Source organism: Rhinopithecus roxellana, chromosome 1 (genome assembly GCF_007565055.1).
Source record: "Rhinopithecus roxellana isolate Shanxi Qingling chromosome 1, ASM756505v1, whole genome shotgun sequence".
In the NCBI taxonomy this organism is placed as follows: Eukaryota; Metazoa; Chordata; class Mammalia; order Primates; family Cercopithecidae; genus Rhinopithecus; species Rhinopithecus roxellana.
In genome coordinates this window covers 103333069-103405157 of record NC_044549.1, presented here as the reverse complement: position 1 = coordinate 103405157, position 72089 = coordinate 103333069, and positions in this window count along the sequence as shown.

The following is a 72089-nucleotide window of genomic DNA, read 5'->3' as shown; positions in this document are numbered from 1 at the left end:
TGGTGTAGCTTCATGCCCACAGAGCCATGCATGTTTATGTTTGAAGGGCTTTCTTGAACACAGACCCAAGGTCTCTTCCTAAATATGTTTGACACTCCTGTACTTTGGAAAGGAATTGCATGAAGTACATATCAGCTAACTTTTTAAGTCTTGCAACACTTCCTACACTCATAATTCGGAAGCTAACCAAACATAATTGAAAATTACAGGCATCTAAAACAGATAATTATCTTTCCAGAATTGAGCTCCTCTTGGGAAACTATTTTTACTCAAATGGTTCACTGGAATGAATTTCTTCTAAAGAAAATGTGATAGCATCTTAATCCATTATTAACTCATTGCCTTTAACTTCAGCCCTACTTTTGAACAGCAATAAAATCAAAGATTAAACATGCTTATACTCATGTCAGATGCTTGTAGCACAAATGGCCTGCTTTAAATTATGTGTGTTATACATCTCTTTGCTTAAAGTCCTAAGCAGAAATAATAATAAAAAAATCTTCCAACTGGACAAAATGTAGGCAAGTATACTGACTATAATATTTATCAAACTTTCCTAAGGAAATAAGAAGTCAACAAGTGTTACACAATTTCCACTTCCTGCCAAGATAAAACAATGAGCACTGGGTTTACCCTTTTATCTCAAACAACAAAAATATCCAAGAGATCAAATGTATATTAAAAACAGTTTTCAAGGCAGGAGACAAGAGGAAATGAAGGACAGTAAGTCCAGAGTGAGGCAAATGAAGCCACTTCAATGACTGCTCCCAGCACTGCCATGAGCCAGTGTCCAGGCCACTGATCAGGGAGGAAACTCAAGCAGAGCCTGGTGCGCTCCCTGCTGAGAAGACAGAGCTGACGGTCTGAGGGGATCAGGCAGCTACATCTTACGGGACAGGACACTGAGAGGAGAGGAGAGGGTGGCACAGACAGAACTCCTGAGATCAGCAGCGGGTCCTTCTAGAACATCCAGCAGAGAACTAGCAGCACATGTATATAAGAAAATGACTTGAAGCCAGAAAAAGAAGGCATCTGAAAAGATTAGAGGAATGAAATAGTGACTGATATCCACACAGGGCTGGAAATAATGCTTGTTACCACAGTCGGGCTGGAAAAAAAACCTTATTACTTATAGGCAACAGTTAGGTAAATTCATGATGGTTTTGGTTCAGTAATGGGGAATAATTAGCCCAAACTATGCACTGCTCTAGTTCTACTTAATGAATTTTAAATATAAGACCATAGAGGATAAAACTATGTCCAAGTACCTTAACCACATCCCAGAACAAAGCTCAGTAATTTTTATAGAAATACAAAAATACCTAAAACCCAACAAATGTTACAAGCAGCATATCCACAATCCTATAAATATTCTTTTATGTAATAACAAATTCATGGAACAAAGGCTTATTATATTGAGAAATAAGTGCCAACAGAATACAGGTTCTCAAGAAGCTTTGCAGTCTAGCGGGGAGCAAGAAGGGTAGAGTGTCTCACTGGGGAAGCATGGATCAGCTACAGTGGAAGAACACAGGTTCAAGGTGGTCATTCCACATGAAAGAGGCTTTGGCAAGGGCTCTTCTTGTTTCAAAGAAGAGTGAGGCCTTCCCTTCACCTCAAGCAAAGTAGGGTTTATTAAAAATACAGTCATGGACTAGAAATGGAAGCAGCCAGCAAGGCACAAGGAAGCTGGGCAGCCACTCAGGGCCACATAGTCCCTCACACACAGAATCTGTTTCTGCCTGTGTGTCCACTCCATTCTCTTCTCTGTAAGGGCTGTTGTCCCCAGGACGTCAGCTTGCATGGCATAAGAGAGCCACTGCAGCCCCACATAACCCACGACCTGACTGCTCCTGCACCTAGTCTCTCTGTTTCTACATCCCCAAAGAGAAGCTAGTAGGCCCCACTCCACCCTATGAGCTGCACCGTGGGCATCATCAAGTTAGGGGATCCCAACTCTTTGCCCAATCAGCTGTGACTACAGAGAGAACATAACTATCCCCCTCATCAGTGCTGTGTTCAGGACAGATTGACTTAGCAGAGGTTGAGGGCAGGCAAGAATTCTTTATTCAGGAGGAGATGGAAAGACAAAGAGATGTTTGCCAAGTAGATTGGAGACACAGAGAGCATTGCATGCCGAGAAAACCATAGAAATGTGAGTACTTGATATCTAGTCCCTAGAAGATACATTTCTCTGTTGGTCCCCCTCTACTTAAAAAAATATATGTTTGTATATACAAGTCAGTTCTACGATTCTGCCTATTTGGTCCCTCTTTGGCATATTTTTCTTACAGAAATGACAGAAATGGTCTGATTAGGGATTTTTTTCTTTTTTTTTTTTTTTTGAGACGGAGTCTCCCTCTGTCTCCCAGGCTAGAGTGCAGTGGTGTGATTGGTGTGATCTCGGCTCACTGCACCCTCCGCCTCCTGGGTTCAAGTGATTCTCCTGCCTCAGCCTCCCAAGTAGCTGGGACTACAGGTGCATGCCACCACACCCAGCTAAATTTTGCATTTTTAGTATAGGTGGGGGTTTCACCATGTTGACCAGGATGGTCTCATCTCTTGACCCCATGATCCACACTCTTTGGCCTCCCAAAATGCTGGGATTACAGGTGTAAGCCACCACGCCCAGCCTAGGGATCTTCTTAATCAAATGCATTGAGAGAAAAAAAGCATCCAGAACAAGTTTTGCCTTTGTGCACTCTGGCTGGTAAGACCAAATCTGCAGAATTGTGTTGCATCTGGGCAGTATCCTGAGTGGGCTTTTGGCAAAGTAGGATGGATTGAGAAGGGGTAATGAGTAGCAAAAAGCATAAGAAAATCACATCCTGAAGAATGACTGATGAAACTGGAAGTTTCTCTTGAAAACAAGACAACAATTAATGGGAGGCTACCTGACAGCTTATTTGGATTATCTACCTGGGCTGCAGAGAAGGGCTCCACTGGATCTGATGATGATACTGGAGGCAAAACTAACTTCATGGAATGGAAATGATTGGCAGACAAATTTCAGTGCAATATAAGGAAAAAAATACGACACTTACACAGTATAGTTAATAAAAAGTAAATGAGGTTTATTGTGATCCAGGGAATGCCTCTCAACTAGAATCAAGGACTAGATTAAGCTATCATTCAGTGTGGAAGCTGAAGAAAAAAGCAGACAGCCCTGTAATTGCTTTTGCTTTTGTCACAGAGGTAATGCAATGCAAAGCTGAAGTTTCTTAGACTGAAAGATATTTAGTAGCGAATTCAGAGGATCATTGTTAATTTTCCTTAGGGTAAGACATAATATTTGCACATAATTTTTAAAAGCAGTGAAATCTTGGATTGCATTTTTTCCCAAAAAGCAATAAAAGCTTTGACTCTCTAATAAATTTGATGATACAGAGGTTAAGAGAGATAGGTAACTAAATAACTATGTTCTATTTTGCAGCGTGGTCCACAAGGTACAAAGGAATAGTTTATAATTTTAAGTGACCCTACTTCTGAAACCAGAGTATCTTTTCTTCTATGATACGGCTGACCCAGTATGCTGATAATGATAGAGTAAGCACTGTTTACATGCCATCCCAACAATTCATCAAATCAATTTAACAAAGAAAAGGAAGGGGAGCACAACACTGGAAGGATGGAAATGCATCCTGTGCATTGGCATCTTTATATTTATGAAAATATTAACTAGAATTTACTGCAGCCACTTAAGACCCTGCATGGCTCCTGTCGTATTAAGCTTATACTCCTTTCCTTACCTCTCACAGTGGGGCACTAACACCAGAGAGCTGCATCCTAATTCCATCGCTTACTATGAGACTCATTCACGTGGATGGCTCCATGCCTCAGTTTCCTTGTCTGTAAAATAGGGATAATGATAATAGCTTCTTCACTGCATAATTGTGATAATTAAAATTTCATGTATAAAAACAGTACACATTATTTCTCTCCCATTTACAATCTCTTTTTACCCCATGCCCCCACATCATCTCAAAGCATCATTTCCAGCATCCTTAATTAATGCTGGAAATGAAAGAACAGGAGCTAATCTATAATTTGTTTTTCAATTCAGAAGAAGGATCCTTTTCAGAATGATTTCTAGATAGTTAAGAGTTTGAATTTATTTCTCTCCCTGTATTTTCAGTTTTCTTCAAATGAAGAAATAAAAACAGCCTGTTAATTTGGGTACCTTTCGGAGTGATATTTTGTTAGGCGGATGTGAGCAAATTACTTTTAAGAGTCATAGCATCTTTTCAACTCTAAAAGTACCTGCTCGTTCCCAGATCCAAGTCCCTTTATGGCAGTTTTCAGCATTTCATGAGACTGAGGACATAACCTCACCCCCTATTGCTGGAATTCTCTTTGATAGTCAAAATCTTTCAAAGATTGTTGGCTACTGTTGTTTCTTAGCGGGGTTTGGCAGGCACAATGACAAGCGTCTGACAGACATGTGTTTTTCCATCGATAAGAAGAAAAGTTTCCCGAGACAAGTGTGTTGAATATTCATGTTAAAATTTTAAAAACGTGTTGTTCATTTTCCTCCTGCCCAGCACATGCACTAGTATGTATGCCACATAAACTGGTATCATCAGCCCCCAAACAAACATCTATAACAAAATCTCTACCTGGTGCTGGCAAGGCCCAGGTTCACACTGTGAACTGGCGAGGCAGGAACTTGTTAGTAAGATTGTCTACAGCTCTGTTAATATTCAGCTGACAGAGCCTCACCAGTATCTGCTACTAGAGACTATGAACTTGTTTTTCTCACAATAATTAGGTGAACTGAATTATCCTCCCAGGAGTATTACACCAGTCTGAGGTAGTCAAACCATCACACACACACACACACACACACACACCCCAAAGATAATTTTCACGGGAGGAAAGCCCTGAGAAAATCTATTTATGAAAATAAATGTAACCTACTGTAACAAGTGGCTATAAATAAAAATGGAATAAAATAATGTATTTCCTGATGTGAATGACAATAGAAAAAGCACCATTCTGCCTTGTTAGGTAAAAGAAAACTTAAATGTGTTCTAATAGAGGGGGAAATTAGATTATATTCTCAAACAGAAGGTCCAATATTATTTTATGCCCCCAAATTAGAGGAAGGAATATGAGGACAACAGAACCTTTGGATTTATATCATTTTCAATTGAAGACATTCTCTACTAAAATAATCCTTTACATATTATAGAGAACAATTTACAAGGAAGTTTACATTTTATTGCAGAAACATAGAAATACTTGTATACATTATTACTTACATAATAAACATTTTATAGTTGTGAGGGAAACACTGAACCATGTTTTTCCTTGAACTGCACTACTATGTTAAAATTTATTTACTTTTTAGAGGATATAGGTGGGCCACTTTGAGAAATAAACTGAAAGACTCTGGCAATATGACAGACTAGGATGGTGGGACAAACCCTTCCTCCAGGTCTCAAAGCAAAAATTATGGAGAAAATCTCTGTTTTCCAGATAGCCAAGCTCAAAATAAAGGAAAACACCTGGGTACCAGAAATAAAGAAATTAAAGCTGAAATGTCAATTGGTAGCTGAGAACATGATGGCCACAGGGATGTCTGTTCACAACTCATGCTAAGGGGCCAGTGATTGAGTTCCCAGTGCACACCCAGGAACATCAGGGTTTGTCTTAGACCATGGACAGTGGAGGAGCTGGAACAGGAAGCCCCTGGGTGGTAAGAAGGATCTAAAAAACTTTTCCCATAGGCCTTTCTTTAGGGCCCTGGGAGAGGGTAAAAGCATGAGAAGTCAAAACATAAGCCTGAAACATGAACTTGGAAAATTAAGTGAAAACTAGGACCACTGAATATAATTTATGAGGGAAAAAAAGGATCATGACAAGGATGGTTCTTTTCAAAATTCCTGTATGAATTTAAAAATTCATAAAATTGAAAGATAAAAATAGTTTGTCAAAACATTTGAAAAATAATTTATTAAATAGAACAAATCTTTGAAAAATATAACTTTCCCAAAGAAACTGATAAATACAAGAAAACAAATTGTTCTATTACTATCAGTATTTTTTTAAAGCGAAAGACAACTACTAACAAAAAAAAATTCAGATGATTTTATAGGTGAGCACCAACAAATATATAAGATATAGATATTTAGGTTGGTCTAAGCACAATGGTGTTTGCAGCTAAGTGATCACAAACAGTTACGGATTTCTTTGTTCCTTGTCCACTCGCACTGTTTTATTTGACTAGGTTTTACAAATAAATAAAAAATAGATATTTAAAACTTTTATGCAAATTATTCCAGAGAATAGAAAAAAATGAGATTACTCCTCAAGACTAATAACCTTGGTACCAACACCAATCAACATGACAATATGAAAGAGAAAGATCTGAGCCATTCTTACTTATAAACCTAGATGGAAAATCCCAACCAAATTACAAGCAAACTAATGTAATATTTAAAAACAAGAAGATAGCGTTCATATTACTTAAGAATTAGAAGTATGCTTTCATATTAGAAAATCTAACTTAATCCACCTCATTAAAAACTCAAAGGAGACTAGAATACATGATTATTTTAAAGCATGTTGAATTTTAATGAATGTTTGTGCCTCCTTTTTTAATAAAAAACTTTAACAAACTTTACAAGAGAAAAGAATTTTCTTAACTCAATAAAAGATGCCTGCCAAAATGCTAGAGCAAACAGTATTATTAATGTTGAAATAAAATTGTCTCTTCAAAAAGTCAGCAAGGTGCCAAGAATTCCTGTTAGCTTCTATTAAAATTTATCAGGGAACTCATGGAGATAGATAGAGGATAGAATGATGATTACCAGAAGGTGGGAAGAGTATTGTCAGGGCGTAGCAGGGAAGTAGGAATTGTTAATGTATGCAAAAAATAGTTAGAAGGAATAATATCTAGTATTTGATAGCACAACAGGGAGACTATGGTCAATAATAATTTAAATGTACATTTTGAAATAACTAAAAAAGTATAACTGGATTGTTTGTAACACAAAGGATAAATATTGGAGGTGATGGATATCCCATTTACCTTGATGTGATTATTAAATATTGTATGCCTGTATTGAAATATCCCATATACTCCATAAATATGTATCTACTATGTACCCACAAAAATTAGAAATTCAGATAATAGGTTTGTTCACAGAGAATACTCAATAAAATCTATAGATACATTATTAGAAAATTTAACATTGATTATAAGATAAATATAGAAAAATCAATTGCATTTCTATGTACTTATAGTCTACAAATGGCAGCTTAAAATGTCCTTTACATAGAGAATGTGTATGTGAGCACACACACATTTATACATACATGTACCATATCTGTACACAGTTCCTAATAAAAAGTCTAGCATCATCATCTACAAAAAATATTGAGGTATAAAGACTTGCACTACTAGATATGTAACTGATTCAGTGTGATATTTGTAGAATGGAGAGATATACAAACAAATGGCATAGAACAGAGAACCTAGAAACAAACCCACTCAGAATGAAAGCCTGAGAGGTGACAGAAGTGATCTTGCAGGTCAGTTGAGATATTGGCTATTCCTAAGGGCTGTCCAAATGCAGAAAAGCTGGATGCCTATCTCATACCCTACACAGTCAACTCTAAGTGTATTACAAATGTAAATGTGAAAACAAAACTTAAGGCTCAGAAGGCAATTGAGATCATCTTTATGACCTTGAGAAAGGAAAATATTGAGACCCCCAAAATACAAAGGTAATAAAAATTAGACTATATCATTAATGAAGAGTTTGCACAAAGAATGCATGAAGTCTACAAAATAGCAGCAAAAGGAAAAACAAGCGAGTAGATAAATAGAAAACAAATACAAATAGGCAATTCAGAAAGAAGGAATCCCAAATGGCCTACAAACAGAGGTAAAAACATTGAACTTCACTGTAAAAAGTAAATGCAAATTAAAATCACAATAAGATATTATTTCACACTCATCACTGAGGCAAAAATGTTTAAAGTCTGACAATATCAAGTGTTGACAAACATATGGGATAGCTGGAATTTATAATCTCCTGGAAGGAATGTAAATTGGTACAATCATATGATCCAGCCAATTCCCTTCCTAGATATATACATCCTTGAGAAATGGTTTCGCATGGACACAAGGAAACGGAGATAAAAGATGTTGGTAACAGCATTGTTTAGAATTTTTTTAAAAACGTAAACAAAGTGCACATCAGAAAATAAATTATAAATTCATACAATAAAAGACCATCCAGATTAGAATGAATTAAACTCACCAGACACACCCAACGTTATAAATATTAGAAGAAAAACAAACATAGTTTAGAACACAAAATTACAGAAGTAGTTTTCAAAAGGCAAAACAGTACCATATAAAACATATCCAGAGAAATAGATTTTCATATGTCTATATAAATATAACTATGTAATGCAAATGCAAGGAAAATTTTGAATACCAAATTGAAGATAAATTAACACAAAGACGGGAGGAGAGTTGCAGTCAGTGAAAGAGACACAGAGGCACTTAAACTTTCATCATTTTTTTATTTTTTATGTTCAGTATAGATATAATTGTACTCATTTGAATATTTATTGAAAAATTTGTAAAATATCAAGCCATACCAAAATAAAGTTTAAACATACGGCAAAAAGTATACTATACAAATTCTAACTGAAGGAAGGCTAATATCTCATCATTAATACCATAAAAATATGTTTTGGCAAACTCATTAATAGTCTAAAGCGGGCCTGTTTTGTGTAAAATAAAAATCACTGTGATTATTTAAAAATCCTGAATACATGTCTACTACTGAACAGTATATCTTCACAATACATAAAGCAAAACTGAGAGACTTTCTTTAAGCTGGTATTCTGTGATTATAGAGAAATAATTTTACATACTTCTCTCAAATGAATAAATCAAAAACACAAAAGAAATAAAAGATTTATTTAACAAGACACAAAATGCATAAAATATAAAGGGAAGAATTAATACATGAATGAATAGTAAAATATTTTAAAAATCTAATTAAAAAATATGCAAAGTTAAAAGACAAGCCACCAATTAGGAAAAGATAGCTGCAATATATATAACAAAGTATTGATATCAAGAACATAAGTAGAATTACTGCGGAACAAATAAAAGAGAAGAACTCCAATTATAAAAAAGAAATTAGCAGATAATTCATTGACAGAAAAAATCCAAATGACTAACATTTGAAAGATTTGTCGTGTTGGGGGGAATTCTAAGAAAATTATTAGAGAACCATTTCACAACTTATCAAATTGGTAGTAAATGAAGAGCCTGACAATACTAAGTATAAATAAATGTATGAGAACTTTCAAATTTTACTGAAGAAATGTAAATTCTTACTATCACTCTAAAAGGAAATTTGTTATTATTAATAAATGAGAAGAGGTCTATTAAATAGATTTCAGCTTATAGTTATTTGCCCCCCAGAGAAAGTTTTATACAGGTCTACAAGTAGTCATGCACAAGGATATTGATCACAGGTTTTTTTTTTTTTTTTGTCTTTTTTTTTTAATTACAGGGAAAATACTAGAAACAATCTAATTCCCTGCCCAGGCGTAGTGGCTCATGCCTGTAATCCCAGCACTTTGGGAGGCCGAAGCGGGCGGATCATGAGGTTAGGAGATGGAGACCATCCTGGCTAACAGGGTGAAACACCATCTCTACTAAAAACACAAAAAATTAGCCAGACGTGGTGGCATGTGCTTGTAGTCCGAGCTACTTGGGAGGCTGAGGCAGGAGAATCTCTTGAACCCAGGAGATGGAGGTTGCAGTGGGCCGAGATTGCGCCACTGCACTCCAGCCTGGGTGACAGAGCAAGACTCCGTCTCAATAAAAAAAAAAAAAAAAGAAGAAGAAGAAAAAAAAGAAACAATCTAAATATCCACTAATATAAGAATGGATTTATGGTATAATCATGCAGTTGAATACAGAATAGCAAGGAAAGGAAATAATATAATCTATACATCAGTTTGGCAGAACTCTAAGGAATAAGGTTGAGTGAGAAAATTATGGTAAATAGTATTTATGTAAAATTTAAATATACATATAAATACTATATATTGCTTATGAACATATATTATGGAGTAAAGTATAAGGATTAACAAATATATATGCAAAATTACAATAGTAATTTTCTCTAGGCTTGCAGGTACAGGCAATGGAATAAGGGAGATGTTCAAGGGATGGTTTGAAACAATCTGTAATTTTTCATAAATGTTAAAAATCTAACCAATATAGTCAATGTTAGCATTTATTGAATCTGTTGTCTATTCTCTGAAATACTATATTACATCCAACAATCTGACCACTTTGCACCACTCCAATTGCTACAATATTAACATCAGCATCATATCTCCTTTGAACTGTCACTGTTCAAAGTGTCAAATAATGTCACTGTTCTGTTCAAAACACTTTGGTGGGTTCCTTCTCTTTGTCAGAAAAAACCCAATGTTACTCAGTGTCCTTCAAATTCATACATGACGTGTGCTCCCTACCTTGCTGTTCCTTGAGTGTTGCCTGCCTCAAGGCCTTCCTACATGCTGCTTCCTTTGCCTGGATGCTCTTCATTCCTGGCTCTGGCCCTCACCTATGGGAAACTTGAGAGGTCATCCCTGATCATCCATAAAATAGCAAGTACTTGCTAGCCATCTTCCCTGCCTTTTCTGCACTGAACTTATCCTCTGCCAAGATATGTGTTATTTATTCATCATTTGACTCTCCTACCAAATCTCTAGCCCTAGAAGACTGCCTGTAAGTAGTAGGTGCTTAATAAATATTTGTTGAATGAATGAATGACTGAAATGCTGTAAATACTTAATGATATCCATATAATCAATTTTGCTTTTAATCAGACTTTTTTGTCTTTTAACTTCTCGTGTAGTGATCTACAGTGATACTTGTTATACTTTTTGATTCCTGCATAGATATGGGAGATATACAGGGCAACACAATTTATTCAGGGATGATGATGATGATGATGATGATGATGATGATTGTTATTACTAAGACAGAGTCTGCCTCTGTCGCCCAGGCTGGAGTGCAATGGTACAATCTCGGCTCACTGCAACCTCTGCTTCCCATGTTCAAGCAATTCTCCTGCCTCATCCTCCCAGGTAGCTGGGACTACAGGTGTGCACCACCATGCCCAACTAATTTTTGTATTTTTAGTGGAGACAGGGTTTTACCATTTTGGCCAGAATGGTTTCAATCTCTTGACCTCGTGATCCTCCCACCTCGGCCTCCCAAAGTGCTGGGATTACAGGCGTGAGCCACCACACTCATTCTATTCAAGGATTAGTTTTTAAAAATAAAGAAGCACTCCAAAAAGACAAGATAAAATATGTAAGAGTGTTTTAACATGGTGTAAAAATTTGTAGTGAATGCGTATTTATGTATATTTTATATACTTAGATATAAATGTCTAGGGCTATAATCTATATAGATATGGGTCAGATATTTATTCCCTGATCGCCGCAAATATTTATTAAAAGCTACCATTAAAGAAAAGCCATGGACTGCCAATGTGTTAGTAAGAATACCTAGAAAGGAATAAACACTAGATATATTTTGTAAGTGATGCTCCATATATGGTCTGCCTATTTTTATATGAAATCCTCAAAGCAATAATTTAATGGGGTCAGAGTCTGAATATACATCTATAATAAAGAAATTTTTGTCACAGGACCTTTATGAAGATGACACTGGCATAAATCAATAACTTATTCAAACTGGGGAATAAACAATACTCAGTTCATGAAAACTTTAAGTTAATCATAAATAATATAAACAAAATTCCGCCAAACACTTCAATATGAGATTACTGGTACTTCCCAACCCACTTCATTATGGTATTTGTAACTCCATTAGAAAAATTTATTTAGCTAAATAGAGAAAAATAATAATAATAAAAAAACCCTCAATGGCTTCAAGAGACTACTTGATTTCCTCCTCAAGTTTGTCAGAAATTCATTATCAGCTCAGGCTGAACTAATCACCCCCTTGCTAAGAGCTTATATACAATGAAAAGAAGAGTGAGACTTTGTGTCTTGTATGGACCACATTTAAACTCTAAATTACAGATATTTCTTCATTTATTACTTAGTTCTGGATATTTCTGTTCCTGTTTACCATAGCACCCATCTATTCAAATGCTGAACTGCAATTATCATCTAATTTCATAAAGCATGAGCTTCATCTGACTATCTGAGGATAATTCTTTGATCTTTGTGCTTCAGTTATGATGTGAATTTTATAAACATCTCTCCTTATTCTTAGGAAGAGAGCAACTTCCAGAATAAGTGTTAACTGAATGGCTGCCCTACCCTTTGCGCTGAACACTTCCTGTGTCTCTCTAGCAAGGATCCACCCTGGGTATGGCAGCCGTCACTAAAACGCTATTTCTTAAAGCTTTTGATTTTTTTCTTTTGGGTTGTCATTTTGTTGTTTATCTATTTACTCTTCACAATATCTGAGGTAAAGTAATAGGTAGCACCACATTAAGTACATAATAAATCCCTAACTGAATTTTAATAGGATACATATAATGCCTATAAAATTATCAATGAATATTGTACACATAGTAATGAGTTCACTTTTCTTTAATGTGAATACACCTTAGGCCTCTGGGGTATGTGATAGCACTGTTAATAGCAATATTACTTACTATTCCCATAACATGGAGGTTGAGAAGCTCATTTGCTAATGTGCAGCAGGATGTGATAGACATGCTAAAGTTGGAGGAGAGGGGCTCTAGGAGGGAGGAGAGAGAGTTTGGCTACAGGATGATGATATGAAGCAGCTCATATAACAGGCACAGAAAACTTGGTGTTATTTTTTTCAATCCTCCCTGTGTTCCAGAATGTGTTTCATTAATCTCCCAGCACAGCGTCTGAGATCTGTATTTGTTTTGCCTTCATTTTCACAAGAATCTGAGGTTGGGCATAAGGCAATGAGAGAAATGACAGAAGTCAGGTTAACAAAGAGTCTCTGATGCTATTTTGGTAACCCCAGATTGTTTTAATTGCAATAAGAATTTTCTTTTTCTGCAACTACAAATAGGCTTTATGAAGTACAGAAACCAAGTCAATGAATTACTTTTTCTCATTCTCATGAAAATGTGCTTCTAATTTTACTCAATGTTCCTTATACATTCTTTTCTTAGTGGTCATTTACAGGGCTTCGATCAAGAGGTTAAGATTTTGATTTTCTTTCTATTTAACAGACAGTCAAATGCCATCTCTCTCTCATGTCTAATAGAGGTCTCATCAAATAGCTAAAGGATTCAATCTCTCCACTCATTTGGTCTCTCTCAACTAATGGAATTATGGTGTGGTAACCCAGACAAATTTCTGGGTTTTGTCTCCTGATCGCCTTCTAGTAACATCTATAACTTTTCTATTTGGTTTGCTTTATCTTCAAACTATTTCGTCTAGCCCTACCCATTTTTGACACTTCTCTTGTTTCTCCTTTCTATACTTTGCTCCATAGTCAGCCTCTAGATTGGTCTAGGTAAGAGTTATGCAAGACCAGTCTGGATGGCATAGCACATTCTTACTAGGACACAATGGGGAAATAGATTTGGGAAGGCATGTCAGACCTAAATATAAGGATGGTGAATCACAGTTTTTCTCTGATTCTCTGGACTTTATGGCATGGACAATGAAACGAAAAATCAGAGAAGGGTTATAAGACCTAATAATTGTTCAAATGATTGATTTGGACATATTATAGACAAAACCTTAATGCAAGGCCAAACAGACTATACACTGCATAATTTCATAAGCTGTCACAGTAATATTGCTGTCTGTAGCATGTGCTTGAGGTATACTGTGGTTTCCCTAGTCAGTTATTTGAGAAAAACATGAACTTGGTTATAAAGATGTTCAACTTTTCAGTAATCTAGGCAAAATATTACTTGAAGCAATGTTCTTTTCTTAATTTGAGTACAAATGTAAAATAGAAAGTTGAATTTTATTTTATTCAAGACTACTCTGCAGTTGTCTGTAAACAAGATGAAAAGGGTTAGGTTTGAATATAGCAGTGGGAATATAAAGCCATTATGAATAAAAAACAATAAAATTAATATATTTTGTTTGATATATTGTGTTTGAGGCAGAAGTAGAACAAGAGAATAGGTCTTCTGACTCCCAACCACTTTCCTGCATTATTTTATCATGATTTTCCATAAACAAACTTCTCATTTTATTTTAAATTTCTAGAAGACAGATTACTTAATATGCATAACATTTGGACAAATTTATCAAAAACAAATCATTAGGTGAGGTTGTTTATATTTTCTTCACCTGCATTAATTTTTAACTATACATTTTCAGATCAATACCAGATATATTGAAGGAAAGGGAATCTAACAAATATTTTAAATGAGCCTACCTTGACAGGCATTGTGCTAAAAACTTCACCTTTTATTCATCCATAAATAAACAGAATATAGAATTATGTTTTTTCTCCAATTTACAGATGAGAAAACTGGCTGAGAGGAATAAATCAAATTCCCAAGTCTCCATTAGTTGAAAGTTACAGGATTGAAATTCAAGTCCAGGTCTAACTATAAAGACCTTTCTTGTCTACTTTCAGCAGATTGTGTCTCAAATACAAATATTTTGTCTAAATGTGTTGAGTCTGCTGGAAGGAATAAAAAGTAAAGGCAATATTCATTTTTCCTCCTGACTATACTATCTTTACTGCCAACATTGTCTGATAAGTTCTATTTAAGCTGAGCTCTACTAACTGAAGCACTTAAGGTGATAACATTCTATCTCATTAGGTTTTACGTAAAGGGAAAGCTTATCTGTGATCTCCAAGTAGCACCACCAAAGGGTTCACTAACATAATTATCACCAGTTGGGTGCCATCTGTTCCAATGCATCATAGTCAATTACCTCAAGGCTAATACAAATTGCATTTCCGTTAAAGAAAAACCAACACAAAATACTTGCCTCGCTTAAGGTAAGAGTGAGGCCTCCTAAGAAGCAAGTCATCCAGGCTCTAGGTGTATGCTTTCTCCAGGTTGGAGGCATGAAAGAACTACTTTGCAGTGGAAGTGTAGGGTATTTGAATAGTGACAGTAATTCCAGTCTGATACTAGCAAATTCATTCATGTTATGATGAGACTGTAGTCACAGGTGGAGAGACCAGTCCTCCCGTAAGATAATGTGAGGAAAATAGTCTGAAACTGCTTTAATAGGGAGAAAAAGGGAAGAATACACTTCGTTTTGTATAAAATTTGTTTAAAGGCATTCACAATTCAATTTTAAAAGCATCTGTGGAGCAGCTATTGGGTGCTAGGCTCTATGCCGGGGCCTAAGATACAAAGAGGAACAGGAAGCCCTCCTCATAAGAATCTCCAGTCTAATCAGGGAAACAAAAAGAGAATAGTCTGGACCTTTTTGAAATGACATCTGGGTCTATAAACTTGGCTGATCCGAGTGACACAATGAAAAAATAAGAGATTTTACATCAATAAGTTTTATATCGATAAATTTTCCAGGAAAGCAGAAATCTACAAAGTTGTATATATTTTGTAGATTTGCAATAGTGGCATTATTTTTCCCCCCGAAGGTTTTCTGTTATGATTGTAAAAGAGAAAAACAAAAGCTGAAACTAATATTTCTGGAGAGAAAATGCTATAAAGGCTTCAGTTTCTTTGTGAATAGATAAGGAGGGGAAGCCAGACAAAAGTTGTTACAGCCTGAAATGACTATCAGAAGATGCTGCGGGTTGTGCTGTGTTCCAAAACCCACTGAAGTCCCCAGAAACCCAAATCACTGAAGTTGCAAGTAGAGTCTAGAGTACTAATGACCCTGGAAGCAAATATCCAAAATCACGATTGATTAGGATGAAGAAAATATACTGCATGCCACTCGTAGGAGGGTCTCCAAAATATAATACTTCGTTGGACAAAGAAGAATAAAAGGCAGCACTCCGGATCTAAGAAGGGGCTCTGGAACTAGTCAAGGAGTGAGTGGAAAGGCCCATGTGGCATTTCCCATAATAAAGGGAAGCCAGCATTTTATTAAATTAAAAATTTAAACATTTCCTATCAAAATTTTTCAATCCCTGCTTTTATATTTCCTGCCTCCTTCTTCTTCTCCTTCCCTTCTTTCCCAGTATAAATGGCTCTAGAAATGAGTGTATTCCACTAAATAAGCATCACAAGAGCCCACAGATCACAAAAGCAAATAGCAATAGCTGACTTTTGATGAGGAATACACACAGATATTCCTATTTCCTGAAAAATGTTTCTATTGTAGCTTGATAAGAACATAGTAAGCAATAATACTAAAACCCGAATAGTGAATTACTCAGTTATATGTATTTTTAATGAAGTTTCTACCTTTAGTAAAAGCAGCATTGACTGGATAGTGGGCAAGCATTCTGAGAGTCAGCTGGAGACATCTGGCAAAATATGAGGCAGCACCCTTCCCCTGAGGCTCAACTCAAATTCTGATCATCTGGTCACAGAAGGGTGACTGACCCTGGGTTCTGGCACCCTGTCCAAGCTGGTTAGATCTTGGCTCCTTCACATGGCTTCTCCAGCACCATTACTTATAGCAGAGGCTCTCTCCTGCCTGTGGCACAAACCCACACTCTGCATGCTTTACTTTATGCATGATCACTCTTACCTTTGACCTCATGCCCCAACATCAAAGCTCACAATTTTCTGATTGAATATAGCTTTTCAAATGATCACGTATTCCTGAAGAAATACATATTTAATTCAATGACTCTGATGCTGATTTTATAGTCGATGCTGCAAAAAAGTTAAAGCAAGATTTCTCCTTCCTTTATAAAACATTCAGATTTCAGTTTTCACATCTGCATGGAAAAGGTCAAGGAGAAAGAGACACTCCTAAACAAGGAAAATGGACTATCTTTAAAAGCTGCAAATTAAACCTTCATGGGACAGAAATTTTCCTTTATCTATTGCTGTTTATGCTGAGAACATCTGAGAAACATAAGCAATGATGATATGACATAAAAGAAAAAAATCAGACCCTCAAAGTGATTTTACAGCTACATGAAATGCCATTTAACCCACTGCATAAGCTCATGTTCCTGCAGGCAAATTTTGCCTAGGAAATTTCAACAAGTGAAAGAGCAGTCACAGAGATAACACCACAATAAGATTTTCGCAGTTGGCGTGGATGTGACTCGAATGCACTATTGAATACATTGCACCCAAAGGGAAAAGAGCAGGAATTCAGCAGATGTGAGTATCCATAGGGTTCTCCATCCATCAATTTCCCTTCCAAGACTATGATTCCACCCCCTCTTTGCTCTCCCAAGACAGAATTGTATCTCAGCTTTTCACAAACTGAATCTGTCCTCTCTTCACTGCTTCCAGGCATTTAAAAATATAAAGTCAATTTTTTAGACTATTTCTATCTAGAAACACGATGTTGTACTCTTCCAACATAACCCAGTTATTATACCACACGATTTTGGAGGGAAGAATTCTTTATTATGTTTGTATTTATAATATCCTTCAACATAAAATACCTATTTACCATATTCTCTGAGTGTTGATAGAAATGTCTGCTGTTATTAGTTATGATGCTGCTAATAATGTTTTAATTGAATATACTGCATAAATACTTCTGTTCTGATTAGCCTCATCTACTATTGCTAAAACTTATTTTAAGCTTTTGCAGTAAAAATATTTTGTATATTTAAATTGTTTCATTAAAAAAAAAAGGTTGTCAGAGATTTCTTCTCTCCTCTACTTTTCTTGCCGCTGTTGGAAGAGTTCCCACCATAATAGAAAAAAATAACAAAGAAGCATTAGTGAAATAATGAATCACACCTGAACTGCCCCAGTATACTTGCAATATGTAATTACAGGGTGCTATACAATTAGAACCATTTTATTTTAATAATTCTTCCATGTGTCTAAGTACCTAATGTCTTTCAGGGGGGTAGATAAAAAATGCAGTATTTCTTTATTCCTTTCATAAACTACCATTATTAAGAAATGGGAAGGCACACCTTTACAATAATAGCAGTGACAGCTATATAACAATCTTTAGTGCATCATCTGGCATTCTGATGAATCTCACTCATTTTCCTTGCAAATACATCAGAAACACCAGCATCTCCTTCTGAACTGATGTCACACAGAGTCAGGTCCTCCTGTTTAAGTCCAAGAGAATAGATGAGCTAATATTACAAGGCAGAGTGCCTATGTCAAAAAACTACTAATTGTCAGCAGGAGAAACTGCTGTCCTGGGGACTGATAGCATGGCAGTTGGCTGGTAGGTATGCCTATCACCTGGGTCTTCTGGGAGTTTGCTTTAGGAAAGATTTACCAGAAATCAAGTCTGAAGGGACATGATGAATTGTTATAATTGCATTCACAGCTATTTAAGGTTTGAGTTGACGTTAGTTTCATTTCATTTCCCCTCCAAATACTGCTATTACTACTATATGACTGTTGTGGATCTTTCTGAGTATTTCCCCAATGTTTATTTTACCCATAACAGCCTATTATAATTTTTAAAATCTAAATTCTTGAGTAAAGGCAAAGACAATAATTTCTATTTAAAAACAAAACTAACTTGGTCCCCCCCACCCTCGCCCCGTTAGGGGTAGATAATTTAAAAAGGAGAATTATTAAGTCTTTCAGTACATAATTTAACTGGATATCTGTCATTGCCACTTGAAAGTGAAAATCAAAACATGTAACCATTTGTGATATTCAGTTATCAGATGTTGTGCCTTCCTGTAAATAAACAACTAGTTTCACCTAAGGAGGGTAGAAGAATAGATATAATATATATGATGATGATCTTAAGAACAGTCTAAAGAATTCACAGATATCAACACTAAAACAGATAAGGGTTATAGGATAAGTCAAAATTAAATCATGGTAAGAAAACTAGTTGTTTGCAAGTAAACGAACTCAGGAATATTTTTGCCTCCAAAGTTGCAAATATAAAAGTAATTCCTAGAGATGTTAAGTCACAGCTTTTAGATTTCAGAGAATTTTATTTTAGACATTGAATGCAATGAAATTTGATATCACATTCAGAACTTTACTATTTTTGTTCTAGTTTGGCCTTTCTTGCATTTGTAAGGAAGTCTCAATTCTCTATAATATTCTGGCATCTTTCAGCAAATTGCTTTAAGTCCTCTTCCCTGTAAAAAATAAGGTACATATAGAAATTCTGTGTTTGCTTTACAGAGACACCTAAGTAGATGCAATCAGCAGGCACATACTAGAAGAGTCTAAAAAATCTAAGGCAATGATATGGTATTGAAAGTTATCAGCAGCCTGAACAATAGAGCAAGACCCTGTCTCAAAAAAAGTTAGTTGCTAGTATTCTGATTAACCATATCAATTTTCAGTAATAAACTTAAACAAATTTACAAGAAGAAAACCAAACCACCCCACTAAAAAGTGGGCAAATAACATAAACAGACACTTTTCTAAAGAAAACATACATGCAGCCAACAAGTATTGAGAAATTCTCATATCACTAATCATTAGAGAAATGTAATTCAAAACCACAATGAGATACTGTCTCATACAAATCAGAATGGCTGTTGCTAAGAAATCAAAAAATAACATGTGCTGACAAGGTTGCAGAGAAAAGGGAATATTTATGTACTGTTGGCAGGAGTGTAAGTTAGTTCAACCATTGTGGAAAGCAGTATGGCAATTCCTCAAAAAGCCAAAAATGGAACTACCATTTGACTCAGTAATCCCATTACAGGGTATATAGCTAGAGAAATGTAAATCATTCTACCATAAAGATATATTCACACAAACAAAGACATAGAATCAACCTAAATGCCCATCAATGACAGATTGAATAAAGAGAATGTGGTACATATACTCCACGGAATACTACACAGTCATAAAAAAGATAAGATCAGGTCTTTTACAGGAACATAGATGGAATTGGATGTCATTATCTTTAGCAAACTAATGCAGGAACAGAAAATCTAATACTGCATGCTCTCACTTACAGGTGGGAGCTAAATGTTGAGAACTCACGAACACAAAGAAGAGAACAATAGACACTGCAGCCTCCTTGAGGGTAGAGGGCGGGAGGAGGGAGAAGAGCAGAAGAGGGAGAAGAGCAGAAGAGTACTAGGCTAATACCTGGGTGACAAAATAATCTGTACAGCAAACTCCTGTGATGATAACAAACCTACACGTGTACCCCTGAACCTAAAAGTTTTTTAAAAGAGATTAAAGCCACATGATGCTGTTCAGAATTCAGAAGCTATAGATACCTTTGGCTATACATAGATAACTACTGTGTGTGTGAAAGAGAAAGGGAGGTAAGGAAGAGAGAGAGAGAGATGGGGGGAGAGGGAGAAAAAGAGAGAAGACAGAGAGATATGGGAGGAGCATTTGTTTCAAATATCTTTATAAACTTCTACAGAAGCTTGGGTCACAAGTCAAGAACAAAAGGTACTATATACCGACTGGGTGGGGTTTCCACAAAGGGTGACCAAATTTATATGAGGGAGCAGAGCTGAACACGTGCTAAATGGAAAACTTCAAAATCTTACTAAATAGCTGGGTGCATCCTACACTCTCTAAATGGATAGATTTGCACAAAGCTTGGTGATACAAATAGTTTGATGAATGAAAGCACTGGGGTCTGGAAGATCTTGACAAGCTAAATGGATGGCTAGAACCACCAAGAGTATATTTAATAGAACTAAATATAAATCCTGAACCTACAGTTAAACATGGAAGTTTGAACACCTGCATTCATTTCTGCTCTCTCCCAAACTCCATTATAATGACAGCTGAGGAATTTTGAAAAGACATAAATCTACAAGGTCAAACAGAATGGAAGACAAGATCACAGCAGGTGAGAAATAGGAATGAAGTTTTGGAAGAGGAAACGCAGATGCAACAGTCGTAGCTTTGTGTCGCTGAGATGAACAGGAAATGAAACCAAAAAGAAACAAGCTGATTCATATCAGAGAACTCACCAGAGGCTCAGAGACTGCAGTCACCAGCACTTCTGAATGTAATGGTGTGAGCTGGGGCTGAAAACCAAAGGATTAATAGGTACCCCTCTCCTATTGTTCTCCTTTCAAATTAAGAGTGTATGTTTATTCTCTGCAGGTATGGATGAGGATGAAGTTGAAACACTGCACAGAAAATAGCCTATCAAAGAAAAGCTTACACTGTGAAGATATTTCCTTCCCTTTCTCCACTCCCAGAAGTCTGTCACCCAGGTTTGCACCCAGAAGAAAGGATACCAAAAGGGTCTCGTATTTGAGATTTTCCAAACATGAAATGGCCAGGTTTCACTTGATCACCCATCTGGAAAACCCACCATCAACTCCCCTGCCTATGTACACAGAGCGTCCAATCAGGATTTTCGTGCCTCTTTTTAAAATAGAGGCCTATAGAGAAAAATCATCAAGTATCTGAAGAAATCTTTAAAATAAACAGAAAGGAAAACGAAAAGAGAGGAAGAAGACAAGGAAGGAAACAAGAGAAACCTTCAAACTATAACTAATGTGCTCATGAAGAAAGGAGAATATGCTTTTAGCCAAGAAACAGGAAAAAATATAAAATAAACTATAAAAAACAAGCAAGTAATGATTTTAAAAGGCTTTAGAAATTTAAAATGATAGCACAAATGAAAAAAAAAAAAAAAAACAAGAGAAAAAGAGAGTAAAAAGAAAATCTTCCAGAAAGTAGCCAAAGGGGCAAAAAGAATCAGTCCAAGAGACTTGACATACAAATAATTGTTCAGAGAAAGAAAAGAGAGAATGTGGAAAAAAGGGAAGATTTTATCCAATAAATACTTTAAGAAAGCATATTCCAGATTTTATACAAAAATAATATAATAAAAATATTGCAAACAATTTAGAATATATGAATTTCTACTTTCAAGAGAGAGAAACAATTTTAAGAGTCACTTTACTATAACATTTTTGAGTATCAGAAATAATATAAAGAACTTAGGAGCTTCCATAGAAGGGTTAACAAAAAGTCACAGATAATATATTTAGTATAAATTGGTATTAGATTTCTTAATAGCAAATGTAGAAGTTAAAACAGAGCAATGCCATCAAAATTCTGAGGGAAACTTAGTTCCAATATAGAATTCTATATCTAGTCAAAAGATCAAATTAAGAGTAAAATTGAGGTACTCCTAGCCATGCCAGGTCTCAAAGAAAATCATCATCTTCTTTCAGAAAGCTGCTAACGGATGTCATCATCAAAATGTGGAATTAAAATGAAAGACACAAGATTCAGGAAACAGAAGATTCAAAGAGGAGTCAGAAAGACAGCGTGTGCTCTAGTTGACAGTGTCACAGTAGATCTAGAGAGCAAAGATCCACAGTGGAGCAGAGGAACAGACAATTCTAGGATAAATATTACCCAAGAGAAAGAATAAGTGATTACTTGATGTTTAAACCTTCCAAAGTCAATTTTCTATACCAACAGAAGATTAAGAATTGAGTGTCAAGTAACTAGAAAGCTGAACAAACAAACCACCAAAATCAGAGGCAATTATTAACTCCAGGAAAAAGAAATCAGACATGCACAAGAAGAATTAACATAGCAATCGTAGATACATGGTTGAACTGTGGATAATATTTATAAAGACCTAATGTAAACTAAATATTAATTTTTTAAAATTACTGATAAAAGTTATCCTCAGTAGGATGAGGCTAGAAAGATTTTCCTACCACAGTGACTGCATTTCAGAAGTAAATAGGTTTGTTTGGTAATAGAGTCATAGTCCCAGCAGCCATGACTGAAGGAGATGAATAGCCAAATGAGGCAACCCATAATCTCCAGGTGAGCCAAGTGGCCTCTGTTCCTATGAAGGGACACAGGAGGCACAGATCCCTCAGCTGGCATAGTCTCTCAATTTCTCTTAAGGATGATGATAAATCAAGAGTAGGATCTGAGCAGAGAAACTGATAAAGCCCAAATCCAAAACTGTTCGATTCAATTCATTTAGGGGTATATTTGGTGTCGAAGAAGTCAGACAATTGAGTTGATTTGGAAAGGCTGACTAATGTTACTTATATGACTGGTTATTTTTATTTATAGCCATAAGCTGAATGTAATTCTAGTTACCTACTTCACTTGAGATATTCTGACATTGTTCACTAAATCTAAGGGGCTACTAATGGGCTCACTTACAATTTTTTTAAGGCCGCATTGCCCTTGACTTTAATGTACAAATAGATGTTTTCACAGGAAATGATGTTGGGCTTCTATAAGACTTGGAAACTGAAGAACTACTAAAAACATGAGTAAAGGTTAAAAACAGGAAATAGTCAAATCATCTGAAGTATACTTTTCCACAAGTTTTATCATCAGATGACTATGACTGGCATTTCTGGTGATCCATCTCACAGAGTGGAAAACAGAACCCACATAGTATTTCTCCTCACAGCCTTCGCTGAGATAATAGCTGCTTATAAGAGAGTGTGAAAAGGATGGCATGGTGCCCTATGTTTTTCAGTTGGGCTTATGTCATCACCAATTGTTACCAGCTAAATACGTAGGCGATAAAAATAAAATTGCTACAGCCACAATGGAGGAATTTTACCTTCAGACAGAGAGTTACAGTAGATCTGAAACATCCTGTCTCATTGTTTATCTCCATGACTATGTGTTGAGGTGCCACTCTGGATGAGCCCTTACAAAATATAGCATGAGTTTCTACTTACAAACCAAAAATCAGTGTGGAGCGAGTTCTTGGTGAAGAATATCACGCTGGTGAGAGTACAGTGTTACTGTTTTGTGCCTTCAGAATATGAATGATGTGACTGCTGATTAGAATTTCTATAGAAGTTAGCACTTAGATAAAATTAAAATAACCTAACATTGTTAGCATTATAAACACAGAGGTAAGAGCTCAGGAAAATCATTAATTTCAAAGTCTCTAATTCCAAAGTATGTTGACACAAAATTGTTTAACTCATTCAGAAAACTGGTACAGGATGTTCTTGTTAGTATGCACAGGCATTATGGTTTGCATTCATCTTTTCACAAATAATTAAAAATTAATTATTTGTGAAAATCAGGTTTGCTTGGAACTTGAACAATAATTAAAAATTATTTGTGAAAAGCTCCTGGCAATGTTGCCCTGACTCGCTTTTGTAAATAAACAGAGAAAATTCCCTTAATGCCTAGAAAGAACTTTTAAGAATGTCAGACACTTTCTTATTGAGATTTCTTGAGATACAATTCATATACCATACAACTCACCTACTTAAAGTATCAGCTGCATGGTTTTAGTATATTACCAGAGTTGTACAAACATCATCACAATCTAGTTTTAGAACATTTTCTTCACACTCGCCAACCTCACCCCTCACCCCATCCCCAGCGAAAAGAAACCCTTACTTACTGGCAGTCAAGAGGGGTAAACTTTAGCAGTGTCCTCTCTTTCCTTACAAAAAAAAAAAAGCAATGAAAGGATTAAGAATTACTTAGTTGTTTAGACACAGGAGCTTAATGTACTTTTGAGGGAGTAGCTTGAGATTGCCATCTGATACCCAAAGCAGTCCTCTGTACAGTGTGTTTGTCCATAAGGGTCTGTGAACCATCAATCAGTGCTCACAGTCAAGAACACGAACATATTTACTATGTACCTGGCACTATAAGTGGTTCATGTACATAACTCACTTAATTCACGTGACAACCCTATGAGGTAAGTATTATTACTATCCCTACTTCAAAGATAGACAAACTGAAAAATAAAGTTAAATGCTTAAGAAGTGTTATTACATTTTTTTTTTTTTTTTACTTTACCCGTCCAGTAATTTGGTATTCTCTGTAACTGTTGGACTGCAATGCCCTTTTCTCTGTTCCATCTCAAAATCAGTCAAACTTCAAGAACTTCCTCTACAAATACTTCTTGGGCATTTTTCATATGAAATTCAGTGTTGACTTGCAGTCCTTGACTACGAAAATCTTTGTAAAATGAGGTTTGGTGTCTAATTTCTACTGCACTTAGCTTATAAATGTATTATACATATAGCATGCTGCACCTAGATGTAGGCTCCTCCAGACACAGGGTATTTCCAGTGCTTCCTGTAAAGGTTGCTTGCTTGGAACTTGAAACACATTTTCCACAGACATAATGTTTTCAGTAGTTGCAAAGTCCTCTAATGAGCGTACAACCTCGAAAACACTGAGTCATAGATTCTTTACAGTTTAAGGCTATTAACTACTCCATAGAGCAAGGATTACCTTTGCAGAGATTCTGAATTCCAACAGAAGCCCCCTCTACCTGTCTGCACCTTTGCCCCCTTCAAAGGAAAAGGAAGTTGTACATGGTGTGTTTCTGTACATACAGAATTCAGAGGGAAACCAAGCTAATCTCTCTTGGCTCTTAATCTCTAGAGTTAGAGCAGAAAAATAACTCAAGTGGGGAACAAAGGGAATACTTTCTGTGATTACAGCACTGGGACTATGAGATTCAGACAGTAATAGGGTGTGGGTGGGGGTGTATGTGTACGTGTGTGTGTGTGCATACGTATGTGCATGGCATCAAGCACATTTGTAGAAGGGGATGGAAAAGGCAGAGGCTGTACACAGACATATTGTCTCTTTCTCTTTGAGAAAAGATAGCTTTTTCCACGTGATAGAACTATGGAAAATACAAGGTGAATTTGTCCAGAAGACAAATAGTTTTTGTTTGTAAATTACTTCTCAACTGGGAAAAAAGTTATGGATGGCCTGAAATCTATGCAATGCCATTCAATTCCTATCTCATCACTCTAGGCCCAGTGTTAGGGAGACCATATGTGTGCTACGTATGTGCATGTGTGTGTGTGTCTGTGTGTGGGTGTGTCTGTGTGTGTGTGTGTGTGTAAACTTCAAACCATTCGATTCCAATTAATAGAATACAGATATTAAATAAGAGTCTGCATTGCATCATAGCTATGTTGTTTGTGCCTTATTTCCTCTTCTAATTTTGAAGGATAGGTTTTCTTACTTTCCCAACCCCCACAGAACATAGGACAGTGCCTCTCAAAGGACAGCCTCTCACTAAGTATTTTCTGAATTAAATGTTCTAAATAATGAAATAATAGGGGGCTACCCAAAGGAGAGCACACTTAATTATTGCAGAGGTGATAGGCACATCTTCATGTGGGAGATTGCATTTGAGAAGGTCAGTCCTAAAAAAGATGGAAAGAACTTTGAGAAATGGATAAATCAGAAAGGTACCCATGTAGGAGAAGGCACATATACCAGAAAGCAGATCCATAAGGGGAAGATAGGGAAATTTGCTTAGCTAGACATGGAGTGCAAGTGGGAGGGGAGATGTAGAACAAATGCAGAACCGCTACATTGGTTGAAAATGGAAGATTGAGGTTTTTTCTTTTAAAATATTTTTAAAACATGTGGCTGGTAAAATAATGAATTTTGTCTTAGACTCAAAAGCCTGTATCCACAGTCATAATAAAATGGATCTTGCACTGTCCTCTTTTTTGTATTCATGGAAAAGCCCCCTTCCTAACCAATAGCTATTGAGTAAAGAATTGTGATTTTCCTAATTATAAATGCAACTTGGGGTAAAAGACCAGGACCTATGAGTCTCTGCATGACATGAGGACATAAAGGATAACTCTTATTCTTTCACCATGAAAATTATGCTGCTTTAAAATGTCAGGTATATAGAAATGAGCAACATGAAGCCTCAAAGAATATTCAAGAGTAGCCTCTTTCAAAATATATGTTTCTTTAAACACAGAAGAAAGATATTTCCAAAATAAGTGGGGTGCCATTTAACTTAATAGGGCCCTGCAATTCATTGGCAATAAGGGAAACAAGATGAACAAAATATGTTGCTAAGGAATTTTCCTTATCTCCTGAGAGTCTACCCTGAATAATTTATTTTCATATATAGACATATGCATATATATGCAAAATCTGAAAACATTTCACAGATATTTGATAACTTACAGGAGTATTCTTATAGCCTTGCCTTAAGGTCTTAGAAAGGCCATCAACCACATCACTGGAAAAACATGGTTAATTTATTTGCTAGTTACTAATTTTTCTCCTTATTAGTGATTTTATCATAGTGAAAAAAATTTTCACATCAAAATTCTGGTTTGGAGAAATGAAATGTCATTTCTATTTAAATTGCCTCCAGAATACAGTAACTGAAGAAAGTATATAGCATTTGGATTTATTAGACACAAGTACATATTTTTTCTTGAAATATTCCTCAGGAAGGAGAGGCAGAGACTAAAATGTTTGAAAGCTTTTAGATCTCGAAAATAATGTTAAACCTCTATAACTTTATAAAATATACTTTTATTAGAAAGTTACAATTTTGTATGTGGTTAATGTTTTGCCTCGTAATTTTATGTATTTTTCTAGTGTTATAACGATAAACTTAAGCTTCCTGTCTGAAGTCATCACAGTTAAAACGGCATGTCAGGAAGTCAGTCTATTATCGGTCTACCCAGATGTTTCTTCAACTTGTCCGAGGCTGCCTGCGACTAATTTGCTTCCTTTAAAAACACAGGGACTTTCCCATTCCCTTTATGACCATTCTCAAGTTTAGAACACAGTTATTTGCCCCAGCATCTCATTCACTTTTCTAAGTGACTGGTGAATGTGTGTGTGTGTCTTTCTCTCATCTCCAGAAAAGTGTGTCACTGCAGCTTCCTTGGTCAGAAATGTCCTTCTCGCCAAAAGGAAATGCATTGTGCTTTGTAAAATATTGAAAAAATTTGAAAACCCTCAAGCCAATCTAGAAGTATCTCACAATAATGTCATCATGGTAAGATAATTCATTAGGGGTTTGTGTGACCTTTCATCCAAGGTCTCACCCAATTTTTCTTTGCACTTTCTGTTGCCAAATAAGATGGTTCCAGATGATCAGTGGGAAATGCTGTCCTTCTGCATCTAATTTGTTTGCTGAATTTGCTGGTGAACACTGAATGCTTTGGAAGGTGTAGAGAATGAATAAAATCATAAGCAGCAGATCAGGAGACCTGAGAATTCAGCCATCTCTGCCAGTCTTGTCCCCAAGATTAGGACTCTGAAGGGCTACGTGTTAAACCACGTGTATGTCTTTGTCAAGCAGTGTGTCTTGCTTGAGGTAAATGTTCACTGAGGTGACAGAAAGCAATCTCAGTAAGTCATGGAGTTAGCTTATTTCCCCACATGGTTCTCCGCTAATATGTTCCATGTAGTCTCTGTCTACTAATTTCATTCCCTCCAGAAAAATCTCCTTTAATCTGCTTTTCTTGGCTTTCATGTTCAATCATATTATTTAAATACTAAATTAATTTCCACCCACGTTGGACAACTTTCACAGAAAAGAGTGAATAATAATACCTGATCAATTTATGTAGGCAATCTCTCATATAATAGAAAAGAACACACTTTAGGAGTCAAACTCATACATCAAGTTCAAATGCTACCTCTACGAAATAAAAATCCTATTAATATCAGTTTCCTTCTCTGCAAAATGGCAGCATCACAGCTACCTCAGAAGATTGCAATAAAAATCAGAGTATATTTAAAAGTATACACAAGAATGCCTGGAGTCCAATGAGCATTCATAACTTACTCTTACATGCCAGGTACTGTACTGACTGGGTTCTAATGTCACAAAGAATAATGTGTGTCCCTCCTTTCAATGAGACCATGATCTATGAAGTAAAGATACTGAAGAGGATGCAAAAAAAAAAAGTAGCTATCATTATTAAACTACTTTATTCTGTTGCCAAACCCTGTTTTCACGATATTAAAACCAGAAAACATCATCACTGTAGCCCTAATAGATGTCTAAACAAACTGCCATAGGAGAAAGGCTGGAAGAATCACATCTTCTTCAGGGAGAAGTATAATAGAGAAGAATCCAGGAACACTTTAAGGTAAAAGTAAGTTTTGAGCTGAACTTTACAGAGAAGCAGGGAGAAGGTGCTCCAAGAGGCAGGAACACCATGCAAAAGCACAGGGTATGAGATTACACAGCAGGCAGTCACTAGCCAGAAGTCCTCTAAGATGACAGTACAGTATATAGCAGGAAGGGAGGCTGGAGCAGCAAGGAACTCAGGTGTTAATGCCTTTGTATGACATATCAAAGAGTTTAAATTTAGGCTAGCAGCAATGGAGAGACACTGATGATTAAGCGGAAAAGAGCAATGCAATCAGATCTATACCCTAGAATGGAAGCTCTATTTGCAGCATAGAGAGTAGAATGGATGGTGGCTAGGCCGGAGGAAAGGAGACATCTTAGAAGAGGATTGGAAAACAATAGAGATGAAGACTGAAACTAGAGAGATACCGGTGAGAATAGAAGGGAAGGGAACAGTTTGAGAGACATATTGGGACATGCTTCATTAGCATATCTGGTCAAATGATCAGAAAAAGAATATTTATCTCCTCACTTTCATTTATTAAATATAGTCATGGGGTAGCTCTCTGTAGTAAGAGCCCCTTGGATCCACCCTCTGTATTTCTTTGGGGACAGGAAGAACTGAGGAGAGATGGGAGGCAGGCAGAGAAATCTGCTCATCTGTTTTCACTACAAAGAACCCCTTCATTCTCACCTCCATTTAAAGCTTTCAGTATGTCATAGTGCAGACTTTCAGGAAATAGAAAAGAATAGCAAAGGATGATTGGAGGGGTAGAAGCAGCAGGGAGAGGGATACTTCAGGGCTTTGGGGACAACAGAATTATGTTCTGAGGACAGAAGGCCAGGGCCGAGAGGCTTTACCACTTACCAGCTGTGTGACCTTGGGAAAGCCACTTAATGTCACAGAACTCTAGCAGCATCATCTGTGGCAGGAAGACAAGGATAAATAACACCTGCCCTGCCTGCCTTTCCTTCACAGAGACGTGAAAGGAAATGGAAGGAACTCATATGTCTGAACATTCTTTGCAAAAGAGCTACATGAATGTAAAGAATTATAATCAAGGGATCACAAATGTTGATATAATGGGCATCTCACTTTTATGGAAATGAGAGAGACAGTGTCTGCTCTCCAAAATATGTTTATTTCATAAAGACGTATTCAAATCCACAAAGGCATGCATAATTCACTGGAGGCGTGAAGAGGAGAGCTAAATCTAACCACTTAATTTAAGCATGCTATATGAGATTTCTACATGCTGTTGTAGAAAAAACACAAAATCTGGATTTATTATATAATGAGCTTGTTGTCTAATGATATAATCAGACTGGGAGCTCCTTAAGGGCTTATACAGCATTATAAGACCTAAATTCCCATTTTTTCCTCGTCAGCAAGATGAAAACAACACATCTCACAGTAGTAACTATGTAAACTAACATAGATAATAATACTTAGCACAATACCTTACATAAAAATGGGATTCTCTAAGTGTTAGTATCTCTATTTCCACATTTATTCATCTATCCATCATTTAGCAAATAAGTAGTATATGTCTAGTGTGCAGATACCACTCTAGGATTTGATAGAACAGAAATGAAGAATAACAAGGCCCTGTCCTCATGGAGCCTATACTATAGCCAGAGAAAGAAAACAAGAAAACAAAACAAAAAAACAGACCATAACACATTCTATGAAGGATATAAAAAGATGCTGTGGCATCAGGGTAGGTGATGTCAGGGTAGGTGACGGGTGGCTATTTTAGAAAGAAGACTCAGGGAAGGTCTTTCTGAGGATGTGACATTAAGGTGAGATTGAGGAATGCAATGGAACCACTCATAAAAAAGATGGGAAGCTAGTATTCTGGGAAGAAGAATCAGCAGGTAGAGAGGACCAGTGGCAGAAATCTTGGAATCTTTGAGCCACTGGAAGAGAGCTGAGATGGCTGGAAAGCAACAAGCAGGAGGGATTGTGGTAGAGGTAAAGATGGGGAGAAGAGAGACCACCGGGTCATGCAGGCCTGGGGTATTGTCATGAGAGATTGAAGTTCATTTTAAGTTCCATGGGGAGACATTGAGGGATTGTAAAAAACTGACACGATCTGAATTAAGGAACCTACCTCTGTACCTAATGGATAATCAGCACTGGAAAAACGAATGTCATAAATATGCTAAAAATTTACATTCACGGTGTCCTTTATCATAAAGATGTGGCTAATTGATATGAAGCAATGCAATAACAAACTAATACCCACCCTATTTCAATAATTTGCCATTTTTTCTGAATGAATGTATTAATTATGAGATCTACCCAAGAACAAGTCATGCCTGGGTCTGATATACTTAACTGTTTTCATCAGCGAGGTAAAAATCTTGAATTTCTAGAGTACTTAATAGTCTAGCATAAAATCTGACTCAAAAGAAATAGCTCTTTGCTGCAACATGCTTTTTTTTTTCTTTCCGTGATATCTATTTTCCTTCCTAAAAACCATAAGAAAGAAGATGAAGAGGAAGGAGTTGTTTCTTTCAGTGACTTGCTATTACTAAACTGACCAATGCTAAGAAGCAATTTTTTTTTTTTTTTTTTTTTTTGCTGGCCTAATGTAGTTATGAAGCCATTTAGGAAGGGAAGAAAATATATGTCCTACTTCTCTCCCTCTCTCCTTGATTTAGCTTTTCATGATGTGTGGTGCTTGTCTTCAGGTCTAGCCCCGTGGTGCTCCTTCCTATGACAGGCTTTTGTTTGACTGACAGAAACTTCTCTGTGTTTCTGTGTGGCAACTTGCCACGTGACTGGAGTCCTCCTCACATCCATTCCTATTCTCTCATTTGTTTTTATGTCTTTCCTTTTTCTCCCCTAGAAAGTCAAAGTATGTAAAATTTCAGATGAAACTGTGTTAGGACAAAGTTTTCATATTCTGTGATAGTTCTTCCTGTGGTTTTAACTAACTGAGTGTTCCTGGATATACTCTCAGCAGTGGGTCATGATTTTTCTTACTTTAAAAGCCAGTATAAAAAATGTTCAGTTTGTAAGGAAAGTTCACCAGCACTAGACTCATGAGCAGTGGTGAAATCGTCATTCAACGAACAGATGCCTCAGGTGGGCTGTGTCTCTTTCCATTTTCATCGCCAGCTGGTCCCAGAGGGAGTCCATATAATTAGGTTAAAGTGGGCACATAAACATGTAAACAGTGACTTGAACAAATGCATAGAGCAAGGCATCTTTTCTTTTCTTTTCTTTTGAATGGAGGCAGTGGGAACCAATCAATAAGTAGGAATTCGTATGAAGAGTATTTGCAAAAAATAATAGTTACAGCCATCAAAAGTGAAATTACCTAACAGCTTCTCTTGTGCTTGGAAGCAGAAACTGTCTTACAGCTTATAAAATATTGTTATGTTTACCATCACACTTGGTTTTCACAACTCTCACTTTGAGAAAGTTTGAATCATGTCATATTAAATTGATGGAGAAAGTTTGCACATGGGTGGGGCACACACCCTGGTCTCTTTATGTGTGATCTTGGGCAAGTCATTTCACCTGTGAGAGGCTGAGTACCCTATAGTATCACATGAGAATAATAAAAATACCTGCTTCGGGGGTCCTATGAAGCATTATCAAGATAATGCATGTCGAAAATTCACTATACTTTCTAGTACATAGTGACCACATAAGAAATACTATTTTTGTTGTTATAACAACCATAAAAAATTAATTTCAAACCCAAACCCGACTTTGGATTCCATAATTTAAACCTTTGGAAGTCTGGAAGATTTTATCGCACTTAGTAGATATTAAATGACTTGCATTTGAATGAACATTTTTCCCCCCACCTTGGGATCAGTTATCACATAATAAGGCTGTGGCAGCCACATTTTGGGGGAGGACCTTGTACCAAAAGGCGTATTCTTGTCTTTTTAGTAAATTCAAACTCTCTGCTCTCATCCCAATCATATCATCATCTCTGCCTAGACTCAGGAGTGTACTCTGATAAAACATTTTTGTTACAGGTGCTGGACTCACATAGGATAACAGGGTTCAATTCAGAAGAGAGCCCCTACACCACCCTCCTGAACCTACTCATCAGAGAAGGGATCTCACTCCCATATCTGGCTATGCCTTATCCCATTCCCTTAGGAAAATGCTATCTTTCCCCTTCAATTTTTCCAGCCAGCCTCTTTTGTGTAAGTAACAGTAAGTATTCTTTATCCCTAAAGAGATAAGACTTAAATAATTATCTTCCAGCAACCACAAACCAGTCTCCACAGGTTTAATGCAGTCACAGAAGTGTTTTGTTTTGGTCTACACATTGTATTACAAAATTAACCCAACATTTAGAAAATCCTATTTTAGTTGAGGTCTGATTTCCTGGCTTCTCTTGAACTATCAGTATACGTGGGGGGTATGGGGCTTATGTTTCCATATGCAATGCTGAGCTGGAGCTGATCAGAAGCTGCGCTCTTTGGGGATCAAGTGCTCTCAGTTTGGAATGATCCCCACCACTCCTTTTTGTGTTATGCCTTGCCCACTTCACTTATTTACATGTTCTGCCTGGTCTCTATAGGCATTTGGGTTTGGAACCCCTTGTGCTACATACTCCAAGATTTTGTAATCATTCCTTTCTCTGTTTGTACATTTTTCATTATGCTCTGTTTTCTTTTTAAGCTTCAATAAAGCAAGAATTCTCACTAATGATTAAGTTCTAACACTTTGCACATCACTGTGTTCCCCGTGGAGTTACTGTTCTGGAGTCAGGACAAGCACATCTACTTAGTGTGAATTGCCTGGGCACTCTGATCACACCATGCTTCTTACTTCTCCATCTGTCCTGCCTTGTAAGGGAGCAGAGTCTTACTAAGTTTTATATTACTCAAGCTATTATTTAATTTTGATCACTGATCTTTAAAGTAGGTATGGAAACACAGCACATTCGTAGAGTTCAACAACAGTTGCTGAACCGCAGCCCCCAGCTTCTTATCATTTTGAAGTTAAAAGTTACTATGTCATCATAACTTTGTTCTATATCTCCCAGTCACACAGCCATTACCATTCACCAACTAGGTGATACCTCTTAACCGAGTACTTTGTAGAATCCTCAGCTATTTATAACAGATCACATCAAACAAACATCATCTATCTTCAGCCTTCCCATTATCACCAATAAGGCTATTTTATTCATGCATTTTTATACTTATAACCTCCTTCTAAAAGGTAAGATGTGGCTACAAGGGAAACCAAGTAGAATAAAATCCAAAACCAATAAGACAAAGGAAGCAAGTATATGATTGGAGAAATGAAAATGAAAGGTAGTAATATTCCAAAACTGGATAAATGACAGCTACTACAAGTCAGTACAAAACTTAACTCTGAGTTTCCTGACAGGCAAGGAGGTCAGGAAACATGCTCATCACTCCATGCCTGCATTATTTTAATAATTTACTTGCTGATCTTCCTACTTCCTCTAGTATAAACACATTGGATGCTTCTGTCAGATTATTGCTAAAAAAAAAAAAAAAAAAAAAAATCTACATTTTAATGATTTCAGTCCCTTGCTTACTCTTTCACTTTCAAATGGTTCCATCCATACACGCACATGACAAAGGTGGGTAAAATGGATGTCTGGAAAAGGCAATTGGCCTATGACTTAGAAACCATCTGGAATGCAATAAGTTTCCCTCTTGCCTACTGTGGCCCTATTCCTATCTGGGCTACATTACTTTTTCTTAGTCTGGTATCCCTTGTTTAGACACAATCATACTGTAGCTGAGATTCTGGTTTATCTTCAACCAGGAGGAGTCTAGAGATGCCCGAGAATATGTGGTCAATACACCAGAAGTTTACATAGATGAGGAGTGTCTAAGCAAAGAAAGGATTGCCAGGCATGATGGCTCGTGCCAGTAATCCCAGCACTTTGGCAGGCTGAGGCAGGCAGATCACATGGACAGGAGTTCAAGACAAGCCTGGCCAATATGGTGAAACCCCATCTCTACTAAAAACACAAAAATTAGCCAGGCATGATGGTACGCGTCTGTAGTCCCAGCTACTTAGGAGGCTGAGGCAGGAAAATCGCTCGAACCCGGGAGGCAGAAGTTGCAGCACAGCACACTTAATAGGGTAATGTAGCTTTAGAGATGAGAAGAAGAAAAGTCTGAACAGAGCATGATGTTTACTACTAATTTTCATCTTCATGTCCAGCTCCCTCCCCTGTTACACTTACCCATGACTAGACTCATGACTGAGCCCTGGGAGATATGTGAATAGGGTGTGCAGCTATAAGTAAAAACTGAAACAACTTGTTTTACTTTAATCTATAATCAGGGGTGCACATATCTGTGATCTAGGACACATGACTATAGTAGTTGTAATAACAAAGATGACCAGAGACTCCTTGGGTTCCCAATAGACAACTATGAAGCTTGAGTAGCTTGGGTTCCCAATAGACAGCTATGAAGCTTGAATAGCTTGAGCTCCATCCCTCAGAGGCAGTGAGGACAGCCCGCTCAGCCCAAACCACCTCCTTAATGCTTGATGGCAGGGGTGATAAACAGCAAGCATGGTAGGTACAGCAGGAATGAGTGATGGTCCTATTCTAGGGAAGGAGTGTGTGACACTGGAAAGAGAAATAGAGAGATCCAAACATGGATGTCACATGGTAACTGATTAGATTCATTTGTGAAATCAGATAGAATACCCTTTGCACTTCACTAAACTATTCTATAGGACATTCAGGGTCTAATAATTCTATATTAATAGGAGAATTCATAGGCAGGTTACATTGACATGTATCCCCCAGAATATGTACTTTTATTAGGGAAAAAGGACTCTTACCACCATACTACATAAATTCCTTCTCTGAGATCCATGGGACAGACCACCTTGGCCATAACCAAACTGGAATGTCCTTCATGAATCACAGCTTATGTCTTCTCATTTGGACTCATCTTTCCCTCCCAAACAGCTCTCCTACTGCTGCTCTCTGGAACAAGGTTGCCTCCCATCTACCCATGCCCAGTCACATCTGCATTTTCTTGTGCTTTTCTCACTTCTAAGTGTTCATTTGCCTACTGACATCAAGTTGATGCTTCTAAATATCAGAAATTTTACTAATCATTCTCTGAATTTTCATTTCTAAGCATCATTATCAGGCATGTACCTCAGTGTTGCTTTGGAGTTACTAGTTGTGTATGCATATTCAGCTTAATCACTTTAACTTAGACTTTGAGTAACATAGAAGAAAAATGCTATCTTCAATTAATCAATAAGCATTAATCCAACATTATGTGTTCAGCAATGTTCTAGATGTGCATACAGAAGAAAAGATAATTTGCCATCTCAAAGTGTTTGCTAAGACAGCAATTAGAGAACAATATGAGACAGTATGTAATTGAATGGGAGAGATCCTCGTGGTTAGGAACAATCAGAAATGGTATCAAGAAAACAATGGAATTTGAGCTCGGTCTTGAGGGATGTACAAGATTGTAACAGGCAGGGAGGAGAATGGAAGACAGTTCACTCTTCCACAGCAGTGCTCATGCAATATACCTCCGTCCCCAAACCCATTGGCACATTTGCCACCCCCCAAACACGACATGGACTCTCACACTCAATCTTTTGGTCACATTCTTCCCTCTGCTGACTTTATGATGAAACCTACTAAACTTCAAAATCTAGCTCAAAAATTTCTTGGTACCTTTCTCTTTCCAGATCAAATGTGATCATTTTTGTCTCTAAATTTATAAAATATATTTATTCTTCAACTGCAGCACTTTTTACATTATTACCAGTAACTAACATCATTGTGTTTTCTACTTAATTGTGGGTTCCTTTAACCATATTTTAGAGTCCTTGATTCCAACACCTAGCGCATAGCCTGGTATTTGGTAGGGGCTTAGGAATATCAATTAAATCACAAAATAACTGTCTAACTAACTATCTGGACACCAAGGTATGAGAAAATATGGCCAATGTGGGATATTCTAAGTAGGGAGTCCAGCTGGATTCAACATATATGTTATTAATTAAAATTTTTCCTTCCAAACAACAAATACTTAACTCACCAATTCTATGAGTTAGAAATTTAGGCATGGCTCCGTTTGGTTCTCGGGCTCAGGATCTCTCACAAAGCTGCAGACCGTGGGCCAGGTCTGCAGTCATTTCCAGGCTTGACTGCTTCCAAGCTTACTCACTTGGTGTGGGCAGAGGCTGCCTGCCACAGAGGGCTTTACGTAAGCTCAGAAACAGCTGAAGATGCTTCTGGAGAGAAAGGTGGGTGCTAGATCATGAAGGCCACACTTGTATACCATGCTAAAGAATCTGGAATTTATGCAAATGACCACCAAACCTTCAAAACGATTATCACCTGATAATTAATACATTAGAAAGATAATTCTGAATGTTTAAAATGTTTCAGTTAAATCCACTGGATTTGACTATGGTGATACCAGAAGCAGGAAAGCCACTTAAAAGGCAAGCATATCAAGGGTGAAGTCCAGCTTAGTAGTTTTCATTTTTACATTTAGTAAATAGTTTTTATTTTGCTTAGTTTTATTTTGCTCACATTTTTTAAGATTATTTTAAATATAAAAAAGGTAGAAATTATGTTTAAATATAAATAGGGTATTTGAGTCAATGGTTACATCTTGCATGTGTAACAAAGGGTACATTTGGAAAGAGATTTAAAAACAAGAAAGATACGTCAAGGAAAGATTGTGAAACTGTCATGGACTAAGGGACGCAGTGCAGCGTGGCATCCTATGGTCCTGGAACACGCTAAAAGGTATCAGTGGAAAAACTGGAAATCTATAGTTTAGTTAATAGTATACGCCAGGCACAGTGGCTCACGCCTGTAATCCTAGCACTTAGGGAGGCCGAGGTGGGCGCATCAAGCGGTCAGGAGCTAGAGACCAGCCTGGCCAACATGAGGAAACCCCGTCTCTACTAAAAATACAAAAATTAGCTGGGTGTGGTGGTGAGCACCTGCAATCCCAGCTACTTGGGAGGCTGAGGCAGGAGAATCCTTGAACCTGGGAGGTGGAGGTTGCAGTGAGCTGAGATCGTGCCATTGCACTCCAGCCTGGGTGACAAGAGCAAGACTCCATCTCAAACAAAACAAAACAAAACAAAAAGTATAACAAAATCTAGAGTTTAGTTAATAGTATAGTACCAGTGATAATTTTTTTTAATTTTAATAAGTGTACTATGGGAAGATACATTTTTTAAATTACAGGAAGCTGGGCAAAGCTATACACCTATACTATCTTTGCAATTCTTCTGCAAATCTAAATATATTTCAAAATAAAATGCTTAAAAAATAAAGAAGAAAAACAGCAGGGAAATAACATATAACACTTAGATATGTAGCTGACAATTCCAGAACAAACTTGGATGTGACTGCTGTTAGAAATCACTGGTCTTGTTGTATTGAGAAAAACAACTTAAAATCAAGCTCAGTGGGTGGTAGATGGTGGAAATGCTGCCAGACTTCAGGCTCTGGTATCTCTGTGAGGAAACAGCTCACCATATTCTCAGGAGTTATTCATGCTGATAAAAATAAATCAGGAAAAAGTCCTTTGGGAAAAATCTGCAATTCTGTATTAATTTGGTAGAATTTTTATGACTTTTGTCCAAAAATCCATAGTTCATATTTAAAGGGAAAGTAGAGCTCCAGTATATGATGAGCTAAGTGTACACCCTGGAGCACAAAGAGAGAATTCGTGTTTTTCTCCTGAAATGCAGAAACAGGTAGCAAGAGAAATTTATGTTCCTTTTAGTATAAAGGAAGGACTCTTTGCAGACCTTTTATTTTTTTATTTTTTTATTTTTTTCTTTCCAAATTGTATGGTTTGGTTCATATGTTCAAACTGTTCCAGGGATCATGGCGGACGGAAGGCAGGACTAGATTGCAGCTTCAGACAGAGCAGCATGCGGAGGCTCACGTTGTGAATTTTAGCTCCAGATTGACTGCAGGAACAAACCAGAAATCCCGAGAGGAACCACAGTCCCTCTGAAGGAAATGGACTGCTCCTGCAGAACCCAGGAAATACTCCAAATACTGTGAGTCCCCCAACTGCAGAAGTGGGAAAGGGAGACCTTCCTCTCCCTAACACACACACCCACTGGAGAAGCTGAAGGTCTGTTTGTGGGAGAAGTTTCCGACTTTACCTGGAGCTGAGTCAAGTTAGAGAGTAGAGCAAAATACAGGGGTAGAGGAAGCAGCAGAAAGGCCCTGGAAGCTCCCTGGGTCCCCAAGCAGCCCATTACTGCCTGGCACCACAGGGGTGGATCCATGGGGTGGATGGCCAGAGGAGCAGGGGGTAAAACTCCACAGGGAGAAGGAATTCCCTAGCTGAACTTTGTAACAATTTGAATAGGCATGAGAAGCCTCCTGGCCAGAACTCGGGGGAGGGAGCAAATCTTGTGTGCAGATTTCACAGTTGGGGAAGAACTAAAGCTCTTTTCTTTTGCAGCTGGGAAGCGGATAGCCTCAGGCAAGTTTTCAAGCCTGTCTAGCCCTCCACCTGGAAACAGACTTGAGGCTGTTGCTGGGGGCACAGTGGAAGTGAGACCGGCCCTTCAGTTTGCACAGGAGCTGGGTAAGGCCTGTGACTGCCAGCTTTCCTCTACTTTTCTGACAGCTTGCATGACTCAGCAGAGGCAGCCATAATCCTAGTAGGTACACAACTCCAGTGACATGGGACTCTCATGCCCAACCTCCACAGCAGCCGAAGCAAGATCCACCCATGGAAAGTCTGAGCTCAGACATGCCTAGCCCTGCCCCCACCTGCTGATGCTTCCCTACCCACCCTGGTAGCAGAAGACAAAGGGCATATAATCTTGGGAGTTTTAGGGCCCCGCCCACCACCCATCCCTCTTCACACTACTACCCCTGATGCTTTCTGGAAAGCGCCACTCCTGGCAGGACGTCAACCTGCACTAAAGTAGCACATTAAATCACCAAAGCTAAGAATTCTTTTTTTTTTTTTTTTTTTTTTTTTTTTTTTTGAGACGGAGTCTCGCTCTGTCGCCCAGGCTGGAGTGCAGTGGCCGGTTCTCAGCTCACTGCAAGCTCCGCCTCCCAGGTTCACGCCATTCTCCTGCCTCAGCCTCCGAGTAGCTGGGACTACAGGCGCCCGCCACCTCGCCCGGCTAGTTTTTTGTATTTTTAGTAGAGACGGGGTTTCACCATGTTAGCCAGGATGGTCTCGATCTCCTGACCTCGTGATCCGCCCGTCTCAGCCTCCCAAAGTGCTGGGATTACAGGCTTGAGCCACTGCGCCCGGCCTTTTCAGATTCTTTTTTTTTTTTTTTTTTGAGAGGAATTCTCTTAGAATTCATTCATCGCACCTCTGCCACCTCCACTAGAACAGACCCTGGTATCCACAGCTGAGAGACCCACAGATGGTTCACATCACAGGACTCTGTGCATACAACCACCAGTACCAGCCTGGAGCTCGGTAGACTTGCTGCATGGCTAGACCCAGAAGAGAGACAACAACCACTGCAGTTTGGCTCACAGGAAGCCACATCCATAGGGAAAGGGCAAGGGTACTACATCAAGGGGACACCCTGTGGGACAAAAGAATCTGAACAACAGCCTTCAGCCCTAGACCTTCCCTCTAACAGAGCCTACCCAAATGAGAACGAACCAGAAAAACAACCCTAGTAATATGATAAAACAAGGCTCTTCCACACTCCCCAAAAAATCACACTAGTTCAACAGCAAAGGATCCAAACCAAGAAAAAAATCCCTGATTTACCTGAAAAAGAATTCAGGAGGCTAGTTATTAAGCTAATCAGGGAGGGACCAGAGAAAGGTGAAGCCCAATGCAAGGAAATCCAAAAAAATGATACAAGAAGTGAAGGAAGAAATATTCAACGAAATACATAGCTTAAAGATAAAACAATAAAACATTTAGGAAACTGGACACACTTTTAGAAATGCAAAATGCTCTGGGAAGTCTCAGCAGTAGAATTGAACAAGTAGAAGAAAGAAATTCAGAGCTCAAAGACCTTGTCTTTGAATTAATCCAATCCAACAAAGAGAAAGAAAAAAGAATAAGAACTTATGAACAAAGCCTCCAAGAAGCCTGGGATTATGTTAAGCGATCCAAACCTGAGAATAATCAGTGTTCCTGAAGAAGAAGATAATTCTAAAAGCTTGGAAAACATATTTGGGGAAATAATTGAGGAAAACTTCCCTGGCCTTGCTAGAGACATAGATATTCAAATGCAATAAGCACAAAAACCACCTGGGAAATGCATTCCAAAAAGATCTTCACCTAGGCATATTTTCATCAGGTTATCCAAAGTTGAGACAAAGTAAACAATCTTAAGAGCTGTGAGACAGGAACACCAGGTAACCTACAAAGGAAGTCTATCAGATTAATAGCAGATTATTCAACAGAAATCCTACAAGCTAGAAGGGATTAGGGCTCTATCTTCAGCCTCCTCAAACAAAACAGTTATCAGTCAAGAATTTTATATTCAGCAAAACTAAGCATCATTAATGTGAAGGAAAGATACAGTCGTTTTCAGACAAACAAATGCTGAGAGAATTCGCCATTACCAAGCCACCACTACAAGACCTGCTAAAAGGAGCTGTAAATCTTGAAACAAATCTTGGAAACACACCAGAAAAGAACCTCTTTAAGCATAAATCACATGAGACCTATAATACAAAAATAGAAGTTAAAAAGCAAAAGCAAAAAAAAACACATACGAAAGCCAAGTACACAGGCAACAAAGAGCACGATGATTGCAACAGTACCTCACATTTTCAATACTAATGCTGAATGTAAATGACCTAAATGCTCCATTTAAAAGATAATACAGAACTGCAGAATGGGTAAGAATTCACCAACCAATTATCTGCTGCCTTCAGAAGGCCCACCTAATACATAAGGACTCACATAAACTTAAAGGGCAGAAAAAGGCATTTCATGCAAATGGACACCAAAAGCAAGAAGGGGTAGCTATTCTTACATCCAACAAAACAAACTTTAAAGCAACAGTGGTTAAAAGAGACAAAGACATTATATTATGGTAAAAGGCCTTGTCCAACAGGAAAATATCACAATCCTAAACATATATGCACCTAACACTGGAGCTCCCAAATTTATAAAACAATTACTAATAGACCTAGAAAATTAGAAAATGAGATTACTAATAGACCTAGAAAATAGTGGGGGACTTCAATACTCCATTGACAGCACTAGGCAGGTCATCAAGAGAGAAAGTCAACAAAGAAACAATGGATTTTAACTATTCCTTGGAACAAATGAACTTAACAGATATATACAGAACATTTCATCAAACAATTGCAGAATACACATTCTATTCAAGAGCTCATGGAACTTTCTCCAGAATAGACCATATGATAGACCATAAAACAAGCCTCAATAAATTTAAGAAAATTGAAATTATATCATGCAGTCTGAGACCACAGTGGAATAAAACTGCAAATCGACTCCAAAAGGAACCTTCAGAACCATGCAAATATATGGAAATTAAATGATCTGCTTGTAAATGAGCCTTGGGTCAAAAATAAAATCAAGATGAAAATTAAAAAATTATTTGAACTGAATGAAAATAATGACACAACCTATCAAAACCTCTGGGATACAGCAAAGGCACTGCTAATAGGAAAGTTCATAGCCCCAAATACCTACATCAATAAGTCTGAAAGAGCACAACAAGATAATCTAAGGTCACACCTCAAGGATCTAGAGAAACAAGAACAAACCAAACCCAAACCCAGCAGAAGAAAGGAAATAACCAAGATCAGAGCAGAACTAAATGAAATTGAAACAAACAAACAAACAAAAAATACAAAAGATAAATGAAACAAAAAGCTTGTTCTGAAAAGATAAATAAAATTGATAGAAGATTAGCAAGATTAACCAAGAAAAGAAGAGAGAAAATCCAAATAACCTCATTAAGATGGGTATAATCAATATTGTGAAATGATCATAGTGCCAAAAGCAATCTACAAATTCAATGAAATCCCTATCAAAATACAACCATCATTCTTCACAGAATTGGAAAAAACAATTATAAAATTCATATGGAACCAAAAAAGAGCCTGCACAGTCAAAGCAAAACTAAGCAAAATCTAGAGGCATCACATAACTGATTTAAAACTATACTGTAAGGTCATAGTCACCAAAGCAGCATATAGTATGGGTGTAAAAATAGGCACATAGACCAATGGAATAGAATAGAGACCCAGAAATAAACCCAAATACTTAGAGCCAACTGATCTTTGACAAAGCAAACAAAAACATAAAGTGGGGAAAGGACACCCTTTTCAACAAATGATGCTGGGATAATTGGCCAGCCACCTGTAGGAGGATGAAACTGGATTCTCATCTCTCACCTTATTAAAAAATCAACACAAGATGGATTAAGGACTTAAACCTAAGACATGAAACTGCAAAAATTCTAGAAGAAAACATTGGAAAAAACCTTCTAGACTTTGGCTTAGGCAAGGATTTCATTACCAAGAACCCAAAAGCAAATGCAATAAAAACAGATAAATAGCTGGGACCTAATGAAACTAAAGCACTTTTGCACAGCAAGGGCAACAGTCAGCAGAGTAAACTGACAACCCACAGAGTGGGAGAAAATCTTCACAATCTCTACATCCAAGAAAGGACTGATATCCAGAAACTCAAATCAGTAAGAAAAAAAAATTCCCTCAAAAGTGGGCTAAGGACATGAATAGACAATTCTCAAAAAAGATATACAAATGTCCAACAAACATGCAAAAATGCTCCACATCACCAATGATCAGGGAAATGCAAATCAAAACCACAATGCAATACCACCTTACTCCTGCAAGAATGGGCTATAATCAACAAATCAAAAAACAGTAGATGCTGGCGTGGATGCAGTGATCAGGGAACACTTCCACACTGCTGGTGGGAATGTGAACTAGTACAGCCACATGGAAAACAGTGGAGATTCCTCAAAGAACTACAAGTAGAACTACCATTTGATCCAGCAATCCTACTACTGGGTATCTACCCAGATGAAAAGAAGTCATTATTTGAAAAAGATAATTACACACGCATGTTCATAGCAGCACAATTCACGACTGCAAAATTGTGGAACCTACCCAAATGCCCATCAATCAGTGAGTGGATAAAAAATTGTGATATAAATGTGTGTGGGCAATATATATCAAGATAATAAATGTAAGATATAGAAATTATAGAAAATAAAGATATATTAATTATAAGATAAATATATATTATATTATAAAGATGTAAAAATAGATATTAAATATAAAAATATTATATATTAGAAATATAAGAAATAAATTTATTATTATTTATAGAAGTAGAATTTTTTAAACATATATATATATATATATTATAAAATGATAACAAAATGTATAATATATAAATATACAATATAATAAAAACTAAATATATAATAATAAATAACAAAAATAAATATATAAAATATTATAATACAATATTATCTATATTAAAATTAAAATATATACATTTTATAATAAATATACATTTAAAATTTTATTTAAAATAAATATTAAAATATAAAAATTAAAATATTTTATTAAATATAATATATATTTTATATAAATATATATATAATATTCATAATATATAAATATATAATATATAATAAATATATAAACATATAATATATAATAAATATATATTATATTTATTATACATAATGAATATATAATATATATAATGAAATACTACACAGCCACAAAAAGGAACAAATTAACAGCATTTGCAGTGACCTGGATGTGATTGGAGACAATTATTCTAAGTGAAGTAACTCAGGAAGGTAAAACCAAACATCTTATGTTCTCACTGATATGTGGGAGCTAAGCTATGAGGACACAAAGGCATAAGAATGATACAATGGACTTTGGGGACTTAGGGGAAAAAGTGGGAGGAGAGCGAGGGATAGAAGACTACAAATATGGTGCAGTATATACTGCTTGGGTGATGGGTGCACCAAAATCTCACAAATCACCACTAAAGAACTTATTCATGTAACCAAATAACACCTGTATCCCAATAACTTATGGGAAAAATAAAAATAAAAAAAGAAAGAAAATAAAGCAAAGAAAATAAAATAAATGAAAACAAACAAACAACAACAGCAACAAAAAACAAATATAACTGCTGTACTCACCTGTACCTAAGCAAACAGAGTTTTCCAGAAGAGGTGATTTCAGCTAGTTATCAGTATAGTGGGGTTAATCTGGTATCTAGGGTTAGCTCAGTAAATGTTGTTTTTTAATTGACTTGTTTTAGCTGTGGAATGCTTTACAAGAAATTGGGCATTATAGATCCTGAGTAAATAAGCCACAGGAAGAAAGTATTATTTTAGATTAAAAGTCAACAACCCTCAATGTATCTACTTTTAATTTCAGATTTGTAGGCAGAGCTTAAAGGTAGCTGTACTGCAATCTCTGACTCTTTTAACAAAACTTCTTTCAGAGGTGCTACTGTTTCTACCTCCTTTTTTCCTCTCCAAAGGCTAACTTGAATACCGTGAATTACAAGACAAGTAAATGCCTAATCAATACAGAAGAAGCCTTAAGAGGCAAGATCTCCAAACTTACAGAAAGGCATTGTATTCAATGTTTTCTTAAAAAAAAAAAAAAAAAAAAACAGTGGCCATCAATTGCACATGGGATGCAAATATCAAATAACCAGCAAATTTAACTGCCTACTTTGTGCTTAGTATTACAAAAGCTCACTAAGGGAAAAAAAAAAAAAAAAAAACTGTATTTTTCTTCAAAATGACTACTATGAACTGAATTGTGTCCCCGCTAAAATTCACATGTTGAAGTCCTACCTTCAGTGCGATGGTATTTGGAGGTCAGCATTTGAGAATTAATTGGATTAACATGAGGTCACGAAGGTGGGGCTCTCACAAAGGGATTAGTCTCCTTATAAGAAGAAACAAAGGAAAGCATGCTTCCACACACTCTGTCTCCACTATGTGAGGACACAGCAAGAAGGCAGCTGGCTGTAAACAAGGAAGAGTCCTCGCTGGGGAACCAAATTGGCTAGCACCTTGATCTTGGACTTCCCAGCCTCCAAATCTGTGAGAAATAAATTTTTGTTGTTTAATCCACCAGTCTGGTATTTTGTTATGACAGTCTGAGATGACAAATGCAGATATTAAGACTTTTAGTGCCTAAAGGTGACTATAAAATGACACTCAACAAAAATAGAGCAGGTTACTAAGTCCTAAATTGTGAGGTGTAACGTGCTTTGATCAAATGAGAAAAATAATGAAAATGGGACTGATCTAGGAACAGGTTTTGGAGAATTTGGGCCTGGATCTCATCTTTACAGGGCTTACCCAGTTGCCTCTCATCTGGACTCACAAATGACTTCAACCTGTAGGGCCAGGTCCCTCCCTGTCCCATGTCCATTCTAACCATGCCTATCCTTACCAGCCAGCAGGTCCTATATTTGTTGCTTTATAGCTAGTTAACTGCCAGATGGAGGCCCTAGTCGTTGAAGCCTACTACCAAGTTGCTGCCTGGCCATGTTCTCTTATTGAGTTGGTCAGTCCTCATGGTTGGGCCTTTGCTCTAATTACCCTTCTTAGACTTGGTTTCCTCATTGAAATGGGAACCTACATGCTGAGCTCCCACTGGAAATGGGGAGAAATTCGATGAGCTGGGGCAAGGGGAGATAAAGGGCTTTCTGGAATTATGGACAGGAATGAAGATATGCAGTTGAAACTAGGTATAGTATTGTTATGAACTAATCTAAACCAAATCTCCACCCCTCACCAGTAACACTACCTGAGCTAGGCTAGGGAATAATGGGAAATAAAACCAAGGGGGCCAAATTATGTGGAACTTGGTTTAGACTGTGTCTCCAGTTTATAGTGACAAGCAGATGAAAGGTAGCAACAATAAAGGAGCAGATCTAATTTTCACTAATTGTAATATTCCACTAGCATAATTGCTAGCAAGAACTGGTTGCTAGCAGATTGGTAATTCACCACCCAAATAAATTACCATCCAAATAATTGAGAATTAGCTGTATGCAGCAAAGTATCACAGTGTAGACAGAATAAGTTTATAGGAAAGAAAGTGCTTTCTATTATTTCATTTTATTTTCTAGTATCTGAATGATTAATAAACTAGTGAGAAATGAAGAGATAAAAGCAACGACAGATGTCATAAACTTCTCTATAGTTTCAGAAAGTAGTCTGCAAACTTTAGCATGCATTAGAATCATATGGATATGAAGTTTCTGGGGTGGGTTGGATATGGGGAAGGCAGACTGAGAATTTACATTTCTAACATGTTCCCAGATGATGTTGATGCTGCCGGTTCAAGGATCACATGTTGATAAACGCTAGTCTAAGAAAAGAGCCCTTGATCATTTTTGCCTGAGAAAAATCAGTGCTAAGAGTTATGTCTAACTGCCTCTTTTTACTCAAGAGAGAGTTTGGCAGACCGCTGTCTTCCATCATTAGCATTCCATCATTTGCTTCCACCATTAGCAAACCTCTCCCTAAAAATATGAAAAATATTTCTTATCATTAAAATGTGATGTTGCCCAACAAAGATAAGCCAGGGAGTGAGAAACATGAAACATTCTTTCCATTTGATTATTTTAATACACTAAGTATGTCATAAGATAAAATAGTAAACATCAAAGAAGTAAGAAAGAAAAGAAAATGCATTTCATTTAGTTGCCTTGCCTTATATAACCCCGACCTGAATTAGAATTAAGACTAAATTTCACATATGATTTAGATCATGAAAGTGGTCAAACCTTGTTTATTTTATAAACAGTAATTTGGTAATATCTTTACATAATGGGTAACCCAATTAACAGTTTAATAATGCCATCAATGTAAAAACTATTACATTCATTTAAAATAAAAAAGTGTGTGCAACTTTGGGAGGTATTATGTAATCACTCTGCATAGCTATAGTCTTCAGACACTGAAGATTTAAGTGGAATATTTGTTTTGTCGTTTAAAGTATTTTCGTAAACTTTAGGGCATAATATTTTTAAAAGCAAAATATTCCTATACTACTTGGAAATGATTGATTATTCTTTAGCTGAAGCAATAAGTAACTACCTGAACCAGTTACAAACTGGACCTAATCTATTAGATCAATGCAACTCACACCAAAATTTGCCGATTCTGGGACTCCTTGCTTTCCTAAACCCTGTATAAGTTCAATGCTCTTCTTTTCTTGGAGAGACTATGCTTACAAGTACAGCTTGCCCTTAATAAGCAATAAACATAGTTCAATGAGCAGAAAGCTCAGCTTTTTAAAGTACTTCCTTTGGTACTGCACATAAGGATTATCAATGGTATGGCACTGATTATTTATACTTCCTAATACCCATTTTGGAAAATATATGATTATGTCACAAAGCAGTAGAATTCACAGTAGTGGTTCTCAATGATGGGGAAGGAAACAATTTTGTTCCCAGGGGACATTTGGCAAACTCTGGAGATATTTTTCATTGTCACAGCTGAGGTGAAAGGACGATTACTGGCATCTGGTGGTTAGAGGACATGGATGCTTCCAAACATGCTAGGATGAACAGAAAGAAACTAGATCCTCACCTCTCACCTTACTAAAAAATCAACTCAAGATGGATCAAGAACTTAAATCTAAGACCTGAACTATAAAACTTCTAGAAGATAACATTGAACAAACCTTTCTAGACATTGGCTTAGGCAAAGACTTCATGACACACAACCCAAAAGCAAATACAACAAAAATGAAGGTATATGGGTGGGACTTAATTAAACTAAAGAGTTTCTGCACAGCAAAGGGAACAGTCAGCAGAGTAAACAGACAGCCCACAGAGTGGGAGAAAATCCTCACAATCTGTATATCCAGCAAAGGACTAATATCCAGAATCTACAATGAACTCAAACAAATTAGCAAGAAAAAAACAAACAATCCCATCAAAAAGTGGGCTAAGCACATGAATAGACAATTCTCAAAAGCAGCTATACAAATGGTCAACAAGCATATAAAAAATGCTCAACATTACTAATGATCAGGGAAATGCAAATGAAAACCACAATGCAATGCCACCTTACTCTTGCAAGAATGGCCATAATCAAAATATCAAAAAATAATAGATTTTGGTGTGGATGGGGTGTAAAGTGAACACTTCTACACTGTTGGTGAGAATGCAAACTAGTACAACCACTATGAAAAACAGTGCGGGGATTTCTTAAAGAACTAAAAGTAGAACTACCATTTGATCCAGTAATCCCACTTACTGGTTATCTACCCAGAGGAAAAGAAGCCATTATACGAAAAAGATACTTGCACATGCATGTTTATAGCAGCACAATTCACAATTGCAAAAATATGGAACCAGCCCAATTGCCCATCAGTCAATGAGTAAATACAGAAATCGTGGTGTATGTATATGTAAGATGGAATACTACTCAGCCATAAAAAGGAACAAATTAATGGTATTTGCAGCAACCTTGATAGAGCTGGAGACTATTATTCCAAGTGAAGTAACTCAGGAACGGAAAACCAAACATTGTATGTTCTCATTCATAAGAGGGAGCTAAGCTATGAGGCTGCAAAGGCAGAAGAATGATACAATGGACTTTGGGGACTCAGTGGAAAAGGTGGGAGGGCAGTGAGGGATAAAAGACTACAAATTGGGTTCAGTGTATACTGCTCAGGCGATGGGTGCACCAAAATCTCACAAATCACCACTAAATAACTTACTCATGTAACCAAATAACACCTGTTTCCCAAAATCCTATGGAAATAAAAAGTTAAAAAAACAAAAAACAAACAAACAAACAAAAAACAACAACAAAAAAAAACCCAGGCCAGGTGCGGTGGCTCACACCTGTAATCCCAGCATGTTGGGAGGCTGAGGTGGGTGGATCAGGAGGTCAAGAGATGGAGACCATCCTGGCCAACATGGTGAAACCCTGTCTCCACTAAAAATACAAAAATTAGCTGGGTGTGCTGACGGGCACCTGTAAGCACCAGCTACTCGGGAGGCTGAGGCAGGAGAATTTCTTGAACCTGGGACGTGGAGGTTGCGGTGAGCCAAGATCACACCACTGCGCTCCAGCCTGGCGACAGAGTGAGACTCCATTTCAAAAAGAAAAAAAAGAAAGCGCTAAGTTTTTAAACTGTTTTTTTTTTTTTTTTTTTTTTTTTTTTTGTCTTAAAAAGAGGCCCTCTTGCCTCTCCAAATCATGCTGTCATTAAATAAAACTGAGCAAGATTACAATAGAGTTTCCTTTCCAAGAACTCTGATTTTTCTAAGGGAAAGACTCCAAACTGTTGCCTAAAAAATGACATTGGAATGGTGCTGAAAGATGCATTCCTACTGCTGTGTTACATTAAAATTTTTTTGAGAATCTTAATTGAAATTGTTCTACTACACATGGAGCACAAAGGACCTAGCTGGTGGTAGTAAATGACTTTTAAATTTTCTCCTTCTCTGAAGCAATGAGAGGCAAGATAAGTGGTCTTTCCAATACACTGGAGAATTAAAATTATGTTCTTTTAATGGAAAAAATGCTGAGACATACACTCAGTTCAGACATTCAAATGTGCTCGCTTGCTCTCTTGTAAACAGAGCCACAACTTCCAACAACACTTTGAAGTCTTCTTAGTCATTACTCAGACTGAGATGGGTTTGGCCCCTTAGACACATACTTGGCACATAATTTTCAGCCTTACTAAATAACTTTGTAAAAGGAGAGTCATAATTATTCATATTCAACATGATTTCAGGAAGAGAGACCAAAAGAAACCTGCCAATATTAAAGCTGTTGCCCACATCATTTTCAATACTTATCACTTATGTGTATTGATATTCTTTATGAGGAAGTTTGAAAGTCATAATCTGTAAGACGTAGGAATACTTTTTATGATGTTTCTGAAAACTGCTCTGGACCCTTTGCAGTAAAACTGAATTTTAATGTGACATTCCAATTTCTTAATAGAAAATCACTTAATCTTAGAAACCATAAAGTTAAATTGGCTTTAACCCATTTAGTATTCATGAAATGAATGCGATAATTGCACTAAGATACATTTGCTTTTATAATTAAGTATTATTGTGAAAATCTTTTTTTTTGCCAATTACGTGTTTTTCTCCCATATTCAAGGATAAAATGGAAACAAAGGTCAATTCCAGAGAAAGCTCATCAAATAAAAGTTCAACATACTCTTGAAACTTGTATTGCTAAGATCTTATATAAATAAATATTATGTAATGAGGATTTTAAAAATTAGAACGCTTTTATAAAGAAATCAATTTAAACCTTTCTATGGCTTTTCAAATAATTATGATTAAGTGGCAAAACTATCTCTTATTTCAGCATTTATCATCTGGACCAGATATCTAGTATTATTCTGACTTTTCAGTCTTTTCTTTTCAAAATCTATCTTTTTTTAGGTGATAATTTATCATCCTCAGACTGTAATCTCAGTCACTGCATCATCATATTGAAAGTTGGAAATTCATGGTTAGTAAATCTCTGAGGAAAGAAGTCAGCAAAAATCAGAAACATCATTTTGAATCTAGTGCTGTGATACTGTTTGGATATTTGTTCCCTCCAAATGTCATGAAAATGTGATCCCTAGTGTTGGAGGTGGGTCCTAGTGGGAGTGTTTCAGTCATGGGGGTGGATCACTCATGAATGGTTTGGTGCCCTCCCCTTGGTTATAAGTTCATGCGAGGGCTGGTTGTTTAAAGAGCCTGGCATCTCCTCAACCCTTGCTCCCTCTCTTACCATGCAACACACCTGGTCCCCCTTTGCCATCCACCATGAGAAGAAACTTCCTGAGGTCTTACCAGAAGCAATGTTGGTGCCATGCTTATACAGCCTGCACAACTGTTAGCCAAATAAACTCTTTTCTTTATAAACTACCCAATCTCAGGCATTCCTTTATAGCAAGCCAACATCAGCTAATACATGCTGAGTTACTCAATAGCTTAATAGTCCAATAAAATTGGTGGATCAAAAATATTTTTGAAAGAGTTTTATATTTGTTATTAAAAGGGGGGCTAATATATAATGGAAAAATATCAAAACTTCTTTGGATATTCCCACACTTATCTTAAAGTTTATGATTTAAAAAAATATTTAAACATATTTGGGGTTTAAAATAGCCTTTCCCACATTTAAGCACAGGCTGCCTTAATACACTTCCTGATAACAAGCATGTAGGTGTCTTTGCAACACAATTAGAAAAGTGACAAAAACTTTGCAAGAAGGAAAACACAAATCTAGACATGACTGTTTCATCTCGGTGTAACAATCTCTCTAAATGAAAGAATATCACAGATATGGAGAAATATCTGGGACATACCATCAGAGAAATTCTGCCCCTTCCTCACTTGGAGTATATTTCTGCATTCAACAAGTAAATTTGGTTCACAAGTGATTCCCTCAAATTTCTAGTTGCTCCCAGTATTTTTACATGAGTGCCATTACTACGACTTCAAAATATGCTGGTGATAAAGAATACATTATTAAAATTACACAAAAGCAACAAAATCAAATCCCAATCACTTACAGTTCTGTTTTATCTCCTTTCTTCAAGGAAATGTCAACCCTTCAGAAGCTCAGCCTTTGTAATTACATACTGCCTTCAATCAGGTGGGAGGAATCCGAAGTCCCAAAACCTTCACAGCGGCTTCTAATTGTGGTGTGCATTGGAATCACCTGGAGAACTTTTTAATTAAACAGTAGCCATGACTCACCTCTAGAATCTAAATTAACTGATCTGGGGAGGGGCCTCTAATGATAGCATGCTCTCGAAGCTCCCCAGGTGATTTTCATATGCAGTCAGGGCTAAGAAGCCCCGTTCTAAACCTAACATATATTCAAACTGAAATAAGACATCTTGGTTCTTAATTTCTTTAACATCAACTGTTAATTTTTATATAGAAAACAAGCATTTAAAGATTTAGCAACTGAAGTCATTGCTGCAAAAATTAAGTGGTATCCTTAGTTTCGAATCTTTTGCCAACTGCCATGTTAAACGAACCAGAAAACATTCACCTACATTCTTACCCTGTAATGACGAGAATCAGAAGATGGACTAGACTCGCTAAAAGAGAATCCCAGCTCCTCAGAATTTCCTCAGCTGGATTTGAGAAGGTATGAGTCTTTACTGATTTGTCCTATTTCAACATCTCACTTTAGTAAAAGCTTTGAGTGACTTGCTACCACCCACTTCTGTTAGCACTCAACAAAATAAGATAAAGAAAGAGTGTTGTGCTGGGAAACGTTTAACTAGTTCTCTTGGGGTGAGATGGGGCACATAGGGGATTTGCAGTGTTTGAAGATTTACATAGCTCATATACTCCCACTCCCACCATAGTCGATTTTAAGCTATCAATGGTTTAACAACTGGCTTGCAAAACTTTTTGAAAATTTCACAATTTCCTGAGCCAGTATAAGCCAGGTCCAGCATTCCACTGTGATATTATTAACATGTTTGTGTATCAGAGTCCGTGCTTGGCAAGAATTGACATTTAGTTGCATCTGTCTTATTACTTGAAATATCTCTCTATGAATATCAATTTGAAATTTTTGAATCATAATTGACATGAAGAACATTCCCCAGATGAGGCTATACTTGAACTATGTTTTATCCACAATTGGGGTTCAACAATTCAGAAGGAAAAGGGTAAAATATATAAGATTTTAGTGACTTTAAGAGAGAAACCATCAAAAGAAAGAACTTCTGTGATGAGCTGGATTCAGCAGTAAACCCCGAGAAGGAAGGTAAGTAGTTCTTCCATAATAGGGGTTGTGGCATCTTGAAGGCCTAATTGAGCTGGATGGGCCATTAAGATATACAGGGTTTAACCTATAACTTAACTTTGACAAAGTTATGAAATAATTTTACTAATATCTTATCGAAAAAGTCATAGAGGTTATGGGATTGGTTTGAAACCAGTTTTGGGGGGTTCAATTCCTCTGACAAGGAATTGTCAGAGATGTCATGCTATTGTTGGTAGAGTTCAGAATGAACACAGACATGGAAAGTTATCTAGATCCAGCCCATTTGTGCAAGGGGAAGGAAAAAAAATTGTTTCAATGAGCTAAATGGTCTGCACCACTAAATTCAGTGTCAGATATGCTACAGGCTCCACTATGTAAAGCCAGAGGAGGATCCATTCTCTTTCAGAGCTAGAGACCATCCAAAGAGCTGATAATCAGTGGGCAGATCACTTGAGGTCAGGAGTACGAGACCAGCCTGGACGACATGCTGAAACCCCGTCTCTACTAAAAAATACAAAAATTAGCCAGACGTGGTGGCACGCGTCTGTGATCCTAGCTACTGGGGAGGCTGAAGCAGAAGAATTGCTTGAACCCTGAAGGTGGAGGGTACAGTGAGCCAAATTCTTGCCACTGCACTCCAGAGCCTGGGTGGCAGAGTAAGAGTCCATCTCAAAAACAAACAAACAAACAAAACAGAATTGGTAATCAGAATAGTTAGCTGGAAAAGGTTAAGAGTTCTCAGAGAGGTCTTTGATAGGGACTGGAGTTTCAGTGTAAGTAGTCAGAGACTTAGAGCTGTCAGGACCCAGCTTAACTATCAATAGATTAGTATTACATGGCTAGGGACATACAGGTGATTTACATTTCACCATCCCTCTCCTGCAATTGCACGTATAGGCAGAATAGCATAGTGCTCAAGAGTACACTCAGGAACAGTCTAATTCCCAACTCCACCACTTAATATCTATGTGATCTTGGAACATTTCTGTGTGCACCAGTTTTCTCCTCTATGAAATGTAGATAATGATAGTACCCACTTCATTGGATTAGTACAAGATTTAAATAAAATAATATGTGCAAAACGTTCAGCATAATGCCTTCATGGAGCATTGTAATATTTTTGGATGGTGGCCATGAAGAAAACGTGGGCAAAAGATAATACAGGTGAAGTATATAACATCATCCTCACTTGAAGGAAAATTATGTTAAAGAAATGAAATATCTCTCCCAAGATCAGATAGTTAGCAAATTGTAATTCAGAATTTGAACGTGAATCAGCCCGACCTTGAAGCTTCTGTTTTTCCCATACATGTGTGGGAAAATGTCCTGTCTCCCAATGGGAGAGGATGTAATAGTGCAAATGGATTCTCTAAGATGCTTACCTATCTTGGGGGTGGTTTGGATGACAAATATAATGCTAAATTGTTGTTTTCTTATATAAAGAAAGATCAAAGTTAGGACAGGGACACAAGCAATGAAGAATCCCTTCTAAACCCTGATTAAAGGAAATTTTCTCTTGTTATATAATTTCCACTTTTATTTTAGACTCGGGGGTACATGTGCAGATTTCATACATGAGTATGTTGAGTGATGTTGAGGTTTATTATGATTTTTGCCATCACCCAGGTACTGAGCGTAGTACTCAGTAGTTTTTCAGTCCTTATCCCATCCTCCCATCCCATCCTCCCCTCTTGCCTCCCTGCTTTAGTAGTCCCCAGTGTGTATTGTTGCCATCTTTATGTTCATGAGTACCCAATGTTTAGCTCCTACTTATAAGTGAGAACATGCAGTATTTGGTTTTCTCTTCCTGCTCTAATTTGCTTAGGATAATGGCATCCAGCTGCACCCATGTTGCTGCAAAGGACATAATTTCATTCTTTTTATGGCTGCATAGTATTCCATAGTATAAATATACCATATTTTCTTTATCCAATCCACCACTTATGGGCAACTAGGTTGATTCCATGTTTGCTTTTATGAATAGTGCTGCAATGAACATATGAGTACATGCGTCTTTTTGGTAGAATGATTTATTTTCTTTTGGATATTTACCTAATAATGAGATTGCTGGGTCAAATGGTAGTTCTAAGTTATTTGAGAAATCTCCAAACTGCTTTCCACAGTGACCTAATTTACATTCCTAAGTTAGCTGGAAAAGGTTAAGAGGTGATGTCTCCACAACATCACCAGCTTCTGTTGTTTTTTGAACTTTTAGTAATTGCCATTCTGATTGGTATGAATAGTATCTCATTATGGTTTTGATTTGCATTTCTCTGATAGTAATGTTGAGCATTTTTTCACATGTTTTTGGCTGCTTGTATGTCTTCTTTTCAGAAGTGTCTGTTCATGTCTTTTGGCCATTTTTTAATAGGGTTATTTGTTTCTGTTTGTTCAATTGTTTAAGTTCCTTATAGATTCCAGATATTAGACTTTTGTTTGATGCATCATTTGTGAATATTTTCTTCTATTCTGCAGGTTGTCTGTTTTTTCTGCTGATGGTTTCTTTTGCTGTGCAGAAGCTCTTTATTATAGTTAGACTCCACTTGTCAATTTTTGTTTCTATTGTCATTGCTTTTGAGGACTTCATCACATATTCCTTCCCAAGACCAATATCCAGAAATGATGTTTCTTAGGTTTTTTCTAGTATTCTCATAGTTTGAGGCCTTACATTTAAATCTTTAATCCATCTTTAGCTAATTTTTATATATGGAGAAAAGTAGGTGTCCAGTTTCATTCTTCTACATATAGCTAGACAGTTTTTCCAGCACCATTTATTAAATAAGAAGTCCTTTCCCCAGTGCTTATTTTTGTTAACTCTGCAAACAATCAGATGGCTTCAGATGTAAAGCTTTATTTGTGGGTTTTCTATTCTGTTCCATTGTTCTATGTGTCTGTTTTTATGCCAGTACCATGCTGCTTTGGTTAGTGTAGGTTTATAGTATAGTTTGAGGTCGGGTAATGTGATGCCTCCAGGTTTGTTCTTTTTAAATTTTTTATTATTTTTAAAAATGTGGACACACAGTAGGTGTATATATTTATGGGGTACATGACATGCTTTGATACATGCATGTAATAAACAATAATCACATCATAGAAAATGGGGTATCCATTCCCTTAAGCATTTATTCTTTGTGTTACAAACAATCCAATTACACTCTTTTAGTTATTTTAAAATGTACAATTACATTATTATTGACTATAGTCGTCCTGTTGTGCTATCAAATACTAGGTCTTATTCATTCTTTCTAACTATATATATTTTTTGTAATCATTAACCATTCCCACTCTCTATCTCTATGAGTTCAATTGTTTTGTTTTTTAGTACTCACAAATAAGTGAGAGTATATGAAGTCTATGTTTGATTTATTTCACTTAACATAATGACCTCCAATTGCATCCATGTTGTTGCAAATGACAGGATCTCATTCTTTTTTATGGCTGAATAGTACTCCTTTGTGTATATGTATCACATTTTCTTTAACCAACATCCATTGATGGATATTTAGGTAGCTTCCAAATCTTGGCTATTGTGAACAGTGCTGCAACAAATAGGACTGCAGCTATCTCTTCAGTATACTCATTTCCTTTCTTCTGGTTATATACCTAGCAGTGGGATTGCTGGATCATATGGTAACTCCATTTTTAGTTTTTTGAGGAACCTCCAAACTGTTCTCCATAGTGGTTGTACTAATTTACATTCTCACCAACAATGTATGAGGGTTCCCTTTTCACCACATCCTCTCCAGCATGTGTTATTACCTGTCTTTTGCATGAAAACCATTTCAGGCCCAGCGTGGTGGCTCACCCCTATAATCCCAGCACTTTGGGAGGCTGGGTGGATCACCTGAAGTCAGGAATTTGAGACCAGCCTGACCAACATGGAGAAACCCTGTCTCCACTAAAAATACAAAATTAGCCAGGCATGGGGGCGCATGCCTGAAATCCCAGCTACTCAGGAGGCCGAGGCAGGAGAATCACTTGAACCTGGGAGGCAGAGGTTGCAATGAGCCAAGATCGCACTATTGCACTCCACCCTGGGCAACAAGAATGAAACTTCATCTCAAAAAAAAAAAAAAAAAAAAAAAAAAAAAAAAAAAGAAAACCATTTCGACTGGGGAGAAGTGATATCTCTTTGTAATTATGATTTGCAGTTCCAGGAGCATTTTGGCAGATCTTTAGGGTTTTCTCAGTATAGAATCAAATCATTAGCAGAGATAGTTTGACTTAATTTTCTATAGGGATGCCTTTTCTTTCTCTTGCCTGATTACTCTGCCTAGGACTGCCAGTCCAGTGTTGAATAGGAGTGAGGAGAGTAGGCATCCTTATCTTATTCCAGTTCTCAAAGGGAATGCTTTCAGTTTCGCATGCTCAGTATGATGTTGGCTGTGGGTTTGTCATAGATGGCTCTTATTATTTTGAGGCATGTTCCTTTTTTGATGCCTAGGTTCTTGAAGGTTTTTTATCATGAAGGGAGTTTGGATTTTATTAAAAGCTTTTTAAATGTCTTTTGAGATTATCATATTTTTTGTTTTTAGTTCTGCTTATATGATGAGTCATGTTTATTGATTAGTATATGTTGACCAACTTGCATCCAAGCAATGAAATCTACTTGATCATCGTGAATTAACTTATTGATGTGCTGATGGGTTTGGTTAGCTAGTATTTTGTTGAGGATTTTTCATCTATGTTCATCAGGGATAGTGGCCTGTAGTTTTCCTTTTTCATTGTGTCTTTGCCAGCTTTTGGTATCGGAGTGATGCTGGCTTCAAAGAATGAGTTAGGAAGGAGTCGCTCCATCTCTTTTTTTTTTTGGAATAGTTTCAGTAGAACTGCTACTCGCTTAGAGACAAATTTCTGCAGCAGAATTTCATTCTTTTGTTCCCACACTTCTCTTCTGCAGGCATTGCATTTCTCCATCCAAGACATAAGCAAGAGTCAAGACATGTAGCTTAAACAGCAAGCTATTGCTTATTCTGCATGGATGGGGGCTTTCTGTTCCATCATTCTCACTCACCGCCCCAGAGGTTCTACTTCATGCCCTGGCAAGTGGCAGCAGCTTATCAGCCAGCCAGCTGCTTTTCTGTACTGCTATTCTGGCCATCCTCTTTTTGTTTTTGCTTCCCAGAAATAATAATGTATACCCTGTCCCTAAATGTAAGTGGTCAGATAAATTTGGCAAGGTCTAAAGTAAACAGAGTGTAATATCAGAACCTTTAATATTTTAATGCACATTAGGTATATTTAAGAGGGAATGCAATATGCAACATTTGGAAATACTGCTTTAAAAATGCAGAGTGCTTATTGCCCACCCACACCATTTTCATCAACCGTCATGGTCTTCTGAAGGTGGTAGTTTCCATTCCTTTGCCCTTCTCTTCACTGACTGGTCCTGCAAACAAGCCCCACTAGGAATAATATTTCATTAATAGTTGAAACCATAGTTCTTTCCCAATGAATTATAAGGTGTGGTGGCTCATGTCTTTAATCCCAGTACTTTAGGAGCCTGAGGCAGGCGGATTGCTTGAGTTCAGGAGCTTGAGACCAGCCTGGGCTACATGGCAAAACTCTGTCTCAACAACAAAAAAACCCACAAACATTAGCTGGGTGTGATTGTGTGCACCTGTGGTCTCAGCTACTTCGGAGACTGAAGTGGGAGGATCACTTAAGCCCAAGAGGTTGAGGCCGCAATGAGCCATGACTATGCCACTGCACTCTAGGCTGGATAACAGAGCAAGACCCTGTCTCAAAAAAACAAACAAACAAATAAACAAAAGCTCTGCATCAACTCTACAATAAGGCAACTGCATGAATCTGGTACAAAGCATTAGAGTAGCTTCCTATCTGAAGTTGAATTTGTAACTCACCTTTCACTTTGACAAAAAATTTGTATGAAACAAAATCAGAACTTTCAAAGCATATCTGAACTATGTGGATACCTTGTTAATTGGATAATGAACTCTGGAGATAGTTTCAATAATGAACAGCACTTTTTAATCTGGATTAGGGTATAAACCAACATACTGAAAGTGATACAAACTGATTGCTCACAATAAAGAAATGATAACCTGATAAGGGCTAACTGGAGAAGGCAGACTGAGAACAACATTAATCTGTTTAGAAGCACAATTTGAGTCCCAATTACATATTTCTTTTTCACTGGGAAATTTTCTATCCATATTTCCCCTTTCTTATTATTTGCTCTTTACAGACAGACTGGAATACTTCCGGTTTAATTTTATTACATTTTAAATGACCTAATTTTTATTCTTATACCATTGTATTATGAATAATCTGAGGCCATTTCACATGTTATTGAACCTTCTTGTTTCACCTTTTGCACAAGTTCTGTGTTTAATTTGAATGAAAGATGTATCTCTTCAACCTTGAATTGTGAGACTACTGGAATTTCTTTCAGCTGAAAGATTTATTTCCCTTTGTTTGGAAAAGATAGGGAGTGATAAAAATGTTAAGTAAATATATCCTTTTAATAACAGTCTTATCGAATAATACTTGTACTGATGAAGAGTAGCTAATACTAGTTAAGTTCAAATTATGTTAATATATAATATAATGTCATGTTAACTTACTTTACTTGGAGAGAAATCAAGTTCATAAAAATATAGGGGGATGGAAGACTGATAAAATATTGTATTCTGCACTGGCCCTGAATGGTGAGCTATATCTTCTGTCAAAATGATTAAAAGTGATGATAAATTATCTATTGCCTCATTTACTTAACTAATATGAAGATAATAAGGTTTATGTTTGTTTGATTAATAAGATTGAGCTTCTATGCACTCAGAGCTGGGGTTAAATAAAAAAAGTCTTCAAAAAAATAATCACTCCCCTCAATGATGAGTTTTATGCAAGGTTCTATATGTATCAAATAGGAACACACATGTCTGTGGTGGTTTTCCCTGGATGGATAACTATTGTTCAACTCATGCAATTTAAGAAACATTTGAGGTCCTAAATTTTGTGTATAAATATTTCTTTTCAGGAAAGATGTGGTAGATGATTGATTTTCTCATTTTGGAAATGATAGCATTTTGCTATTCTTTATAAAGAAGTAAGCCCTGAAAAAAAATGATCTTTATAATTTTACAAAACGTATTACCATCATTACTTATTTATGGACCTGCTAATGGTAATGTTTGGCTAAAATGCTATCAATACCTAAGGGGAGGTGTAGGACATACTTACTAATTAATAGGTATTCTTATTACAAAATGATCATGCTACAGATTGACTCTGCTTGTTGCATTCAGTAAAGCCTTAAAATAAAGCAGGCATGGATTATAGTAGTTATGACAGATATTTTACATGGTAAGCTACTACTAAAATAATATATTCTTAATACTTGCTAGTGCTGGGAAACAGAAGGAGTTCTGATAAGGATGAGACTGAGAATTAAGGCAGTGTCCTTGCTTTATGGGAGGCCTAGCAATTAAAAAAACCCTGAATTCCTGATTCAAAAAGTTCAAAGTTCATTTAAATAACAATTGTACTGTTAAAGAGTCTGGGACAAACAATGAATTAAAACCTGTCTTCATAGTAAAAAGAGTGAGGAGGAACTATATGTTAAATAGAAATATATAGGTGGAGCAAACGTAGGATTTTAAAATGTCATTTAAAGTGATAGTTTTACTTTTCACTAAAGACTGCAAAGAACTATATTTTCATTTAATTAGCTTGCAGCCTCAGTAATAAACATTCGAACAGGACATTATAACATAATAAGCTGAAACTAAGATGTGCTAAATGCAAAATGATTTTATCTAATATTTTCAGAGATGTTCTTTAAAAAGGCTTTACCACATGTTATCTACTTCTCACCTCCCTATCTTGCCTTTGCCTAGCAACAATGTAACATTAAATTCTTTGCTGCTCTGGAACAAATATTGCCTTAATATTTGTTTTCTGTCTTTATGATCTGCAATTTGGCTGTTAAAATGATTTGGCAAATGCTTTTGCTTTACTACAGATGGAAGGGGGCAGGCATTTATGGTTTGATGTAAGCGCAAGCCAGAATAATAATTGTGTTAGTAGCGATGGCAAGAGTCACTGAACCAGTGTGGAGAAAACAAATGTTTGAATGAGTTACTGGCTGACTAACGTGAAATGTCAACTCCCTCAGCAAAGTTCAGCAGAAAATGAAAATAATTTGAAGGAAAAATATATATGTTGTGGGAAAAGCCTTTGAAAAGACAGGCTTCACTATGTGAACTGAATATTAACAAATGAAGCATCTCAGGAATGCTAACAAGGAACATAGTTACCCATGTATATTTCTGTGCTGACCTAGCATCTAAGCCAACTTGCATGGAATGTAATTTAACACTTGAAGATCACAGTTCTGCTGGGCATTGCACTGATCAGTGGAAAATAACAGTAGTAGCTACTTATTCATCACTCTGTCCCCTGCACCCTCCCCCCACCAAAATTCCAAAAAATTCAGTCTAATATTCTAAAAGGAACCGGTCACTTACAATTAAACCTATTTGTTACCCCCAAGGAGTTTATTATATAACTTGCTGTTGACCTTGCTTACATAGTTAGTGTTTGTGTGGAGGTATGCTTGTTATCTTAGTAGAAAAGTTCTTACTGTAAGAAAAGTAAAAACAATACTTCTTTGTGCATTTCTTCAGTAATAGATATAATAAAGGAAGACTGAAGTCTATTTTGTGTGTGTGTCTTTTTCTTTTTCTATTTTGGTTTCTGGACAAAAAAATTCTTTTTTGTTTCCTAGATAGAAAAACTAAGACCTTATATCTTTAATTTATCAAAAGTCTGATTTATGTTTCTCCTAGTACATGTGTACTTCTTAAATGTATATGCTTAAAAACATGTTAAAAAACTCTTTTAATGTACCTCTCAAAGACACAATGTTCTCTGTCCATTCTGATATGATCTGAACTCCTTAGTGCTAAAGAAATTTGGATTTTAATTTGCTTACCTTCACTGGAGGTAGTCTTCAAAATGGTAAGGAAGCAAAATCACCTTTTAATAGACATTTAAAAATTAGTTTCTGAGTACATAGTAACCCATTTCTCTCGTCTACTTTTGTAATATATATTTTGTACTTGCTCTTAACTATATCAACACACAGGCACACAAACACACACATACCCACACACAAATAATTTGAAGGGACAGGTGTGGGAAACTCATTTTATTGTCCCATTGCCTTTAACATTCCAGAAATTCATGGAATGTTCTTTTTTCTCAGAGTTCTCTCACTCAGAGTGAGTGATCGAAAAATTTATATCCAGAAAACATGTCAGAGGGAAGGAAGAAGTGAAGGTGTGAGGAAAGGGACAGGAAGAGAGAAGAGGATGAAAATTATACTATTCTAAAATGGAGACCAAAATCATTTGTTTATCCCATTATGGAGCTTGGCTAAGCCATTTGAGTTCTGATATATAAGGAAAAAATAAGAAATGTTAAAAGCAAATTAACTATTCTCTCTACATTGTTGTATGCTTGAAATTTTCCATAATAAATGTACATGAGAACTTATTCTAAATCCCAAGTCTATAGATTTTTGAAAAAATTTTATCCAGTAGATTTCCACACTTTCTTCCTTTGCTGAGATTTCAGTGGACCATATCGGACAGAGCAAATACTCAAATTACTATAATTAAAAATGAAATACAATGATCAAAAGTAGAAAATTTCATGAGAGTTTGGAAAAAGAACAGATTAGGCTGAAAGGGATAAATTGGGAGAATTTTGAATGGAAAGTAGCATTTGGAATGGAATTTGAAAAATGGTTGGAGGAAGTTTGGAGGGTATTTGAAGGAGGAAAAAAAATGAGAAACACCAGAGACTTGGAAAAAAATTTGTATGGTTTCAAGGAAAAGAGGTTGTCCAGTGTGGCTGCAACACAGGAGACAAAGAGAGAAGTACTGAAAAAAATGAATAAGATCTAGTATTTGATAGCACAACAGGGTGACTACTGGTCAACAATAATTTATTGTACATTTTAAAATAACTAAAAGAATATAAATTGGATTGTTTGTAACACAAACAAAAAATAAATGCTTGAGGTAATGGATACCCCTCTAACCTGATGTTATTATTGTGCATTGTATGCCTATATTAAAATATGTGCCCACTAAATATATGCATCTACTATGTACCCACAATTTTTTTTTAATTTTAAAGAAGTACGACACCCCTTGTGGGGAAGTCTTGAAGGCCAAGGTGATAAAGAGGAAGAATAATGGCTGATATAACCAGTAATTTTTAAAAATCTTGTTTGGGGAAAGAAATAGCTAGAGACAACTACATAAATCCTACAGGAACAGCTCAGTGAATTATCACAACATGAACAATGTGAACACCACCAGATTAAAGAATATAACACTACCAGCCACCCCAGAAGCCTCTCTTCTACTCTCGCCCAATCCTTACCCCTCTGCCTGTTTTTGAACATTTTGTGAAAGGAATCATATAGCACGTACTCTTTTTATAAGTCTCCTTTCACGAAGTTGTGTTTGACATTCATCTGTTTTGCTTTCTGGTAGCTATCTAATTATGCTACTTTCATTGACATTTATTATTTCACTGTATCAAAATTTGCAATTTAATCTATTATTGATGAACATTTGGGGTTTTCAAGTTCGTAGCAAATGTTTATATCAGTAACTAATGCTATTGTTTAATGACAAATTATCCAAGTAGAGCATAACCTAATCAAGTGATCTCTTAAAATCATCTGGACTTTTCGTGGTGAAAGAGATTTAGAATTTGAGAGAGATTTTAAGGGAAGGAGATTCTCTGTTGCTGCCTTTGAGATACAAGAGGCCACATGTTAAGGAATGCAGATAGCATCTGGGAGCTGAGTGGTCCCAGCTACTGGCCAGCAAGGAAAGAGGGACCTCCATCTATCAACCCTAGGGACTAAATTCTGCCACAACCTGAATGAACTTGGGTGCGTATTCCACCCTAGGTCCTCCATTAAAAGAACATAGCCCTGCCAACTCCTTGATTTCAGCCTGTGAGAACCTGAGAGAGGACCCAGCTACTCCGTGCGTGGACTTCCAACTGATAAAACTGAAATAATAAACAGGAGTTAGTTGTTTTAACAAGTTTGTGGTCATTTTTCAGGCAGGAGTAGAAAACTGATGCAAGCAGTACATGTGGCAAATGCAAGGCTCAAAAGATTAGTGTGGAAGAACCTCAGGAAGAAACTATGAGAGAGCAGCCAGAGAACTGTGTGACAGGGGAGAGGGAGTTTCAAGGAGACTGTTTCCAAGAGTTTGAATTGCAACAGAGACAGCAACAAGTATAATGTGTAAGGAAGTAAAATCTTTGGTTTCGATGATGCATTGGTGACTAATAACTGTCAGAGCAGTTAGGGCAGAGGAATCTCAAACTGCAGATATGTGGGGGGAAAAATAGAAACTAAAGGGGAAACCTGTGAGTATAGACTTCTCTTTCCTGAAAAGTGATTGAGAAAAGACAGAAGCAGGAAACAAGATCATGAACAAACTGGAGGAGAAATGAGTCTGTTTACATACTCCAAGCAGAAGAGGAATGGGAGAAATCAGAGTAGAGAGGAGAAAAACTGAAGCGACGTTTCCAGGTAAATGAGGGGAGATAATACAGGTGAGTGCAGATGGAGCAGTTGATCTTGAAGTTCGGAAAAAGGTATCTTCCCTTCTAATATTTACAGTGCAGAAGATAAGGATGGAAACAGATATAACTAATTTTGAAAGGAGGAAACGGGCATTGAAGGAAGTAGTCATTCTTAGACCCGGACAATTGGGAAGTACTAACTTCTGTGTCTACAGATTCCCACGCTTTGGCGTGCATTTCTCAAATTTATCAAGTCCTCCACCAAGACTTGGAATTGACCAGAAACAGCAGTGCTATCATCAGTAGGGTACCCTGAGTCAGGACCCTGGGATAGTTCCACACTATCCTTGGTCAACATAAGTTTCCTCCTCAAAACTGTTTATGTCCTGTTAGACATAGAGACTGGGACTGGAGATGGCAGTGCCATCTGAGAGGATGTGGATGAACCTTGGGCCCTATCTCTCCCCTTCAGGACACTCTCTGCTGCTCTGTTACTTGCATGGGCTCTACCAAATGCCCCTAAGATGTTTGAAAATCATACCTATGGGATTGTCATTGGCCTGAAGTTAGTCCCGGTTTTTAGGAGAGTGACTTAGTAAGCACATTGTTCTTGCTGGCTGGTGTAGTAATTTTCTTGTATGGGACTGTGTGAGAATGGGCTGCCAAAATGGCACTGGAATGGTGATTTTTGGTGACACTTGCTCATGAGGATACAGTCAGCAATCAGCAACCAAGGGCTATGGGGGTGGCAGCAGAGATCTTTTATCCCATATGCCTTCCACTTATGGCACTCAGGGAAGTTACCTTAACTTCTCTACAGGCTGTGTGCCTTGTTCAAGCAGTCATTGGGAAATGGCTACATCTATCTTCTCTAAAGGCTTTTATGACCATTGCTCCTTAATACCAAAAGATGCTTCCAGTCAACCCTTCTCTTGCCTCTCATTGATATGGTGACATTGTGCTCCCTCAGTTGGTCTTCAGCTGTACTGGAAGAGAAACAAATATTGCCTGCCTGAAATGGACTGATCTGTTGCTTCAACCAAGAGTCATTCACTTGTCCTCCTCTCCTGTAGTGACGTGTGGAAGGCAGGGGGTGGTCATGCTGAAAGAGATCACATTCTTGAAATGCACTCATTATGGCCTAAAACATTCAAAGAAGGACATGATCGGAAGATGTATTTTTCTATATTTATTTTAAAATATTCTGAACAGTAAATTTAACATGACCAGAAAATGAATTATGGCAAGACTTGGATTTGTGGTCATGATCAACAAAGCAGAGTCAGAACTGGCAAGAGGGTCATTGTAAGCTAAAATTCATGGGTGGCACAATGGATGATGTAGCATCATGAGTAATGATGTAATGAGCATTAAATAAAGGATATCAGGGATCTCTCTTTTTTTTTTTTGATCAAGTCTCACACTGTCACTCAGGCTGGAGTGCAATGGCAAGATCTCAGCTCACTGCAACCTCCACCTCCTGGGTTCAAGCGATTCTTCTGCCTCAGCCTCCTGAGTAGCTGGGATTACAAGCATGCGCTGCCACACCGGGTGAATTTTTATATTTTTAGTAGACACAGGGTTTTGCCATGTTGGCCAGGCTAGTCTCGAGCTCCTACCTTAGGTGATCCACCTGCCTCTGCCTCCCAAAGTGCTAGAATTATAGGCATGAGCCACCATGCCCAGCTCTCCTATTGTTTTAATACAGACATTGGACATTGTGATTAATAATGGTACTGCTACCTTTTACTATGGTAGGAGATACAGAATTAACCAGAAATGGCTCATCTGATAATAAAGAATATGAAGCCACAATTCCTGAACCATCTTTTTAGAGATGGTATTGGACACTGTGAAGAATCTTCACATGCACTGAATAGACAATAAATAAATAAATAAATACACAAATGTCTCTACCTAGTATGCTAAGTCATCATAAATAATTGCTGTAATTTGGGTGGGCGCTATGGCTGATGCCTGTAATCCCAGCACTTCAGGAGGCTGAGGCAGGTGAATCACGAGGTCAGGGGTTCAAGACAAGCCTGGACAATATGGTGAAATCCTGTCTCTACTAAAAGTACAAAAATTAGCCAGGTGTGGTGGCGGGCACCTGTAGTCCCAGCTACCTGGGAGGCTGAGCAGGAGACTGTTGAACCCAGAGGGCAGAGGTTCCAGTGAGCAAAGATCATACCACTGCAGTCCAGTCTGGGTAACAGAGCGAGACTCTGTCTCAAAAAAAAAAAAAAAAAAAAAAAAAAAATTGCTGTAATTCACATGGGTCCATTAATTTAGTAATACTTTCTTTAAAAATCAAATTGTTTCTACAAATAGGGACCCTGCAAAAAAAATATTTTTCCTTGAAGGGGTGGCCTGCCCCTCCACACCTGTGGGTGTTTCTCGTTAGGTGGAATGAGAGACTTGAGAAAAGAAATAAGACACAGAGACAAAATATAGAGAAAGAAAAGCGGGACCCAGGGGACCGGCACTCAGCTTACAGAGGACCCACGCCGGCACCGGTCTCTGAGTTCCCTTAGTATTTATTGATAATTATCTTTACCATCTTAAACATAAGGGAGTGGCTGGACAATAGGATCATTGTAGGGAGGAAATCAGCAATAAGACATATGAACAAAAATCCCTGTAACATGAATAAGTTTAAAGGAAAATGCTGTGCCTTGAGATGTATATGCAAAAATCTCCATAAACCTTTTAGCAGCATTGCTCCAGTAAGTCCCACCTTATTCCTAAAGGCGGTTTTCTCCTTGCTCAGTAAGCAAAGCACACAACGGGTTTTACTCCGAGATGTTCCATTGCCCAGGGATGGGCAGGATTTTTAACCAGCAAGCTGCCTTCAGGTACTTGTTTAACAAAGACACATCCTGCACAGCCCAATATCCATTAAGCCTTGAGTCACCACAGCACATATCTCTTGCAAGGACAAGGTTGGGGGTAAGGTCACAGATTAATAGCATCTCAAATACAGAACAAAATGGAGTCTCTTATGTCTGCTTCCTTCTATATAGACACAGTAACAGGCTGATCTCTCTTTCTTTTCCCCACATTTCCTGAGTCCTACATGCCCTATAGGCAGCCCCTGAATGAAGATAATTCACATTTTCTCACCTTAATTTTATCTATAAGGTGAGATTTAAGGTCATCAGCTACAAGTGAAAAGAGTGATGTTTTTGAAGAGGTGTGAAAAGAGTTGGTGAAGATTTAAAACAATCACTAATGAGAATGAGACACAGTTCTGTTCTGGACACATAAAATGAATCATGGCCAGTTTTAAGAACCTGGTTAAGCGTGAAGACCATGAATCTGTACTGAGCAGTCTATATATTTAAGGAATTTTATTCCAGCAATTTTCAACAGATCATATATAAGAGCGGAAAAGACAGACAGTGAGATTAATTCTAGGCTTAGGACTGGCCAGATAGTTGCAGCAGAAGGACCTGAATCCAAGGGTATTAAGAGAGATTTGGGTGATCAGTCATGGGTTTCAAGATGAGTGGTAATGTAACGTAAGAAAGAAGTAAACTAGTAGTTCTTGGAGACAAAACCCAGAGTTGCACCAAAGGTAAGGGATTTTTAGGATAAGACAGCAAGAGGTACAGAAGAGTCAGGTGCCAGCACCTTCTATGACTTTGAAAAGAAACAGGGAGTTCAAGGTTGTATAAACAGACATCATAAACCTCCAAGGGGAAGCTTTTAGCCTCAAAGATTTGTGAGTAATGGTGCATTACTTTTCTATTGATGCTGTTACAAATCACAGATACCTAGAGGCTTGAAACAACACAAACTTATAGTTATTGTGGTCAGAAGTTCAAAGTCAGTTTCACTAGGCTACAGTGAAGGTGTCATCAGAACTGCACTCCTTCTTGAAGCTCTAGGGGAAAATCTGTTTCCTTGCCTTTTCCACTTTGTAGAGGCCACCTGCATTTCTTGGCCCAAGGGCCTTTCTGCCATTTTAAAAGTAGTATCCTTTCTCCTCTCTAATCTTTGCTTCTTTCCTTATAATTTCTTTCCCTCGAACTCTTATCTTTCTACTTCCCTCTTCTAAGGACCCCTGTGATTACAATGGACCCATCCAGATCACTCAAGATAATCTCCCCCAGCTCAAGACCCATAGCTTCATACATGTCTCTTTTATCATGTAAGGTAACATATTCACAGGTTCTTGGGAATGGGATGAGAGTTCAAGGGAAAGAAATTATAAGGAAAGAAGCAAAGATTAGAGAGGAGAAAGGATACTACTTTTAAAATGGCAGAAAGGCCCTTGGGCCAAGAAATGCAGGTGGGGACGGACACCTTTCAGCCTCCCACAAATAGTGTATTGAAAGAATGAATGTTTCTGCTTGGAGTGCTCTGGGGGCATTTGTATTCACCAGACAGGGCAGGATTTTGCTAGGACAAGAAAAAGGAAAATATATCTATGTCAACGTTGAGCCCCGTCACAGAACAGTGGAAGAGATTCAGCAAGAGGAGTCTGTAATGGAAGCTTCCAGACAAAATGGCTGGGCTTCATATTGTTTATTTCATCAGTAAAATAAAGTAAATTTGCAATGCCTGAGAAGTAATTAGTTATTTATTTCATGTTTGCATTGTTTTTTTCATTTATAAAAAAGGGTGTTCCATTTTATGACAAGCTTCATACAATTGAAACTGAAAGCATTCCTATTTCCTTGAAAATGTATTAATTTGGATTCTGAAACTCAAGAAAATTACAGTATAGTGGAAGGCAATGTGTCTATATTTCAAAGATTGCGTAATATTTATATTTTTCAGACTCATGCTGAATAGAATGAGAAAGCCAATATCATTTATGTTAACCTTTAAATGGTACTTTTGCAAGAAAGTTAAAAAAAAAATCCTAGAAAAATTCTGGATATTCTAGTTCTTGGATGAATAATGTCCATAATTGGCAAACTATTTCAATAAAGTACACTGTTATTTTATTTCTAAACTTTCAAAATTTAATTTATTTAGATAAATTGATCTGGAATGTAATTACTGAAGAGCTGATGTCGGTTAGTACTGGTGACTTGAACAGTTAAAGACTCAGTGTGGCATAACTTCAGCCTCTTCTCATTGCTGGTCAAGGGTAAATTTTTTAAATCTTTTCCTTTAATTTTTATCAAAAGTGGTACCAGGTCCATTTGGGATGAAGCCTACTTTTTGTTGTTGTTCTTGTTGTTTGTTTGTTTGTGTTAAGACAGTTTCACTCTTGTTGCCCAGGCTGGAGTACAATGGCGCGATCTCGGCTCACTGCAACCTCTGCCTCCCAGGTTCAAGTGATTCTCCTGCCTCAGCCTTACCAAGTAGCTGGGATTACAGGCATGTACCACCACATCTGGCTAATTTTGTATTTTCTTAGTAGAGACAGGGTTTCTCCATGTTGGTCAGGCTGGTCTTGAACTCCTGATCTCAGGTGATCTGCCCGCCTTGGCCTCCAAAAATGCTGGGATTACAGGTGTGAGCCACCGCGCCTGGCTGGGATGAAGCCTACTTAATATAACCTCGGTTTTAAGCTTTTCATCTCTTAGGCATTTAACATCATTTTTTTTTCTTTTTAGCAGAAAAAGTTAAAACCAAAAGGAGAACGATGAGAGCAACCCCCCTGCTCTCACCATTGACTGAGCTATGAGATGGGAAATTGTATGGTAGCCTCTCACTGTTATTTCCAACCTGTGATCTAACCATGAGAAGCACTTTCATCCACAGTGCCAGTTTCATCTTCTCTATTAGCAAAATTTACAGGAAATAGTATGAGTCTACCTGCCCCTCTAGTACTATCAAAGCATCAGTAATTTGTCTTTCAGGAAGACACAGGAGATGAATTTCTGTTTTCTTCTTCAACATAACTAAGAAAAAGGATGCAATATAAATGTAAAGAGTTTATCTTTTTCTTTCTGGCTTTTCTTATGCAGCCTTCTTTTTCACCTTATGTGCCTTGTAGCCAAATGTCAGAAACTTTTCAGTCAAATTTTACAAAGCTATAACTAACCTATAAATGTTGGGTAAATAAATTTTTTTCCAAATATGAGACAGTCCATCAGATACTTCACCCACAATCTATAGGACGTTAGTTTAAATCTGGGGTCTGGAGAGAGAAAGTATGGGGTCAGTAGGGTGATTTTATTATTTCACAGTGCATAACCAAAGTGCAAATGAGAGCTTTGTTTTGGGTTGAGTTTAATCATCTTACTATGGTGAGATTCACTATCCATTGATATTTGTTAAATCGACTATTACATTGTCTGGGTGTGCTACAGTTTATTTATCCATTCGCCTGTAGAAGAGCCTCTTGGTTGCTTTCAAATTTTGGCAATTGTGAAGAAAGCTGCTATAAATAAAGCTACCAAAAAACTACAGTAATCAAGACAATGTGGCATTGGCAATAGAATAGTTAGATAAACAGAACATAAGAGAGGACCAAGAAATAGAGTCACGTAAATATAATCAATTGATCTTTGACAAAAGAGCAAAGGTAATGCAATGGAAAAAAGATTCATTTTTTTAACAAATGGTGCTGGAAAACCTGGACGGCCACGGGCAAAACAAAAACAAAAACATCCAGACGCAGACCTTATACCCTTCACAAAAATTAGCTCAAAATGGATCACAGACATAAATGTCGAATAAAGAACTATAAAACTCAGACTGGGCACAGTGGCTCATGCCTGTAATCCCAGCACTTTGGGAGGCCAAGGTGGGCAGATCACAAGGTCAAGAGATCGAAACCATCCTGGTCAACATGGTGAAATTGTGTCTCTACTAAACACACAAAATTTAGCCGGGTGTGGTGGTACGTGCCTGTAGTCCCAGCTACTTGGGAGGCTGAACCAGGAAAATCACTTGA